The 72,089-nt window shown below is 35.9% G+C and overlaps 2 protein-coding genes across 2 annotated transcripts; both read right to left on the minus strand.

Annotated features, from left to right (window-relative positions):
• Positions 1-21,601: 21,601 nt before the first annotated feature.
• Positions 21,602-25,805, minus strand: LOC141685695 (uncharacterized). The gene is made up of 5 exons (XM_074490785.1): positions 25,697-25,805; positions 23,329-24,737; positions 22,670-23,191; positions 22,197-22,562; positions 21,602-22,111 (listed from the first exon to the last, which is right to left on the minus strand). The coding sequence occupies exons 1-5, from the start codon at positions 25,803-25,805 to the stop codon at positions 21,815-21,817; spliced, it is 2,703 nt and encodes a 900-aa protein (XP_074346886.1). The 3' UTR covers positions 21,602-21,814.
• Positions 25,806-26,142: 337 nt separating this feature from the next.
• On the minus strand, positions 26,143-43,779 carry LOC141684345 (lysine--tRNA ligase, chloroplastic/mitochondrial). The gene is made up of 14 exons (XM_074489267.1): positions 43,497-43,779; positions 43,003-43,221; positions 41,715-41,823; positions 41,338-41,446; positions 40,405-40,462; positions 39,860-39,928; positions 38,548-38,655; positions 37,874-37,966; positions 37,635-37,739; positions 33,167-33,373; positions 32,590-32,684; positions 31,263-31,353; positions 27,599-27,775; positions 26,143-26,562 (listed from the first exon to the last, which is right to left on the minus strand). The coding sequence occupies exons 1-14, from the start codon at positions 43,713-43,715 to the stop codon at positions 26,470-26,472; spliced, it is 1,752 nt and encodes a 583-aa protein (XP_074345368.1). The 5' UTR covers positions 43,716-43,779; the 3' UTR covers positions 26,143-26,469.
• Between the last annotated feature and the right edge of the window lie 28,310 nt (positions 43,780-72,089).

Here is a 72,089-nt window from a genome sequence, read left to right on the forward strand (position 1 = left end):
GCATGCAAATTAAGGTACAGAAATTAGGGCTTATGCGCAATATTTATTCATTTAATAGCCGGGAGATGGTTATACTGACTGTTGGAAAGGTGACATTCAATTGCCTGCAGGGTTCAAATCATCACCTAGATCTGCGATTAATGTATAAGATAAAAAAACTGAAAGAAAAATGCCTAAATTAAGGATAGCGAAGAAATACTACCTTGTCAATTACCACGTGATGCAAAGAACTGCTTTGTTAGTAAAGTGTGAAGTGGTGACTAATCAGAGGAAGTAATGTAAACCTATGTGAGTCAAATAGACTCACCAGAAACAAGCACAACTCTACTGAGCTGTATTACTATACGCATAGTTCACACAATTGGTATTGCAATATTGTTTGCAAATTAGCTCAGAAGTCCACAGATGGGTTCCTGTAATCATAATAAATGTGAAAAATACATGTAATTATATTTTCAATGTAAAATGTTCTACTCATTGTGGGAACGAAGACCCTAGTATATGCCAGTTACAGACTTATCTTTAGTACAAATTTCTCCACGGCTCTGTTCATATTACCATACAGTACTACTCCGTAGAAAGATTATGTCGTAGTCGTAGGCATGTCCGAGGTTTTGGTTTTCACTTTGTTTTAAGACAGTATTGTTTATAATTTCTTATATAGTCTATAGACTACCAATTTATATTCTATAGTCTAAGATAATACTGTTGCCTTTCTTGATGTTTTTAGAAGAATAGCTCTTCAGTAAACCTGGGTGCAGGACTACAGTATTGCATATATCTCAAAGACCTTCACTTCCTCTATAGACAGATTCCAATCTCTAAAAAAGGCATAGCAGACTCTTTTTTGGAACACATTTAATTAATATCTACCCATGCCACTTCTGGAGAGATGTCACATGCCTCTTCATGTGAGTGGCTCTTGTGAGCATAGCATCATACACTAGTTTAATCTGGATGGACACTGAACGCTGTTCAATTCTAATTCCAATCAATGTTGTTAAGGTTCCTCTCGTAACAGTTGTCGAAGGGGTTGAGTATCAGTATATAACTTAGAAGTGTGACGGAAGAGAGCATCAAGAGCTCCCCAGTGGTGGCAGACGTGCTCCTAAAAAGTTTGATTATCATCTCCCCCTATACTTAAAACTATATCAACCAACAAAGAAAAATCTGCGATAGAGGTTTTGCTCCACTCAACTATCCATTTGAGATCATCAGCACCGTGTCCTAGGGCTGCTCCCTTCAACAGCACAGCAGCAGCATGCTCATCTAGGCCTCATCAGTAAAATCTATATTTACATATCACCTCAAATGCTTTTTCTCCTTATTTCCATCAGCCATTTATCCTTCTTAATTAGTAGACTGACAACGGCAGGTTGCTTAGTTTCATTTAGTTGCATCCTTCAGCTCACAACTTTGTTACTGTCTATAGATTTCTCAGAACTAACGCCTTATGGCTTGACCATGCTTGCCCTTTCATGTCAATTAGATTAGGAGCCAAATGTTGAATCACAGAAAAGCAAACATGCAACTTCTAAAAATGGAGGGGGGGGGCGCAAATGAGGGTGCATTAAAATCTCAAAATCATCTACCATTAGTTCATTCTTCCGCAAAAGAATAAAGCGAGTCGCAAGTTCATAAGTAGAAAAACAACACAACAAATTACCAAATAAAAAAAAAAAAGAGTGACATTCTAAGCTAGGAAAATTAGATTGTTACGTAATTGGGCATCGTAAGAATACATAATAAAGATAAAATACCTAAATTGGATCCTTAAAAAAAGGAAAAAAATAGTAATATATAAAGGAAGAATGGATTTCAGGAGAAAAGGGTTCTCACGTAGGCATATTTTGAACCAGCATCAAAAGCAGTATGTCTGTCAAGAGCTAAGGAGTAGAGCTTAGTGAGCTCTCCAGCAGCTTTCTGGAAAAGGAAGTTGAAAGCCTCATCATTTGATATATCTGCATCAGGATTCTCAATTCTTCTCCTTTGTGCCCCCCTCTTAAATTCAACTCTAATTATATATCATTTGACCCAATTTGCACTTAAAACATTTATTGTTGCTTATGAAGATGGTATATAAGTAAAGATAAATTGAAAAAAATATATGATCTAACTAAGGAATTTTTCTTTTGCAAGTCTGACCCCCCTTTGGTATGAAGACTCCTACCTGATATTCTCAAAAAAAGAAAAGAAAAATTCAGTACCAAAGTCTAATGTTACTCATAAGATGAGTTGCTCGTAATCCGCTCTTCGAACGGAAAGTGCTAAATTTGTCATGTCAATATAATAGATTTAAGGTGAGCAGATAACTTAAGAAAAAAATCAAATAACAAAACTCAAAAGACATGCATATACAGACATATTCATGCATCATGTGTGGAAGAAAAAACAAATTAGGTGGAAAGGATGTGTGAGTGTTGAAGATGAACACGTTTCTTTAGGATCCTTCAGGTGTAGTGAGAGGGTTTGCATGCAGATAACTCCTTCATCTCATCAACTCATATAATATGAGTCATATTTGAATATTGTGTCGTACGTGTTTATTGTACAGGAGAAAGATAAGATTATCATAAAAAGAATTGTGTGGTGGCTTAAGTAGTAAAATGGAGACATGTTTGTATTAGACGAGACATATCAAGTAACTGCTGTGTTCTACTTGACATACTCCTTGAAAGATGAATAAAATGAAGAAATCTAAGATGTTACAAACAAAACCCGTCAGCTCTCTACCCTCTGCAAATTTAACATGTCATCATTTTGTTATATAATATCCAACAAGTCCTTAATGTCGACTTCATATATTATCCCATTCAATTATTTTTATACGGACAAATATAACTTTAATTTGCACCCATTTATTTTTTTACTGTTTATATTTTTCTAATATTTATTTTAATTTTTTTGTCAGGAATAATTATTTTAATTCTTATTTGATATCAATTCAACTAATCACATGATGGTCTAAAACTAATAATATTAATTTTGACATGTTAATGGAATTTATATCTTAGCTTTTTTAATAGAATAATTATTCAGAACAATTTTTAGTATGATATTTAACGGTTTACATTTGTTCAATAAAGATCTAACGATCATTATTATTTTAATAATTAAGCAAACTACAAGGAATTATATTTATATTTACTATTATGGGGACAGGTCTTTAGCAACCGTTTGATGTTTAAAATTTGTTGACAAACAATTTATCAGCCGTTGGATGGGGGATTAACGGGTGAGATGGCATCCGGACCGCTGAAATTTTCCGCGGTTGGTCTGGACGGACCGCGGAAAATTTCCGCGGTTGGGTGATGTCCCCTTATCCCCAACATCCCAACAGCACCTCATTTCACCACAAAAAATACCAAAAATTTCAAGAAAAATTCTACTCTCTCCAAGTTTACATTTTAGGCGATTTTGGGGCATTTTCATCAAGAAATTCAAGTTGTTTTATCAATTCAAGGTATATTTCTTGTCTTAAATTTCACATTTTTATGGCGGATAAATTATTTGCTCGTATGTTTCGTCATAAACGTCAAAATGAAAAAAAAGAGGCTATTGATTGTAGTTTACATCTTGATAGTTTAAATAGTAGTGAAGAACCTAAAACCCCTGTATATGTTCAAGATGATGATTTTGTAGATAGAAATGAGGAATTTATTAATTTAGATGACGATTTGGTTGATGTTGAAGATGAAAGTGATGGAAATGAGGTTGAAAATGAGGTTGAAAATGATAGTGATAATGTTGAGGGTGAGGATGAAGATGATAATGTAGAGGATGCAAATCTGTATGAAAATGTTGATGGGGAGAAGTTCCATATTTGAATCAAATTTTTCAAAGTGTGGATGAGGCCGGTCATTTTTTTAGGGCTTATGCTTTACGAAATGGATTTGCTATTAAAATTCAAGCTAGCCATCGTAATAAAGACAACGAGATATATGGTCGTTTATATGTTTGTAGGCTTTATGGAAAAAGTGTCGTCGCCGAGAGTAGTCAAAATAAACGGCGTAGAGAGGTTCTTCCTAAAAGCGAGTGCAAGGTGAGGATGTATGTCAATTATCAAAAGAAAAAACGTCACTGGGAGGTAACTAGCCTTGAATTGGTACACAACCACGGTCTTGTTTCCCCTAGTAAGATGAATTTGGTACAACGAGAAAGACATGTCAACACCGCGACCCGTAGTTTGATAAAAACGCTTTATGGTTCGGGGGTTCGTAATTGTCAAGTGATGAATGTGATTGGTAACATTCATGGAGGTAATGACAAAGTTGGTTTCAATGTTCAACATGTTAGGAATGTGTTAAGAGACGAGAGGAAGAAAAGGTTTGAGATTAGTGACGCCCAAGCGGGGTTGGACTTGTTGCATAGGTTGAATGAAGAAAGTGGTTCTAAATATTTTATTAGGACCGAAGTCGATGAAGAGAATCGCTTGAAGTGTCTAGTATGGATTGATCCGAGATGTATAATGGCTTACCAAAATTTTGGCGATGTTATGGCTTTTGATACCACTTATCGGACAAATAGGTATGCAATGCCATTTATCCCATTTACCGGAGTCAATCATCATTATCAATCGGTAATTTTCGGGTTTGCATTGATGCGGGATGAACACGCGTCGACTTTTGAGTGGATTCTTCGTACTTGGCTTGAAGGTGTGGGGAATAATCCTCCATTGACTATAATCACGGATCAAGATCAAGCCATGGCAAGCGCTATTGCGGTTGTACTCCCGAATACTACCCATTTATTGTGTTCTTGGCACATTAGTCAAAAATTCCCGGAGAAATTAGCTCATTATTATTCGGCTTTTCCGGAATTCAAGACGGACTTCAACAATTGCATTTATAAATCTCTCACCGAATGTGTTTTTGAAGCTAGATGGGCGTCGTTTGTGGAAAAGTATCACTTGCAAGATCATAAATGGTTAAAGGGGTTATATGAGTTGAAGCACAAGTGGATTCCTGCATATACTAGAAACAAATTTTCGGCGTTTCAAAATAATACATCGAGGAGTGAGGGGATGAATTCTTTCTTTGATAAGTATGTGAGTTCGGCAACGGGTTTGAAGGAATTCATTGAAAATGCCCAAAAAGCATTGGCAAGGCAATTCATGAGGGAGAAGGAAGAAGATTATGTCACCATTAATCTAAAACGTCCCATGAAATTGCATACCACATTGGAGTATCATGCTTCTTGTATCTACACTAAGGAAATGTTTAGAAGATTTCAAGATGAATTGGTTGAGTCTTAAAAATACTTTGTTGAAAAAGACCGACGATCTAGTGAAGAAGGGGAGAGAATGGGGGATGTTTATACGTACTATAGTTGTTATAGGCCCATGTCCGATCCTACGAGAAGAAATGTTTATTTTGTGGCATTCGAGAAAGCAAGCTCTTTGGGAATGTGTACGTGTAGAATGCTTGAACATTCGGGGCTACCTTGTAGACACCTATTGGCGGTTTTCACTAAGAAACGGGTTTCGGAAATTCCCCCGTATTACATAAACCGGAGGTGGACAATGCATGCCAATAGAGTTGATGGTGTGTTACCTTACAATTTGGATGTTGGACAAAGTCATGAGATGACCTCAACCGATCGATTTAATAGCATGACAATGTTAACCATGAGTTTTTGTCAAAGTAGCATTGCATCCAAGGAACGGTATGATTATGCCGTTGGAGTGATGAATCGAGAAATACCAATTCTCGAAAAAATGAGCGTTGATGGAATTAAATCTTACGAAAGCAATTCGCAAGCTCCAAATGCAAGTGCTCATGAAGAAACAATTCTTGACCCTATGATGTCCCAAACTAAAGGGAGGAAGAAGGAAGTTCGTTTCAAAAGTCCAATAGAATCGATTGGTAAGAAGGAGAAGCCGCCAAGAAGGTGCACTTATTGTCAAATGGAAGGCCATGATAAAAGGAAGTGTGCTAGTAGACTAGAAGATCTTAAAAATGTTCAAGAATCGCAATATAATTAGTGGTGTACCATTTTGTAACCGAATGTTGTAATCTTTAAATGGATTTGAATTTTAAGTGTTTAACATTGCTTTCTTTTTTGTTATTTTTTATTGTCATATAATTGCCAATTATTGTCATATAATTGTGTTTTATTGTGATAGGTAACATGACTAGCGAGTATAGTGGTGAGAACAACTCCGATCATAGTTGTGATTCAGTTTCCCACGTTAGCAACACATTCTCGGACTCCCTACCAAGCGACTCGTGGTATGAGGACAATGACGAGGAAGATGTGGTCTCACCAACCTTTAGTGAGATGGAAGATGCATGTGCCGAGTTGATGCCCCTTGTGGACAATGACGAGCCGCCCCATGTGGAGGAAGAGGAAACGGACTTGTACCCACCCGATGAGGAGGCTTATAGGGCCAAAAATTGGATCGAGGCATGCAATTGGATGGAGGGTACTGAACCGTGGAGATTGGTGAACTCTCATCCGGATCCGTACTTCCTTCCGATCTTGAATTTGGGCAACAACACGCCCGATGGAAAATGGAAAAAATCCGGATGGAATGGCGGTAAACTTGTTAAATGTGATCGGATTGCCGATATTGTAAACTTGAGGCCTCGTGAGGGTTGTAATATGGACCAAATACGCATCGAATATGTGAAGTGTAATAACCCCAAAATTTTCAACTTTTTGTAACCCTTGTGAATAGTGTTTTAGCTGAATGAGAAAACTTTTCACGCCACACTATGTAGGGGTTCTGTTATGAATATTCTGGGATATTATTAGTACTCTATGAAGTATATAAGTGTATGTAAAGATCGTCAGAATCCAATTCCGAACACTTTGGTTTTTCCCGGAAATCCACAAGATACGGAGAGAATTGAGTATAAGGTAACAGGATAAAAATGATTTAAATTAAAGGATTATAATAGAGGATCATAAAAAGGAATATAATGTATTGAGAAAGGTTAAGGGAACTTAAGTAATAAGATCCCGGGTATGATCCTTCAAACGATAAACGAGAACGAAAGTTAAGCGAACCGTATAACAGATCAGCGGTCATTAGGCAAATGATTAGGAAGTTAATCAAAGGGATTAGTGGGAATGATGTCATCCAACCAATAGAAAGAGGACAAGGAAGGGAGGATGACATCATGAGGATGACACAAGCATGACATGGGAAGGAAGGAGGTGTGGTTGAATGAGAACCACACAAATTCAAGGGCAAGAAGGTAATTGACTAAAGCAAACACAAAAACAAATCAACCAAGCCAAGTAAAATCATTTTCATCAAAAATAAAAAAGCAACCAAGGCTTGTTCTTGAAGAGCTCTCGGCTTTTTAGCATTTTAAAGGCAAAGAATTTCAAAACTCAAGATCCAAGCCTCCTAAATTGGTAAGATAATTCCCTAATCATCTTCATGCTTAGTTAGGACTATATCATGAGTTTAAGCCATTAATTCCTTCTCAATCTTCTTCATTTAATCAAAGAAGAAGACAATGAATAGTGTTTTCAAGTTTTTAACTTGAAATTTTTCTTGTTTTTCTTGAAGATCCAAGCATTCTTAAGACTTCTCAAAGCTTCTTAAGGCTTCCTAGCTCCTCCCACCACTTCAAGGAAGGTATACCATCTCCAAACCCTAGATTCCTATGTATTATAAGATGATTTTGATTAGTAGGATGATATTGTAGCTTGTTGTTGTGATTTAGAGTTTGGGATTTGGAATGGTAGTGAAATGGAATGGTAAATGTTGTGGTTTTGATTAAAAGAACTTAAGTATGATTAAAGTTAAGTTTAGGCATAAGTATGAATGATTAAATTGAATTGGTTGGGGTTGTTATGATGTGATAAGGATGGATGTTGGTTGTATGTTGGATTTGAGGTTGATTTGGGATGGTTTTGAATGGTTTAAAATATTGGAAATCGCATAAACATAGCCGTCGTAACGTCCGATTTTCTTTGGACTGTTTTTGTGCATAGCATTAGGACCCGAGAACCCCCTGCTAGATTATGACCACTGCCATGTTTAGATAGCTCATGTTACGATCTTCGTTTTGATATGTAATTCGTTCGATTCCGATGCACGGTTTAGGAGAAACGACCGTTTCAAGTAACGGCGTTTCGCGAACGAAACTTTTCCCCTCGCCTTACTTTGAAACGTAGGTTAAAGACCAAAAAGGGTTAATTAATGTATGAAACATTTATGGTAAGTGTGTTAGGCAGTTGGTAAGACACTCGCGAAGGAATCGCTTTAAAACTCGTAAAGGTTAAATTATTAAAAATGGTGGAGCCGAGGGTACCCGAGTGACTTAAGCGAATCAGTGAGCGCAAAACAAGCGTTAGAGTCTAAGTTAGTTAAAGTATAGATTTACAAGTGATTTTGGTTTAATTCCAACTTACTTGTTGTTTATAGGTTACCAGACTCGTCCCGAGCCTTTTATCACCCCAAGTCGCTCAGGCAAGTTTTCTACCCGTTATAACTGTTGTTGTGATGAATATTTGTATATGCATGATCTTGCGATAAATGCATATTGGTTATTTAGCAAATTCTTGCGATATATTGTAGCATGTGATATGGTATATATGCATGCCTGTTTCATATTCTTGAAATATATATCTGTTGGTTCAATTGATAATACCTATGCTAGAGAATAGCGGTAACTTGCATATACCCTTAGTATAGGGACCCAAAGGTGAAAATATTTTCTAAAACCGGGAATCGAGGATCCCGAGTAGATTTTGTATATATGGATATGGATATATATATATATATATTTATATATATATATATGGTTATAGTTTTCCAAACTATTAATCGAATAAGGTTTATTCGATAACTTTAACTTTATTTTATTTAATGAATATTATTATGAATATTCATTCGAGGGCTTATGACTTCTTTATTTTATTAAATGAATATTATTTCGAATATTATTCGAGGGCTTATGACTCCTTTATATTATTATTGAATATTACTTGGATATTCAATCGAGGATGTATGACTCCTTTATTTTATGAATATTATTTATAATATTCATTTGAGGTATTATGACTCCGCTTATTACTGAAATATATTCTTTATTTTATTAAAGAATAAGGTGTCAATAATCAAACTTATTTTCGATTATTCAAATAAAGATAATACTTTCATATAAGTATATCTTTGGTTATTTAATACTCGTTTCAAGTATAAGTTTTAATACTTCTACTTCAATTATTTTTATAAAGATTATTCTTTATGGGAATATTATTTAAATAATAATATTCAGACATTTTCTAAATATACTGGGGACTGATTTACTTCATTAAATCAGTTTTACTCCAAACACTCTTTAAAGTGTTTTCGAGTCTTCAAAATGATTTTTAAAAGTTAGAGCGGATCCCAAAACTCATTTTTATAATTAAGATCTTCCTTTTTAAGGGGATTTAAATACTCGCTCAAAACCTGAGGGATCCGGCTCTGTGGTGTATTTTATATTCGCAACAAGGTTGCAGTTTTGGTAAATGAATTGATTACTTGCCCAATGTTCGGGAAGTAAGCCCATCTAATTGAGTCGGCATAAGCGACAGACCGGGGTACGGTCTATTAATGTGTAAGTGGCTGGGTGGCATTCCATCAACGCGTAAGAGGCCGGGTGGCGGTCCAGCACAAGGTCCTTATGAGGCCAGGGTGATGACCGGTGGGGGATTCATCCATCTACTAGTAGAAAAGGTTACTTATTGGTATCTTTGCCTGATCAGCAAGATATCTGGTTTATGCCAAAATTCTTTTCCTTTCCAAAATTCATTGGATGTTTCAAACTCTGTTCATACTTTACATAACAGAGGTTCCAGGAAATGTTTAAGAGATATATATGTGGATATATATATATCGGGACTAAATAAAGTATCTCGTAACTTTATTTCATTCAATAATATTTCAAAGATTGAATCTATTCAAGTCTTAACTTGTGGTCTCATCTATGGGATGTTTTTTTTAACAACTTATAATACTTTGAACGGTGGTAGTTCAAGTAGCTTTATGAATGATATAAGTGTAGTGAAGTATTGGTAACTTCATTCCTTGTTTTTACTTATATCTAGTAAGTAATTATCTTACACACGATAAAGGTTCTAGTAAGTATCCATTTAGATACTTATATTATTGTTATCACTATGTATTATCTTGCGAGCTGTAAGGCTCACTCTTGCTTTATTTCTTCATCACACAACAACAGTTAGGAGAGATGGCCAGACTCCAGCAGACCCAGCGCAAGCGCGTGGGAAGCGTCCCGCGTCTTCCCGATGATGTTGTAGCTACTATAGCTGCAGAGGTAGATCCATTGTAGTTCAGACCATCTACTTTTGAGAATCAAATTATGTATAATTATAACTTGTGGCAGATAATGGCAATTAACTGTAAATTTATCAAGTAATCATTTTGGGTCGTAATAACTTTTAAATTGTGGATTCAAAGACTTGTACTTATTTAAATTTCATCTCTGAGACTATAACGGGTTGTGGTGTGTGTTAGTGTGGGGTCACAGCATAAGGTTATTATTATTAATTAAGTGAAGTGATATTGTGGAAAGAAAGACCGTGACGACCCGGATCCCCGACCCCGGATCTGGGGGTGTTACAGAAATGGTATCAGAGCTAAGCGTTATAAACCTCAGAGATGATGCGTCGATATAATAACAAACTCACAAAGATAATAAGAACTCTTGCCAAGTTCATAGTCGGACTACTTAAAGTAGTGCTGACAGTTAAAACCCTTACGGGAACCCTTATAAGTATCATGATAGTAACTTAGCTCGTTTAATGTGTAGGCGCCTGAGATAGAGGACCCTGAGATGTTCGAGCGTGAGCATGATGAGGCATTGCTAGATGTTGAGGATCAGGAGGAGCCTGAGATGGAGGAGGATGAGGAGGACCCCTCAGAGGAGCCTGAGACGGAGGTCATTGCTATTTCAGATGAGGAGGACCCCTCAGAGGAGTCAGAGACAGAGGTTATTGCTATTCCAGATGAGGAGGACCCGGATGAGGTCCCAGTAGCTGAGGAGCGTGTTGGACCTATGGTAGTGTATGTTGGTATCCCATTACCCACACTTCCGGTGGTCAGAGCCCCTACCCCTCCACCACTATCTTGGATTCCTGATGATGACAGCTCAGAGACCCATACTTCCGAGCCTAGGCAGACCGAGGAGGCACCCTCAGCGGATCCGGATTCACCACCTCTTGACCTTGCCCACAGGCAGTCTTCGTTAGCTCATGGATATGTTCAGGATGTATTGAGGACCCGAGTGGCTGTTGCCGAGGGCCGACTAGATGAGGCCAGGAGGGAGTTGGATGCAGAGAGGGCGGGTAGGCGTACCCGAGCTTATGAGACTAGGGCTTCTATACCCCGATCCTTGAGGAGGGAGCTTACGGGGATAGAGCTCACATCCCGAGCGAGGCTCAGATCGCTCCAGGGGGACAGGCATGGTAGGATCTCCAGGCGGCAGGCCGACTATATCTTCCGTCGTGCGATGGAAAGGGTTTGGGAGCTGACCCGCTCCGGTGTGTGATTCAGGATTAATGATGGAATAGTCTAGTTGTCTAGTTAGCCGAGGCCTTAGTAAGAGCCAATTTTCCGGGATAGTTGACTTGTATATAGCATCCCTTTTTCTGACTAGACAAGTAGACTCTTGTGTATCACTTTTGGGACAGATGACTGTAGCACTGTTGTACTTTTGACCAGATCAAACTATGTATTTCTCGGATTATGTATATATTTGTTTCCTTTCGGTTCAGTTCCATAGTGACGGGATCACTGTTTTTATCATTATTATTACTGCACTTCGTATTAGAACTTTCTTAAAATAATAGAATTGCGATATACGTTCTCCCCATTATAAGAGCTGTGCAAGGCACAATGTTGTATATGATTGTGACCTAACGTTGAATTTTCCCAATAATTGTTTTTATTATTATCAGAATCATGCCGCCAAGAAAGATTGGAACTAGGGCGAACCCTGGATCTGAGGACCAGGGAAGCCATAATCAGGACAATAGAAACCAAGAACACAGTGAAGAGGAAGATGAGGATTATGTGGAACAGGATGACTCCCTGTATGAAGAGGAAGAGGAAACATATGATGTTGAGGGATTTGAGATAGAGACTGAAGAAGGAGAAACCGAGGTTGAGCAACCAGTACCAAACCCAGGCATGGATCCCATGAGCCAGTTCATGCAACTCCTAAGGCAGAATTTGGAACGTCAACCCAACCCACCCCCTCAAGGAAGTAACAATGCAGTGGCAAACTCTTTCAGGGCTTTTAAGTCCCTTAAGCCCCCTGAGTTCCACGGATCAGCCGACCCAGTTGAGGCAAGGGCATGGTTAAAGGAAATGGAGAAATCTTTTGAGATTTTGAGTACCGAGGAGGCACAGAAGACTGTATTTGCTACCTACCTTCTGAAAGGAGAAGCTAACTACTGGTGGGAGGCCAAGAAAAACATGGAGACAGATGTTATTATAACCTGGGAGAGATTTAGTCAGTTGTTTCTGGGAAAGTATTTCCCGAGGTTTATGGAAAACCAGATGGAGCTCAAGTTCTTGGAGCTAAAGCAGAATAACTTGTCTGTAGCAGAGTACGAAGCGAAATTTACTGAGTTATCAAGGTTTGTGCCGGAGTTTGTGAGCACCGAGGAAAAGAAAGCTAGGAGGTTTCAGCAGGGACTGAAACCGTGGATTCAGAATAGGGTGGCAATTCTTGAGCTTACGGACTATGCCACTCTGGTGCAAAAGGCAACGATTGTAGAAGTCGGAAGTGAACAGATGCAGAAGGAAAGAGAGAAGAAAGGAATAAAGAGGAAAAGTATGAGCATGGGTGGAGGTTCCGCAGGAAGGAGCTTCCCAACTAGATTTAATCGAGGAGCAGTGTCCCTACCAGGAAGGAACACTGGGTTTAAGCGTCCAATGAGTGTGAGTGTGAGCCAGGGCGGCCAGAAGTCAAGAATGTCCTATTCCAACCAGTCTCGACCCCCATTGCCAGCCTGTAACATATGTGGAAGGAATCACACTGGTGAGTGTAAAGGGAAGCCTGTAACCTGTTTTAAGTGCGGTCGGGAAGGCCACTACTCAAATAAGTGCCCATCATCAACCCCTGCCGTCGTTCCAACCACCAATTGTCATCTGTGTGGACGCCCAGGTCATTGGAAGAGGGAATGCCCAATGAACAAACCAGCAGCTTCGGGAGCAAGCAGGGCTGCTTCCAATAAGCCACCTACTGCGAGGACTTTCAACATGACAGTCCAGGATGCTATGAAAGATTCAGATGTGATAGCAGGTACCCTTTCTCTAAATTCAGTCAGTGCAAATGTTTTATTTGATTCGGGAGCAACTAAATCTTTTATATCAAAGGACCTTGCGCGTAAGTTAAGACTTAAGGCTGAACCCTTGATAGAACCCTTACAAGTAGAAATAGCCAATCATGAAATTATTCCTGTTAACCAGATTCACCCCGCCTGTGAGATAGGCATAGGGGAGCAATCTTTCAGTGTTGATCTGATTCCTTTTAAATTAGGGGAGTTAGATGTGATTTTGGGAATGGACTGGCTATCTAGCAACGATGCTCAAATAGACTGTAAAGGGAAGAAAGTTAAGTTAAATATCCCCGGGAAGAAAGAAGTTATATTTAGAGGAAAGAGGCAGACGCAGAAATTTTTGACTATGGCTCAGGCCAAAAGGATGCTACGAAAAGGAAGTGAGGCCTACCTAGCCTATGTGGTGGACACGCAGAAGGAGGTGCCCAACTTACAAGATATTCCAGTAGTCAACGAATTTGAAGATGTATTCCCACAAGACCTTCCGGGATTACCACCCGATAGAGTGATTGAATTTGCTATTGAGTTGGCCCCAGGGACGGCGCCAGTTTCAAAAGCACCTTACCGGTTAGCCCCGTTAGAAATGAAGGAATTAGCTATCCAATTGCAGGAACTCTTGGATAAGGGTATGATAAGACCCAGTGTGTCTCCGTGGGGAGCACCAGTTTTATTTTTATTAAGAAGAAAGATGGGAGCATGAGGTTGTGCATCGACTATCGAGAGTTGAACAAGCTAACCATAAAGAACAGGTACCCATTGCCTAGAATAGACGATCTGTTTGACCAGCTAAAGGATGCTGTTTATTTTTCCAAGATCGACCTGAGAACTGGATATCACCAACTAAAGATTAAACCCGAAGATATTTCCAAGACAGCGTTCCGTACCAGGTATGGGCATTATGAGTTCTTGGTAATGTCCTTTGGATTAACCAACGCCCCAGCGGCTTTCATGGATTTAATGAATAGAGTATTTAAGAAGTACTTGAACAAGTGTGTGATAGTTTTTATCGATGATATTTTGATCTACTCAAGGACTGAGGCAGAACATTCAGAGCATTTGAGGATAGCTCTAGGAATACTCAGAGAGGAGCAGTAATATGCCAAATTCTCGAAGTGTGAATTCTGGCGGAATGAAGTACAGTTTTTAGGACATGTGATCAATAGAGAGGGAGTATTGGTCGACCCCTCCAAGATAGAGGCGGTCTCAAATTGGGAAAGGCCAACCACACCCACAGAGGTAAGGAGTTTCATAGGATTGGCCGGCTACTATCGTAGATTTGTACAGGACTTTGCGAAGATCGCAGCCCCTTTGACACGACTTACTCGTAAGACAGAGAAGTTTGAATGGACGGAGAAATGCGAGAGCAGTTTTCAGGAATTAAAGAAAAGGTTGATAACGGCTCCGGTATTGGCATTGCCGGACGGAAAAGGAGATTTTGTGATATATAGTGACGCGTCGCACAAAGGATTAGGATGTGTGCTTATGCAGCACGGTAAAGTTATTGCGTATGCGTCGAGACAACTGAAGGAATACGAGGTTAGATATCCTACTCATGACCTTGAGCTCGCGGCAATAGTATTTGCTTTAAAAATTTGGAGGCACTACTTGTATGGAGAGAAGTGCGAGATTTTCACAAACCATAAGAGCCTCAAGTACATATTTACGCAGAAAGAGCTCAACATGCGCCAGAGGAGATGGTTAGAACTAATCAAGGACTATGATTGTGAGATTCTCTATCATCCAGGGAAAGCCAATGTGGTTGCTGATGCCCTTAGTAGAAAGGAAAGACTCAGAATGATAACGACTTCGGAAGAGTTGATAAAGGATTTTAAGAGAATGGAAATAGAAGTAAAGGTAACCGGAACCGGAACTGAAAAGCTTTTTGAGATCTCAATGCAGCCAGAGTTATTGGAAAAGATCAGATTGTGCCAGGAGAAAATAATGAATGAAGGCAGAGAGTCAATGACTGGAGAGGAGATCCATACCGAGAAAGATGATAAAGGGATAATGAGGTACTCCTACCGAATTTGGGTTCCGAATGTTCAAGAACTTAAAGATGAGATTTTGGATGAAAGCCATAGTTCCAGGTATTCCATTCACCCGGGAAGTACCAAGATGTATAGGGATTTGAAGGAATATTACTGGTGGCCCAACATGAAGAGGGACGTAGCAGAATGGGTGAACAAGTGTTTGACTTGCCAAAGAGTAAAGGCAGAGCACCAGAGACCCAGTGGACTTTTGCGACCCCTGGAGATTCCCGAATGGAAATGGGAACAGATAGCGATGGATTTTATTGTAGGCTTGCCAAGGACGAAAGCCAATCACGACGCCATTTGGGTAATTATAGACCGACTGACAAAGTCAGCTCATTTCATTCCTATCAATGAAAGATACACAGTCGATAGACTGGTGGACATTTACCTTAAGGAAATAGTGACACGACATGGAGTCCCGGCGTCCATTGTCTCAGACCGAGACCCCAGGTTCAACTCCAGATTTTGGAAGAGCTTTCAGGAATGTGCGGGGACCAAGTTAAATATGAGTACCGCGTACCATCCCCAAACGGATGGACAGAGTGAAAGGACCATCCAGACACTAGAGGATATGTTGAGAGTCTGTGCAATAGACCTTAAAGGAAGTTGGGATGATCACTTGCCGTTGATCGAGTTTTCTTATAATAATAGCTTTCATGCTAGCATCGGAATGCCGCCTTATGAGGCCCTGTACGGAAGAAGGTGTCGATCTCCCTTGTACTGGGATGAAGTAGGAGAGCGGAAGATGCTCGGACCCGAAGTGGTCCAAAGGACCAAAGATATAGTGGATCTTATCAGAGGGCGACTTGTAGCAGCCCAAGACAGACAAAAGAAATATGCAGACCTAGCCCGAAAGGACAAGGAATATGAAGTAGGGGACTTAGTACTGTTGAAAGTATCCCCTTGGAAGGGATTAATGAGGTTCGGAAAGAAAGGAAAACTAAGCCCAAGATACATTGGACCTTTTGAGATATTAAGACGGATTGGAAAGTTAGCTTACGAGCTAGCCCTACCCTCTAATTTGCAACAAGTTCATAATGTGTTCCATGTATCAATGCTAAGGAGGTATCATCGGGATGCCAGGCACATAGTGGAGTACGAGCAGGTGGATATGCAGCCAGATCTAACTTACGTGGAGAAGCCAGTAAGGATTATGGATAAGAAGGAGCAGGTGCTTCGGAATAAAGTGATCAAGCTAGTCAGAGTACTATGGCAGAATCATAATGTGGAAGAATCAACTTGGGAACTAGAGAGCACAATGCTAGAAAAGTACCCCCATTTGTTTTCTGTTTGATTCCGGGACGGAATCCTTTTAAGGAGGGGAGACTGTAATAACCCCAAAATTTTCAACTTTTTGTAACCCTTGTGAATAGTGTTTTAGCTGAATGAGAAAACTTTTCACGCCACACTATGTAGGGGTTCTGTTATGGATATTCTGGGATATTATTAGTACTCTATGAAGTATATAAGTGTATGTAAAGATCGTCATAATCCAATTCCGAACACTTTGGTTTTTCCCGGAAATCCACAAGATACGGAGAGAATTGAGTATAAGGTAACAGGATAAAAAGGATTTAAATTAAAGGATTATAATAGAGGATCATAAAAAGGAATATAATGTATTGAGAAAGGTTAAGGAAACCTAAGTAATAAGATCCCGGGTATGATCCTTCAAACGGTAAACGAGAACGAAAGTTAAGCGAACCGTATAACAGATCAGCGGTCATTAGGCAAACGATTAGGAAGTTAATCAAAGGGATTAATGGGAATGATGTCATCCAACCAATAGAAAGAGGACAAGGAAGAGAGGATGACATCATGAGGATGACACAAGCATGACATGGGAAGGAAGGAGGTGTGGTTGAATGAGAACCACACAAATTCAAGGGCAAGAAGGTAATTGACTAAAGCAAACACAAAAACAAATCAACCAAGCCAAGTAAAATCATTTTCATCAAAAATCAAAAAGCAACCAAGGCTTGTTCTTGAAGAGCTCTCGGCGTTTTAGCATTTTAAAGGCAAAGAATTTCAAAACTCAAGATCCAAGCCTCCTAAATTGGTAAGATAATTCCCTAATCATCTTCATGCTTAGTTAGGACTATATCATGAGTTTAAGCCATTAATTCCTTCTCAATCTTCTTCATTTAATCAAAGAAGAAGACAATGAATAGTGTTTTCAAGTTTTTAACTTGAAATTTTTCTTGTTTTTCTTGAAGATCCAAGCATTCTTAAGACTTCTCAAAGCTTCTTAAGGCTTCCTAGCTCCTCCCACCACTTCAAGGAAGGTATACCATCTCCAAACCCTAGATTCCTATGTATTATAAGATGATTTTGATTAGTAGGATGATATTGTAGCTTGTTGTTGTGATTTAGAGTTTGGGATTTGGAATGGTAGTGAAATGGAATGGTAAATATTGTGGTTTTGATTAAAAGAACTTAAGTATGATTAAAGTTAAGTTTAGGCATAAGTATGAATGATTAAATTGAATTGGTTGGGGTTGTTATGATGTGATAAGGATGGATTTTGGTTGTATGTTGGATTTGAGGTTGATTTGGGATGGTTTTGAATGGTTTAAAATATTGGAAATCGCGTAAACATAGCCGTCGTAACGTCCGATTTTCTTTGGACTGTTTTTGTGCATAGCATTAGGACCCGAGAACCCCCTGCTAGATTATGACCACTGCCATGTTTAGATAGCTCATGTTACGAGCTTCGTTTTGATATGTAATTCGTTCGATTCCGATGCACGGTTTAGGAGAAACGGCCGTTTCAAGTAACGGCGTTTCGCGAACGAAACTTTTCCCCTCGCCTTACTTTGAAACGTAGGTTAAAGACCAAAAAGGGTTAATTAATGTATGAAACATTTATGGTAAGTGTGTTAGGCAGTTGGTAAGACATTCGCGAAGGAATCGCTTTAAAACTCATAAAGGTTAAATTATTAAAAATGGTGGAGCCGAGGGTACCCGAGTGACTTAAGCGAATCAGTGAGCGCAAAACAAGCGTTAGAGTCTAAGTTAGTTAAAGTATAGATTTACAAGTGATTTTGGTTTAATTCCAACTTACTTGTTGTTTATAGGTTACCAGACTCGTCCCGAGCCTTTTATCACCCCAAGTCGCTCAGGCAAGTTTTCTACCCGTTATAACTGTTGTTGTGATGAATATTTGTATATGCATGATCTTGCGATAAATGCATATTGGTTATTTAGCAAATTCTTGAGATATATTGTAGCATGTGATATGGTATATATGCATGCCTGTTTCATATTCTTGAAATATATATCTGTTGGTTCAGTTGATAATACCTATGCTAGAGAATAGCGGTAACTTGCATATACCCTTAGTATAGGGACCCAAAGGTGAAAATATTTTCTAAAACCGGGAGTCGAGGATCCCGAGTAGATTTTGTATATATGGATATGGATATATATATATATTTATATATATATATGGTTATAGTTTTCCAAACTATTAATCGAATAAGGTTTATTCGATAACTTTAACTTTATTTTATTTAATGAATATTATTATGAATATTCATTCGAGGGCTTATGACTTCTTTATTTTATTAAATGAATATTATTTCGAATATTATTCGAGGGCTTATGACTCCTTTATATTATTATTGAATATTACTTGGATATTCAATCGAGGATGTATGACTCCTTTATTTTATGAATATTATTTATAATATTCATTCGAGGTATTATGACTCCGCTTATTACTGAAATATATTCTTTATTTTATTAAAGAATAAGGTGTCAATAATCAAACTTATTTTCGATTATTCAAATAAAGATAATACTTTCATATAAGTATATCTTTGGTTATTTAATACTCGTTTCAAGTATAAGTTTTAATACTTCTACTTCAATTATTTTTATAAAGATTATTCTTTATGGGAATATTATTTAAATAATAATATTCAGACATTTTCTAAATATCTGGGGACTGATTTACTTCATTAAATCAGTTTTACTCCAAACACTCTTTAAAGTGTTTTCGAGTCTTCAAAATGATTTTTAAAAGTTAGAGCGGATCCCAAAACTCATTTTTATAATTAAGATCTTCCTTTTTAAGGGGATTTAAATACTCGCTCAAAACTTGAGGGATCCGGCTCTGTGGTGTATTTTATATTCGCAACAAGGTTGCAGTTTTGGTAAATGAATTGATTACTTGCCCAATGTTCGGGAAGTAAGCCCATCTAATTGAGTCGGCATAAGCGACAGACCGGGGTACGGTCTATTAATGTGTAAGTGGCTGGGTGGCAGTTCATCAACGCGTAAGAGGCCGGGTGGCGGTCCAGCACAAGGTCCTTATGAGGCCAGGGTGATGACCGGTGGGGGATTCATCCATCTACTAGTAGAAAATGTTACTTATTGGTATCTTTGCCTGATCAGCAAGATATCTGGTTTATGCCAAAATTCTTTTCCTTTCCAAAATTCATTGGATGTTTCAAACTCTGTTCATACTTTACATAACAGAGGTTCCAGGAAATGTTTAAGAGATATATATGTGGATATATATATATCGGGACTAAATAAAGTATCTCGTAACTTTATTTCATTCAATAATATTTCAAAGATTGAATCTATTCAAGTCTTAACTTGTGGTCTCATCTATGGGATGTTTTTTTAAAAAACTTATAATACTTTGAACGGTGGTAGTTCAAGTAGCTTTATGAATGATATAAGTGTAGTGAAGTATTGGTAACTTCATTCCTTGTTTTTACTTATATCTAGTAAGTAATTATCTTACACACGATAAAGGTTCTAGTAAGTATCCATTTAGATACTTATATTATTGTTATCACTGTGTATTATCTTGCGAGCTGTAAGGCTCACTCTTGCTTTATTTCTTCATCACACAACAACAGTTAGGAGAGATGGCCAGACTCCAGCAGACCCAGCGCAAGCGCGTGGGAAGCGTCCCGCGTCTTCCCGATGATGTTGTAGCTGTTATAGCTGCAGAGGTAGATCCATTGTAGTTCAGACCATCTACTTTTGAGAATCAAATTATGTATAATTATAACTTGTGGCAGATAATGGCAATTAACTTTAAATTTATCAAGTAATCATTTTGGGTCGTAATAACTTTTAAATTGTGGATTCAAAGACTTGTACTTATTTAAATTTCATCTCTGAGACTATAACGGGTTGTGGTGTGTGTTAGTGTGGGGTCACAGCATAAGGTTATTATTATTAATTAAGTGAAGTGATATTGTGGAAAGAAAGACCGTGACGACCCGGATCCCCGACCCCGGATCTGGGGGTGTTACATGAAGGGTTGGGTTTCACACCTAACGGGAGGGACGGAGAGGGAACGCTGGACATGTTTTGCAAGATTTCGTCTCTACGATGGCTCGAATACGATTCCCGTTACCATTTGGAACGACTTCAACCCTTACCCTTGGAAACTTACGGAAGGCCATATCCGTGATGGTTGTGTACTTGTTCTCTACCATATTGCATGCTTCGTGGATACTACGCAAGGAGTTGCTCAACACCGGTTATCCGGTGGTCTTTCTAATATACTAGGTATTTTTGGTTAGGACCAATATATTTCATAAAATTTAGTGGACTGTATTGATCGTGTAATTTTCATTCGAATCTATGTATTTTCATTCAATTTTATATGAATTTATATGAATTTTCTATGAATTAAAGTATGAAATTTGAGATTGAAAGTGTACCTAAAAATTTGAGATTGAAAAGTAAAATTTACAAGTCGAACTATACATTACAAATTATTATGAAATGTGTTGAAAGGTTTTTTTCAATATTTGGACAAGCGTTGACTTTTGTTGACTATTTTAAGGAATTTTCAATTTAACGTAAAAAATGAAATTTTTTTTTCATAATCACTCTCATTACCATATTTTAAGACTTTTGAGAGTGGTTTGGATCAGTGGAAGTTAGTTTAGGACTAACTTCCAAAAAATAAGCAATTTCAACAGAAGGTTTGCATGCATGCCTCTGTTTCTGCTCTGTTTTTCTGATCAGTTTGCTAAAACAAAACCAAAGGGACGGACCGCGGAAATTTTCCGCGGTTGGGCTAAAGAGGGACCGCGGAAAATTTCCGCGGCTGGGCATGAATTTTTTTGTAATGCAGACTGTATACAGAAATTCACCACCTATAATCCACAAAAATTGCCAACAAAATCCAGCATAATTTACCACCTATAATCCACCAAATTCACCAAAATTGGCAACAAAAATCCCACACACCTATAATCCCCCGAAATCAAGCATAATTCACCAAAATAATCCTCCAAAATCCAAAACAATCCAAAATCCACAAAATCCACCAAAATAAAATCAAATAAACCGACAATATAAAATCAAATGATATCCAAGTACGTAAACCGACAATATAAAATCAAAAGAAATGCAACTACATAATCCGACAACCTAAAATGAAACGAAATCCAACTACATAATCCGACAACCTAAAATCAAATGAAATTCAACTACGAAGCTTCGTGACGCCTACGCATACGAATCCCGGGAATCCCCCTTGCCTTCCCTAGCTGAAGCTCCCTAGCTATCCTATACCTAAAGGTATCCACCTCCTCCTGCGACCAATTCGGTACCTCGGCTAAGTCATATCCTTGTGTGAAGTAGTCCATGTACTTCATCACATAAACACCACAATCATTAGAGTTTCGTTGCTTTGGCCTGGACGGTAGAGCTAGGACCTCGGCTGAAGTAGGGTCAAGCCCCTCGACTGCGTGTACCATATGCAATAGCCTCGGCAACAACCATGACTGCAATGAAATTATGATCTGAGAATGAATATAATATACAATTGGTAAGGACTATATAGAAGACAGTAATAGTAGAGGAACATACCACCACTCGTATATCCTCACGATAATCCGGCTCGTCATTCATTGAATCTATGATAAGACCTTCAAATCGTTTAGTACCGAACATGAACAAAACCCAATGCACATCTCCGACACAACATGGGATGAATATGTAGTCCGCCTCGAGAACGGAAGGACCAACAGTAGCACTGGAAAACCCGGTAAAGCTACGTAATGCTTTATTCCATGCCCTCTGCAATGTATCTCCACCGACCCTCGATGCTTTTCTGATTTTCTTCACATGTCCTTTCCCAAGAACCATGAAGTAGGGATCCATGAAATAATAGACGGGTTTCCTCTCCCATATACCTCCAGTGTGAATCTCCTCCTCCCGAGTCCTTAGCAATCCCTGCAAGTATATATGAATGCAACAAGTAAAATAAATGCAACAAGTAAAATTAATGCAACAAGTAAAATAAATGCAAAAACTAAAATATATTAGACAACGAACAATACCATATAAGTGTATATGATCCTGTCATCAACCCATGTTCTTGGAGCCAGACTCTGCATAGCTGATGCATGGACGTGATAGTCCTGAACACTAAGACCACCGGGATTCCTCGGCGCCATCCCGAAGCCCCATCCCCAATCTGAATATATAGCATTCTTCTTTGTCATGCTGAGACTCTTAGTGATACTCCACTTCTCCTCTTTCATCCTGCGGGATGCAAGCTTCGCGGGCCTACTAGATGAGGTAATAGCCTGGGGTGGCTGAGACACATGCTGGGATGGCTGTGTCATGTCAACGACATCCTGGGCAGGAATGGCTGGAATGTCAAAGTCGTCAGCCAAAGGTGCAATGAAATCTGATTTTATGTTCTGAAATGTGGGAGGTCTGTAGGCGGGTCCTTTGATCTTCTTCATCAACCGAGAGAATGGTGTGAGGAAGGTAGCAGAAATCCTCCCAAACTCCTCCACAAACTCAGGAGGAACCCTAGCATCCAGCTGCTTCAACATATTAAGCCCGGCAACCATCTACAAACAAAAACAAGCAAACATTTTTTCATTAATTCCACAAGGATATCATATCATCAAGATGAAATACGTGTGAATGCAAATTTTGTAGTGTGTGGGGGTGTAATATGAAATATGCATATTTGTAAAACACTTACAACTTTATAGCCCTCGAGGCTATCATACAACTCCCTCGTCTTGTACTGTTGCTGAGGCTGTGGATCGGGCTTCCCTATGTGCATACGAGATATATCAGCATACCACGCCATGTAATCAGCCTTCGAAGCTATGTCTACCGAGTCATCAACAAAGCCATCCAAATCTGAACAGAACCTGGCCCATTTGCCAATATCAATAAACCACCGCACCAGCCAATCCTCCCCTGCAAACGTGGCATCCTTAGCCCCCCTGTAACCAACCATGTTCACCGGTGCCCGTGGAATCTGGGGACTAGAACCAAACTGTCTCGACACCCTGTCCGGATGCTGCCACTCGACCACGTCGTAACATACAAGGGGAACTCGACCGCACCCAGCTAACTGTGCCTGTATCATCTCGTTGTCCATAACATCCTCGAACCTAGCATACGGCCTCCAGACCACCTCATCACCTGCAACACCATCAAACTCACCCCTATAGAACGGTAAGCTGTGGTGAGGGCCTGACATCCTGCGCTTCTTCGAAACCCCGACATGAGTATCACTAGCATAGGCCCATCCCTCAGCAACCGAATAATCCTCCTGACCGGGAGATCGTAAAGGCACGCCAATACGAGGAAATCTCTCGTAAGACCAAACCTGTAACACCCAGACACAACAAGCAATGCTCTTGCTGCCCTTCCTTGCAGCAATCTCCAAACCCCGGTATATATGAGCTAACACAGCTGCACCCCAAGCATAATAAGGAATCTCCCGCATATTAATCAACGGGTGCATATACCGAACATGAACAAAAGAGCGGTTGATGCTGGGGAAGAGGATACAACCCATAATGAATAGCAGATATGCCTTGGTATGTACAACCGTGGCCCTCATATTGTTCTTCTCAGGCTTCTGTGCACCATATCTCTCAAACAACCACCCCAGCTTGATGTTATTCCGATACAAAGCCTCCTTCACCTCCTCCTCGGTCAAAGGCTCAAACCAATTATCAGCAAAATACGCCGCCTTGTTCTCTATCACCCCACAAGTCAGCGCATCCCCCTGAACTGGCACCCCTAAAATAAACCCCACATCCTCCAATGTAACAGTCATCTCGCCCTGCCTCGTGAAAAAAGTGTTGGTCTCAGGTCTCCAACACTCCACCAAAGCAGATATCAACCGAGTGTCAGTAGTCAAGACAACAGCAGGGTCTGCAAAAATCCCAAACCCAAGCATGTGTAGCAATTCCCGCTGTGATCTCCTTAACTTCCACAAGTGCAATGACTTGTTCCCCGAACAGCTCTGCAACTCATCTCTCCCTGCACCATCCCAAACATCCTCACTGACGTGATACCGATTGTCCCAAATAATATTATGCGCGTTAGGACCCGGCAACATATTCCCGAAATCACCAAAATTATCCATACCTGAAAATATTGTCAACATAATTCATCAATTACCACAATTAAAACACCACGTACACAATTAAAATAATTACCACATATAATCACCTAAATTAACCTTAATTTCATAAATTATAAATTCTTAATTTATTTAGAATTTAACACTAATTTTACCAAATTCGAAATTAACTAAATAAAATTTGAAATTAACTAAATTAATTCAAAAAAAATTAACTAAACCCTAATTTCACACTAATTTTTATTAAATTCGAAATTAACTAAAAATTAAAAAAATAAATTAACTAAACCCTAATTTCACACTATTTTTTCATTAAATTCGAAATTAAATAAATTAATTCAAAAAAATTAAACTAAACCCTAATTTCACACTATTTTTTCATTAAATTCGAAATTAACTAAATTAATTCAAAAAATTTCGATTTTACCAAATTATGCAAATTCGATTTTACCAAATTTATAAACGTAATTCACTAATTAAATTCGATTTTAACCATTAATTAAACCACTAATTCGAAATTAATTCTTCATTAAATATATCCTAAAAATGAATTTAACTAATCAAAATTAAATTTTAATTAAGTAAATCCTAAAAAACTAATATGTTTCAATTCCAAATTATGAACCCTAGAATTTCTCAAAAATCAAATTTAATCATACTACACTTCATATGTTAATTCATCACAAAGATTCATACATTAATTAACACTAAAAATTCGAATTACATACACAAAATCATATCTACAATAAAAAACAAACATAAATTTATATCAATAAAACTGTAAATAACATAAAAGAATCGATTATATACCTTAATTGCGAGAAAGAGGATTGATTTTGGCTCGCTGTGTTAGGTTGTGTTAGGTTTTTAGCTGTGCTGCTTCTGCTTCTCTGCTTCTGCGCGGCTGCTGCTGTGTTTGTATATCTGTTTGAGAGAGTTTGTGTTTGCTAGGGATAAGGCAAACAAAAAACGCCACAAACCGCTGAAATTTTCCGCGGTCCGTGGTTAGGGGTATTTTCGTAATTATCCCGGACCGCTGAAAATTTCCGCGGTCCGCCTTTAATCTCAGCCATTTAATCTCGGATCCAACGGCTGCCAATGTGTTTGTTATATACCGGTCTACAACAAACGTTTGTTGTAGACCGGCCCCCTACTATTATAACATACACTTTTTTTGTCAGGACTATTATAACATATTATATAGAATTAAACATATCATATTTATCCTCTTACAATCAGTCGAGCAGGTACTAGCAGTGAATCTAAAACTTTTGTCAAAACTTTTGTCAATACCTATCTAGCAGTATGTAAATTTCTTACCCCCGCCATCATACATGAATCATGTAGGAATTTAGCCGAAGAACCTGATAGTTTTAATGAAATTTATTTTGACATAGAAGTAGAATCATATACTCTGAAATCTGAATGTCCTACAGCGCAGGAATGTGTTTAAGTCTTACAAGTTAGTACAAAATTTTCCGTGATATCTGAGTAACAATAACTATGGTAAATTACAGGTATAGAACTTCTTAGGCAATTCTAAATAAGTTGTCTTGCACTATCAAAAAAAATAAGTAGTCTTTTTCTTTCTGTCCACTTTTACAAGATGACCAATTTTACATGCCAAAACTTTTTATCGCAAGGTGTTATTTAAGAATAAAATAAGCAACCCCGCAGCAATTTCCCTCAGCTAGCAAATATAGGTCTTAAATGCATCCAACGCAATTTTTTGTACCATTATTGCTGAATCTTCAGGACTGGGAAAGCAATAACATCACGAATACTAGCAGAGTCCGTGAGAAGCATTACTAGTCTGTCAATTCCAAGTCCCTGTATATAAAAGCTTAGTTAGATATACCCTTTCCACTTTCCAAAGGTTGGTTAAAGCAATCAGAACTAAAAGATGAGTTTCCTAGTAAAAAACAAACTTCTTGTAAAAAAATGACACTAGAATTTGTAACTAAAGTTTTTATGTATTTTAAGGATAATATATTAGCTAATGCAGTTATATTTTTATTTAGATGAAGAAGATAAAAGATTATATGATAGCTGTTATTCGGTTGCATATTCATGCAGGCTTGCATTCAGAACCATTCATGTAGGAATATATATTTAACAAATTTAACATAAAACCTGTACCATACGGAAAGTTCAAACCTGACCATACCGAGAGTTCCACAGATAAAAGATAGTAGTGGTTTGAAAAACTAGGTTACAAGGAATCATGAATACATTACAAGCAAACATGAAAATACTAAGGCCATGTTCGTTTCAAGGGATTACAATTCCGGGAATATTCTGGGGAATATAATCCCATCATTATTAATCCTAGGGATTAAATTACCTTATCTCATGTTTGTTTTAAAGTATTAATTTTAGCATTGGACTATAATCCTTTAAAATTTTATCCCATGTTTGTTTTGAAGGACAATTATAGAATTGGACTATTAAGTATTATCCTTTATATTTTCCAATCCGATGTTTGTTTTACATGGGATTATAATTTACAGTCAGGGACTCGGGGGAATATTATTTCTAAAAAGTGATTCGTTAGAGAGGATTAAAAGTAAAATAAGTATTGAAGATACATCCTTTTTGCACTTATATATGTATTTTAACAATTTTGGGAAGTTGTCAAAAGTTGGCGACTTTGGAAGACAACTTTTGGCAACCTACCAACTCCAATAGGTAGGCAACCAAGTGTGACATGCCACATCAATTTTGGCAAACTCTTGGAAGCCCTTACTGGAGATGCTCTAAGAGTACTTGTATTTCTGTAATTGGCAAGTGGGTCGAGAGCTCGAACCCTCAGTGGAGGCATGTGGTTGTGACTATTTGAATTTCTGTAAAAAGCTATCCAACATACCATTCCTGAAGCGGGAGGCATCCCATACTCGAGGGCTGTAAGAAAGTCATCATCCAGAGTCACGTCATAGGAATCATCATCACTTTTTTTTGCTTCTGCGGAGGATACTTTTGAAACTGATGCAGCTGCTGCCCTCTTTTCATTGTGCTGCCTCACTTGATCTTCCAAACGTCCTCTCTGCAGTAATTTTGTAAACCTTTTATATAATAAATTAATGTGTGTCTGAGGGCATCAGACAATACCAGAAGAGCACATCCATTGTATGTTGATATAAACTAAGCCGGTACTACATAGCAATGATAGCACCCAAGCTACATAAATTTAAACCTCGCGAAGCCCTCACCCCCTTCTTGAGAAACCAAGAAGATTCTTAATATTTAGGAACATAGAAAACTGGTGACACAAGTAAACTCAAATATATTTGCATAATATAAAGTATGATTTCCACCGCAAAGCAACTCCGATTAGGAGTACTTTCTCTAAGAAATTAAATAGATAATATGTTAAGTATCATAGGGGTAACTTCTACTTGTGCTCACACCACTTCATAATTTTTGGTTAGAAACAAGACAAGGTCGACAAGAACAGGGTCAACAGCGTAATGTCTTCTTTTTACAAGGTCAAAGAACTATGGAGATGGATTTCTACGGCCAGATATATATTAGAAACATTACTGGAGGGATAAAAGGATAACCAAAATACTGGACAACAAAATTAAACAAAGGAGACATATATATAATACGTGATCGGTGATCATAAAGCCATGACTCTTGAACATTTTTAAAAGCATAGCCGTGACTCTTGCACATTTTTAAAAGCATAGTATCTTCACTATCTTAGCTAAATAGAGAGAAACGAAGTGACCCTGCCAACAAGAAAGGGAAACAAGAAATACCTAAACACATTTAAAACGATCACATCTTTTGCATTACAATTTCTAGAAAGGAAAACACTATAATGTCGTTTGAATTATAGTATGACAAAAATTAATATCATACTAAGTTCCCAACCTGATATAAGTCTCCCATGTACATCACAGGTCAAACAACATTCTTACATGTTTTACTCTTGTTTACAATATATGAGCATATCTATATAGCTCAAGGGAACCATTAATCCACTTTCCTATCTTCCCTGGTCACTACCGCTGCACCATCTCTTTTCTCTTTCTTATAATGTTATGTTAGTATAAGTATAATCACTATTCCACATTCATATATATGGCTAATCGTTGTATAAGTATATTCTATTCCAAGCACAAAATTGTTTCAACAAACAAATATAAAAATTAACAATTAGTCTCGTTCTTTCTGTCTTCCTATATACATGGGTCACTGTGTGCGCATGTTTGTGATTAGTAAAATTTATATTTTTTCATAATTAGTAGGGTGCATCTCCTCTCTCTGGACTCCTTAATATATATGTATATGTTATTTTGTGCATATAGTTTTGTGTTCTTGATCTACAAGGAAAAAAACAAACCCACATTATGGTTTATTGATGATTTAATATTATATAGGGAAAGGGATAAAAGAGTTGATGAACTTCAAAAAGAGAAAAGTGATGGTGTCGATCTGGATTCCATTTACAATGTTGAACATTCCTCTCTTCAGGTAATATAATAGTATACATTATACAGTTACACTACTATTAAGTGACCAATATAACAATTCATAGATTAATGGATATCTAATCCACACTTAATAACTAATAATTGAGCCTGATCATGAACATTATTACATTATAATGAAGCATCTTCATGAGGCTGATCATGAACTAACTCATAAAATTTGCCATGAGCTTTCCAGCCAAAACCTGATGTGACCAAGCTCGTCTCCATTACAAAGTAAGCCAAAAATTTGTCTATAAATGAGTTAACCTTTAGCAAAGTACTTATCAAGTCGAGAGCCAAGCCACTCGGGAGCTTTTTGGCTCATAATAGCCTTAATTGCTAAAAGAGGTTTTAGAGTGCTTCAGTAGTAACACATATACAGTGGAAAACAACTATAGAACATCTCAACCAAAGTAGAACGTTACGGTGTATCTGGATAGGGAACTGGAAAGGAAAGGATTGGTTGGCTTAGGAGGGGAAGGGTTGGTTTGATAACGGACGGGTTGGATTGAACCTTATCTTGTTTGGATGCAAGGGTCGGGTAATGAGGGGTTCAACCTTCAACCATTGCCTTGTTGGGATGAAAGGTTAAATATCTGGTTCGGCAACCAAGGGTTGAAATACAAAAAGCTTGAATTATTTTATTTAGAATATTATTAAATTAAATATTAGTTTTAAAATAGGATTTAAATTATATTTTTAAAATGAAGGATATAAAACAATATTACTATATTACATATTATGTTAAACGATTAACATAGCAACAACTGGTCAAAATATCAAATAAAGTAAAATACGATATATCAACGAATATATATCCAATTTATTCAAAATTTATAAACTGATTTAAATAGTAATTAACTAATTATTTAGAGCTAGGAAGTGTGCGGGTGAGCGGTACAGGGATAGGGGAAATTTGACAAATTAAAAAATATGGGGAGGGGGGGCGAGTACAGCAAATATCTCGTAAATAAGAAAAAATTAATTAAAGTAGTCAATTTAACCTGGTGGTTTCAACCTTCAAACAAAAAAAGCCCATATATACATACACGATACACACAGACTCTGGAGGAACAAGCCAAACTAAAACCAATTGATATCAATCGATACACATCTAGATAACACAGATCGATAACTAGAAATTCAAGACGGGGATGACGAGAACTGAGAACAGATCCAATTGATATCAGCGGAAAGGAACGGGACAATGACATTGAACTGTGAACGGAACGACGACGAGGAAGGGACGGCGATGATTAGAGCTCAGTCATCTCTTCTCTCAAACTTCTTTCTCCCCTCAAACTTCAAAATTGGGGCTCTTCTAATTGAAATGGTAAGTGAAAGTCAACAAAAAAAATACGGTCTCTGCCCTTCCCGCACCCCCACGAATCGGGTCTGTAAACTACGGGAACACGCCCCGTGGTGCACCCCGTACATATCCAACAGCGCACCTGAACGTATTTAGTGCGCAGTACGCGAGAGTAATGCCGTAACCCTGCTTTCCAGTTTTAGATTGATGTAATTTTTGACTTTAATATCACAAAACTCATATAATTATTAAAAAATAATAATATTCTCCAGTAAAATTATCAGTTGATTCAAGTGTTATGCCAATATTATAATAAGAAAATTTTCAATTATGTGTGTGCGTACATATATGTACATTAATTAACTCTGCAATTTTCAGTGGGTCCCAAATGAACACATGGTTTGTCATTTTGACTTATGCAGAAGAGGTTCAGCAGCAAGTAGAAAAAGTAAGAAGAATGATTCAAACGCTCCGACCCTTCCCAACACCCCAGATTGGGGTGTTAAAAAAATTAAAGTAATGAGAATTGAAATCTAACCCCAGCTCAACCCCTTCAAACCCAACCCCCTTCCTCCAATATCTTTCCAGACATGGTTTCCCAAATTTGAACACTTCCCAACACTCTATCCAAACACACCCTTAAACTCCTGTAGCAGGAAACTCCTTAGTTATATTTCTAATCAAATAGCAGGACTATGTGAAGAGTAAAACAGGCTTGATTATTGTTAGTTGTTACTGCATACCTGATCTAACGGATCAGTCAATTCAGAGAAAGCATTTCCCAGTTCACGACCACAAATGAATAGTTCAAATCTCTCTGTCAAGCCAGCATGCCTGCATTAAATTAGATGTTGTCAGATTCTTCGTCATATTTCAAGCAATTATTGAGTATAACAAATTGAAAATAACAGCATCAATGTTTATCTACAACAGTTAAGTACTCTTCAACACATTTTTAAAAAAGGGTAAATGCAATTCAAGATAATATCAGAAATATAACAGAAGATATTTCGAAAGGAAGTTTAGGCTTGAATGTAGCATAACACATGTGGAGTTTTATTCTTGCAATAGAATGCCTCTATTTATAAAACCCTTTTTAGAGTCGCCACTCACCAGCTAATCCTAAAATCCCTGGTGCGTAAGCAAGCTACCCTTTAGTAGTCAGCAACCCTCCTAAGCCTTGTTTTTAGGAGTTACCTGGGATCTTTTTAAGCTCATTACAGTATGACGCTCTATTCTAGTAGACATTATACTAGAAAGCTCCTGAGTCAACCTCTAATCTACAAGCCAGTCAGCAGGATATATGAATTTCTTCTCTAAGAGAACAGTACAACGGGTTTATATAGTTAGCAAAGAAAGGAAGGAATCAATATATAGCTAATAGCTAGCCACTTTAATATGAATAAGAGAGTATACCATGTAGAAAAGATTGAAGTTTTAAGATAATGTTGCTGTTGATGTATGCTTGTCAAAATGAAGAAAACATTAATTAGGTACAGAAAAAGTCCCTATAGAGGGAAGCCTAAACCACATTCCATGTTGGGACCATGATTTTCATAGCAAAAATACAGCAATGCTTATGCATAACAAAAACTTTTAAAATGTATAACATGTATTGTTTCTTTCATATTTACTGATATAAAAGAGTGTCATTATTCTCTAATTTTAGTTTGTTGTAACAAAATATTATTTGCATGCTTAATCTTCACCACTCTGAGAAGGACAACTGTACATACACCTGTTAATGTTATTTCTTTCTTATCAGCTTAATCATTTAAATATAAAACAAAAACAAAAAAGAACCACCCAAAAGACCATTCAGAATCTTTTTGAAAATTTCCTGAAGTTCATTTTGAAGCCCAATGATACAAACTGAGGCATACATTAAAACTTAAATATCTTCAACTATATAAAAAAATGTTCAAGCCTTGTTCTGTCAACAGGACCAACAAGTCCAACAGAAACCTAAAAAAAATACTCTAACAAATGTGTTAAGGTCAAACATATTCGGTAATTAGCATATCATAGGCATTTTAATAGGAAAACATTTTCCAGAACAAAGCCCAGTACCTTCTGTGTGGCTTAGCTAGAGGAGATATTTCGATAGGGTAGTCCAAAACAAATGTTGGCTGTATAAGTTTTGGTTCTACCACCATTTCAAAAACCTGCACAGATAAATGAAGGCCTGGATTAAAAACTTTAACTGTGACAACTGATATGGTGGCAAGTAACCTGGAATAGAATACTACAGCTTTTACATAGCCTGTGATAGCTATATTCTGTATAATATTACAGACATGTAAATTCTCTTATACTCTAACGTTCTGTTTGGGCTGGGGTGAGAGTGTAATGGAATTTGTACTTTGTGAGCCAACATTCAAACCTTCCAGCATTCTGTTAATAGAAATTTAAACAAAAGTAAAATCCTACCAATTTACGAATGAATTCTCATTTTAACCTCCTACTTACATCCTACACAAACATTATCACAAAAAAATTGTACCGTTTCACTTTCTTCACCCGCACTCTTTGTTCTTTGCACCTTTAATTTAGTACAAAAATTCTATTTTCATTCCCAATCCTAACTTATCCCGTACCTATCAACCAAATGGAGCGTTTGAATTTGTACAAGAAAGTGCAGTCTAACCTCATTCAGCACATGACCAATAGATTGACATGCCCGAATTGAGTTTGCTTCTTGATTATTGGAACCCATGTTAAGTGAGCTAAGTGTAACGTCTTTCGCTTTATTAAGATCACTACCAAACTCAGCAAAATCAATTCCAGTAGCTTCTTTCACTAGATTATGCATAGTCTCTCTCCTCCAGGGTCTTTCAAGGCATATTTCCACACCCTGCATGCATGTAAAGCAAATTAGTTCAAAAACCTTATGATGCTCAGACTCTTATAGAAGGATCCGACACGGACATAAATCAGAGTGTCCAGCTCTTCAAACTCTAAAATCAAAGACTCAGGGACACGTTTTATAAGGATCCGACACTTGGATTTGGATACAGCAATTATAATTTTTAATATAATATGATACTTTTCCTAAACCAATATCTATCATTTTATATAAAGTAATATATAAACTTTTGAAAAACAAGAGTAAAATAATACATACATATATATATATACTAGTTTAAAACCCGTGCGATGCACGGGCTTTTTAAATATATATTATTTATTAAATCATTTTTATATAATATTTTTTGAGAGCAAATTTAATAGAGTAGTGTTTTAGTCATGTTGGTTAGTTTTTATAATAATTGATATTAGTAATTTCTATTGGTAAATACATATATTTAATATAATGTAATCTTAATAATGTATTATCGTTAATAATAATTATAATTTTTATTTAATTGATTGCATGTATTGTTTAGAACTAAGAAAAAATAAAAATTATAAAATTTTAATATTGTTACTTTGAAGATTGAAATCTTGAATTTTGTTAAATAGCCTAAATAAAAACTATTTTTCATATTATTGGGAGAGTATTCGAATTTCGAACCATGGCTTATTAGTAAAAATAGACTAAATAGAAAATATTTTTTACTATGAATCTAACGACTAATGAAGATTTAACGGCTAATAATTATACATGGTTTTATTTATTATAGCATAGGGATAGTATATAGATGCACCCTGAGACGTAAAATGATAACTTAAACAATATCTTAAATAAACTATATCTTAATTAAACAAAATTATAAATTAAATCGTTAATGATAAGAAGGTAATGGGGTTTGTAAACAACATCTTTAATCACATATGTTAATTAATGCGAATGGTTGATTTCAGAGATTTTGTCTGTTTTGATCAATAGTTCGACGCTGTCTGAGCAACAGTTGTTCGTTTTGCTCAACAATCGGAACAACACAACCAATGCGTAATTTTATAGTTAACTTTAATTAATTAATTAAAGTAATAAAATATGTCAATTAGAATTAATATCAAGTAGTTTAAGTTTTAAATTTTAAGGGTAATTAAGTAAATTCAGCAGATACTGAACGACCGATTACCAAACTTTGAATGTTTCGTTTATTATAATATCAATTACAATAATATAGAACTCAATATAAATTAGAATTTAAATTGGTAGAAGTTAATTTTAATATCAATTATAATGATTTAGAGTTCTATACGAAATAGAATTTTAATTGGTATAAGTTGACTTTCAAATATAATTAAAATTAGAATTGACTAACCGACCAATTAAAATTAAAATACTTAAGTAAGGATAATTAAGTAATTTCAGCAAGTACCGATCGACCGACTACCAAATTTTTAATGTTTCGTATATTATAATATAGTATAGAGATACATAGATAGTACAGAAGATATATAGATGATCAGTATATATTAAAAAGAATTGTCCATAATATTTTTAGAGAAAGATTTGTTTTATTTTGAGAAAATAAAAAAGACAACATGCTTTACTTAAAAAATGTATAGATTAAAAAGAATTGTATAAAATATTTGTAGAGGAAAAAGTTGTTTTAGTTGGCGAAAATAAAAAAGACAACGTATTTTAATTACAAAGGTAGTTGGTTAGATATTAGTTAAGTTAGGGCAATTGAGTAAAATATTAAATTTTTTAAGAAAGGGCAATTATGTAATGGAAAGAAAGACCATAAAGTTTCGTATTTAATATAAGGGTTAAATGCACTTTGCACCCTCTTATTTTGTTTCAAAAACAAATGTGTATCAAGAGTATTGGAAACCCAGTTTGCACCCCTCAACTACAACCCGCCAATTCAGAAAGCACCCCTTCGACGATTATTATTAAAAAAGTAAGGGGTAGAATGGTAATTTCAGTAAAATATTAACTAAACTAAATTTTTTATTTTCCAGATTATATTAAAAACTGAATTTATTATTATAGCTATAAAATAATAACTTTAAAATTTTTGAATAATATTATATAGTTGAGTATTGAATTTTATTAAATATTAACGCCAAAAATTATATAATTCTACCAAAATTAAATTCAAAAAAAAAATTATTTATATTTTAATTGTATACTTAATTTAATGTAATTATTTCATTTTAAATTCTTTGACGTCGTTATGATTTTAAAGTGCATTTAATGAAAATATTCTGATCAATATTAATATTTAATATACAAGAAATCAATTTTATAAATATTTTAACTTATTTTTGAAATTCTAACTAAAATTTATTTACATTTTAAAATGAAGTTCATGTTTTACCCCTTATTATTTTAATTATAATCTGCAAAAGGGTGCATACTGAATTAGTAAGTTGAAGTTGAGGGGTGCAAGTTGTATTTCCGAAAGTTCTGGTACAAAATTATTTTTTCAACTTTGTTTGAGGGTGCAAAGTGCATTTAACTCTTAATATAATAATATAGATAGATAAATAATTCGACTTCAAAAATCAAATATTTTTTTATTTGTTTATGTAATTGAATTGTAAGATAATGCTTACTTTAATTATATTTGTCTTTGCATTAATAGTAAAAATTATATAAAACAAATATTTTTTATCGTGGATCCGTACAAGATATATCCGCGACAGCTACTGGTTAGAACTGCAGATAGTTTTGACTTTTGCATTGATTAAAGAATAGAGGGTTTTTGCATTGTCTTAAACGATTAAACAATGAGATGAGATTGTTGTTGTTGTCGATAAATAAAGATGATGATGCTAAATTGTTCTCGTAAAACAGTTAGGAATTTATGGATTGCTAAAGTTAAGAAACTTAACAAAATCTTCAAGTAAAATAATAATTAAATAAAATAAACAATTAAGTAGCTGAAAAAGATAATTTATTAGTTATTAGTGGTTATAATATTATTATTCTATTTATTAAATAAACTTGTTCGTGATATTTAGAGAAGTTTTAATTGAGAGAAATAAAAAAAATAACGTGTTATAGTTGAAAACGATTTTTATTTCTTTTTCTATTATAATTCGATTACTAATGCTAATAAAACTTTTTAGTAAAGGGTATTTCAGTAAATTCAGCGTGTACCAAAAAATAGGTACCGTACCAAAACTTTCAATATTTCGTCTTTTATATAATAGTAATATATATATATATATATTAATTTATAACAAGTAAAATGTCAGAAGTTAAAGCGTTAAATATATTGTATAACGAAAAAAAATTATATTGTATAACTAACAATTAGAGACAAGTTATTATATGTTGTATGAGATAAAGTATCCATTTTCCGGATGGCATTCGGATCTGGATCCAAGTGTCAGTATTCGTGTCGTGTTGACACGGGTACGGCTGGGTTTTCCGAAGAGTCCGAGCATTACAGCAAAAAACTGATCCTGATACATCTATTAAAAGGTAATACACATTACTGAAGTGCATGCCACAATGACTTCTAACTTTAAGTTATACCCCATATCAATTTGCAACAATAGATGAAACAGAGTGAGGAAGTGATTGCAAAAGCTAATAATTTAAAAAATCTGGAGCAAATTTAATAAGATAAACAATAAAAAAATATATATCAAGTATACTTAGCATTTCTTGTTGGAAAACCAGTTAACTGACCTAAAAGGCTAAAACCAACAAGATCGAATGGGTTGGTTAGCTATATTTTCTCATCTATGATTCATATTAATTGGACTCATATTAGGAATAAAAGCATATGTTTGTAACCAGGAATGGAGCAAAGAGGTGAGCACACTGTGGTGACTGCTACCTCAAGTACCCGTAACATTCACAAAATCAGTACTAAAATATAATAAAAAAAATTATTCTTTTAGATCTTGTACTTTTAACACTAAATCTAGAAATACTTACATCCCCCCCCCCCCGCGTCTTCCTTCAAATATTAAATAACATTAATACATGTCCTGTTAACATTGATAATTTTCAAAGAAACTACAAAGTTATAACATAAAAAATGACTCATTCTTTAAACCCAAAATTGATGCAAGCCACATTTTGACAGGCTTAACCTCAATGCAGGTGAATTACGATGCAAAAAATACTATTCAATTATATGCAGTAAAACTACCAAAAATTCAAGTTAGGTATCTAACTAAGGCCCTTAAGGGACATCTAATTGACCACTGATTACTTAATTTCAACCCACTACAGAAGACATGTAAATTACTTTTCCTACCTGATAGTCAATTATAAGCTTTCCCTGAACTGCTATGGCACATCGAGTTACAATTTCTTCAGCCATGTTCATCATGCTTTCATAATCTGAGTATGCTTCATACATCTGTAAGAAGCTAACACTAGAAGTGATCAGTGGTGGTATGGTGGGAAAAGAAATTTGTAATTACTGCTAGTACATAAGCATGAAAAAGAAACCAGTGTTATTTAACTAATGTATTTCAGATCAAGGCACATTACCTCTATTGTAGTGAACTCAGGATTATGACGAGTAGAAATGCCTTCATTTCTGAAAATCCGGCCTATCTCGTATACCTTTTCAAACCCCCCAACCTGTAACGTGTAAAAAGAAAGTTCTTAAAATATACATAAAAGAAGCTAATGATATTCAGGACGCAGAAGAACCTATAAGGTTAAAAAAAAACTTTCAGATTTTGGAGAAAAGATACTACGCATTATTCATATTATAATCTACTACCATTTATAATCTATAAATTTGTAGCAGTTCTATGAAAAGAAGGATGACATTCATTATTTTATTAAGATAAGAAGATGCACCAACTATCTTCTTCTTTCAAATTAATCTCAAATAAATTATCAGCTAGTTACGTTTAGAAACAGGTAACATATGTAAACATAAGGAAGGCTTCAAGCCCGTAACACAAGAAGAATTTGAGCAGGCTAAATTCTAGAAACAAGTGTTCACAACTTCTGAATTTGTTGACCTGCGTATGGCTATTTACACATAAATGTAAATCAATGTGTGGGCACAAACAGACATGTAAGAAATTAGAGGAACGTGATCTAGAGTATAGACCATTTAAAAACAAGAGCTATCTCAATTGGAGTTAAATGCGATTCTAAATGAAATTGAAAAAAAAATTGCAGCAGTCAATGTGTTCACTAAGGCTCACTAGCATTCGTTTTAAATGGAGCTCTGTTGCGATTCTCAAGTAAAGATCCCTTCCAAGAGAGTTATGGTGTGTAATGAAGGGCCTCGCTTCTGCTCCACCAGCTGCTCCCTGATAAATTACAAAATATAGTAAACAATTATGTAACCCCAAACCAGTCATCAAAATAACAGATAATCAAGCCACTTACCTAAACTGCACAAAAAGGAAAAAGAGGAAAATGGAAGTAAAAAGACAAAATGCAGCAATGTCACAGTACATTCAGCGTGATACTTCAGACAATAAACTAAATCAAAGCCATAAATTATCAAAAAAGATCATGAGGGATGCTTATGATACTATTATTAGTTATACTACAAGTATATTAACTGACAAGTTGACCAAGTCTCATGTGAAAACATTCCAAAATAGAGTACATCAAATATTTCGAGACATGGACAACAGAACTTTCAACAAATCGCAAAAAGGAAGGAAGAGTATAATTGATATTTGGTGACCCCTGCAAGCGATCAAGTTCCTATTTTTGGTAAAGACCAGAGCATAGTCAGGTAACCTCAAGTTCAACTGCAGATTTAAATTGAGTAAATTTTAATTTTATAAATTTTAAGGAAATTGCGATCAGGCTAGAGAGATCCTAAATCTTCTATACAATAGTTCAACAATTTTCAGATTTCTGAGCTTTTTGATACCTTATGTCAATGTCTTTTCTGCAACTTATAACACTTGGGTTGAGTCCTGGCTTTGAAACTTCAGATTTGGCATAAAACAAAACGGGCATGATTCTGGACCAATTTTGAACACCCCCATATAATACTTGCGAAAAAGTAAGTTTTCAAATGAAACATACGACATTCTAGGACATTAAACCTCTAATTTCATACAATCTTAACCGATAATAACTTGAGATGTGAACACATACATTTATAATAATGAAGTAAATAGGATATGAGGTACAATGGATAAATGCATATCTGAGATTTCAAGGTAAAAATTAATATGTGCAATTTCAGTCGCTTGTTATGGGGCACAAAAGAAATTATTTGGAAAGCTCCGCAACTAGCTGAGAAAGGCATTTTATGGGTCAAACTAAGCAAGCTAGAAGTCTAACCATTTGAGCTTCAGTCGGTATAATGTGTGAATACTTTTGTAAGCATATGTAACATAATCTTTTAAATTAAAATTTGCATAACCCCCCCCCCCCCGACCCCCCAAACAAGGTACTTTAATAAGGAATTCAACAGAAAACTCAACAATATTGACCAAAAAAATTTAGCTTAATATTCCAGGACAGCTAAAACCAGAAACAATTCCAAACCTGTAAAACTGGTGTTTCAACTTCGATGAAGCCTAAAGATTCAACTGTCTTGCGTACTTCTGATACAACCTACTGAATTTGTGCAGAGGTTAGCATCCAATTTTTACCAAGTCATGACTAATATAAGCAATGACAAGCCTTACATGGGCAATAGGCAAGAAGACATAGCATGAAGTAAACAAAAAATAAAGCCTCAAAGGTTACGGCAGCCTTAGCGCGGCAAGGACTATAAAGTATAAACTGTAAACTAGATTCTTAATTTCATGGTGCCACTACACTGTACAGTATATAATTTAGATTAGGGAGTGACAGGCAAGAATTTGACTATTATAGGACTATGTTAAGCAATTAGCTTCTTGTTAAAACATGCTAACATGTGACGGTTCTTTGCATCATTTTCTTTCTTACCTTTAACAAAAAAAAATAAAAAAAATTCCAAGACCCAAGTTCTAACAAAATGATGGGAACAGGAATTAGTATAAGAGCATAAAAAAAGGTGATTTTATTATTTGTAAAAATATTGGGAAAAAAACATATTAAGTCACCTTTGCTCTTTTACGGAATGTTTCAGCTACCTCGGGATTCGCAATCATATCAACATAGCTAAACATAGAAAAAAATATGTTAAAATTTATAAGCAAAAGGACACTTTGCAACATCATAAAAATAAAAGGTTGTGTAATTGGGAAGTGGCTACTATATTGAAGAGCTAAAAACAATTACAAATTGTAATCAAGAAATTCATTTTCAAAAAGTTGTAATATAATTTAGACTACAAAATATGTGACAACAATAGAGTTCCCTGCATATGGAATCATTGGAAAATTATTGAGTAATTACATTTTTCTTGTTACTACCATTCAAGAAGACAAGTTCTAGTATAATAACCATCTCTCGATTTATGGATATCCATACTATTTCACTTTGATTACACCTTTAAAATAAAGTGATCTATTTGCTGTCATGTCATCATATCAGTAGGACTGACAGGAGTAGAAGCATGGGATATGGCAGAATGAATGAATATTTTTTTTGGGGGGGGGGATAAAAGGAAAGATAAGGACATGAGAGAATGGGGTCTGAAGAAAGACACGGGGATTGAAGAAACACGTGGGAAATTGAGAAAGGTAGCTTGATGACGGTTATCATATACATGAAAAACAGAGTGAGATTTTAGAATTTTCATTCCTGCATAATTATTTACCCACTTTCCCTTTATCAAACAGATTTTGTGTTAGAGCTGAGGCCAGGCCAGCCAGGCTAACATCGTCCCGCAGTAAAGTCATGAGTAAAAAGAGTACTGAGTAGTAGTATTAATCAAATATTTTATACAAAAAAAGGAATACGATTTTTACATGATAATGATGCACTATATACGATTTCCTGGAGATATATTATAGTGAAACACTACAGAATTTAACATTGCCAATTACAGATGAATATCCCTCTCTGGAAAACAGAATGTTTGGAAAATTTACCGCTGACGATAGCGCTTATCAACATCTGTTAGACCATGATATTTGTCTGGTAGCGGAAGCAATGATTTAGTAAGAATAGAAAATGAGTTTAAACATACAGAAAGTTCCCCTGCAAGATAATTAGTGAAAGAATAACCATATCAGAAATTTAGTGTATGCACAAGAAAAATAAGTACGCCAGAAAAAAGGTAGAGAAATTAAGGAATTACTATTAAGTTGGCACAAAAGGAAAGTATAAGTTAGAGGTATATGATAACAAGGATATCACTCAGAACAGTGGTTTAAGTTGGATAAGTCACAGACCACATACTATCCTTCATTAAGCACTACGCAGATGTGAAAAAACAATTTAGCACAACATGAGTTTAAATAGTCACCTTTCTCTGTCCGCTTTATGGAGCCACTGGCCCCCAGAATATCACCAATATCAACAAGTGCCTTCAACTGCTCGAACTGGCTTGCAAGCCTATCCTTCTCACAATAAAGCTAAAACCAGAACTGATGATTTAGTATACAAGAAGAATTCCTTAGGCAAATTCACATAGAAAGGAGCAAAATATAAAAAGGTGAGCACATAATGATAAATTGGGTGACAATCATTATATCGGAAGATGCTAAAAACAAAATCCTACTTTTAGCACAACTTTAAAGTTTAAACCAATTCGATAAGCCTTATAAAGACAACATTCAGTATTAACCTCAACATAAAAATTACTTTAAAGGTATCAATCAATTGACAGTATCTGAAAATAGATAGTTTTTTTAATAAAAGATCAAAGAATTTTTATTCGAAGAACATAAACTTTCAACTTGTAGAATGATATGAACCATGTTAACATTTCAGTCATTTAGACTAGTAACTCTGTCTCAAAATACAGTTGATTAACTTCAAAAGAAAATATCCTCTCGGGTAAGATTTATAATAACATGTGAATATGAATAGAAAAGCATCAAAGGTAAGGTACAAAAGGCATCTAAAACAGCACAAAAAACGAGTACGAAAAACGAGTAGAGAAATCAGGAAAACCTAGACAAGTATCACAAGGGAAACAAATTACACAAGGCTCAAGCTTACGTTAAGATATCAAACTCACTCACATCATAAAGGCTCAGTTCAATGGTTTAAGAGACTCGTTTCATGGTTTAATCGCTTAGGCTCACTGTTTACTATGTAGTAGAAAGTAGAAGATGTGATAGAATATAGTTTTAGTACACTATGTGATTAGAAAATTCTGCCCATCTTTACTTTCTACTGATACAGAAATAAGTTCTCTAATTGTTTCATCTATTAATTTGTAAATACTTGGAAGCCACAAAACATCTAGGCTACACTATTTAGACTAGAAGATGGGGATTGACTTGTAACAAATTTTTGCAAGTAATGACCTGAAAGCAATCAGAGAGGCGGTGACCATTTACCCATAACTCAGAATTAAAATGCCAGACTAACATTGTGCTCCCGAGTTTTAAAATGGAGAGAAGAGAATAGCAAGGGAGAAAAAATAATAGAGCAGAATAAATAATTAAAAATTGACAAGTCATGCTCCCTTCCCTTGTAGCTACGCATTTAGTAACAAGAATAATACCAACAAACTCCTAGACAAACTATGATATGAATTATCTAAATATACTTTGTTATAATAAAAGAAATGTGTATCAATCAACCTGAATCGTCCCTGAATCATCCCGTAAAGTCAAAAACGCAAGCTTCCCAAAAGCTCGACGAGCAACAATCCTTCCTGCGATGGAAACACAATCCTTGTCATCATTAGACTCTTCTCCGTTTGCTAGATGTTTGTATAACTCTTGCAACTGATTAGCAGAATGAGTTCTATCCCACTTATAAGCATAGGGCTCAAAGCCAGTAGCTCTCAATTCCTCGACCTGTAAATAAACACATCAAAGTACAAGAAATCGAAAATGAGTCAATAGAAGGTATAAAGCAAAGTAATTAAGTAGTGAACAGCTCAATGCCTGGAGTTACAATCTTAATTAGTAGAAGTTTTTAGTATTAGATCAATCAATACCACAGAATTGCAACTACAACCAGGGGCATTTCAATAATTGGCAACTCCATATTATTCAGAAGCTAGTAAATCAGGAAAATTAATAACAGAAATTTAGAAAAGACTAAAATTGAATAAACAAGTGAATTGTACCTTTTTGAGACGGATAGAGCGAACAGCGTCTCTATCGGAAGTGGAAGGCGGAGAAGCGGAGGTAGAGGAGCGACGGCTCCTAACGGCGGAGGCGACGGTGATTGAAGAGGGAGGACAGTGAAAACAGAGAGTAGAAGGAGTAAATTTGGAGAAAGAAGCCAAGCGAAAAAGGTGTTTCAGGGGATGTGTAGTAGAAGATATCACTCTCAGCGCTTCCATTGCCCCCCCTCCAATTTTAAGTATGCACCCCACTTCCTTCTATTATCCCCCCCTGTATAGCCACGGTTTTCGGGGTAAAGTGTATTTATTGAGAAATTTATGGGCCGTTTAATTGGAGAAAAATTTTCTAGTTTTCTTTTCTCCGGTTTTCCAGGGGCCGTTTACTTACATAAAATTTTGTAATTTCTTAAAATTTTCTCACTTTTCTATTTTTAAGAAAATATATTTCAAATTAACTTAAATAAAAAAATAGAAAATATATATGAACACTTTTAAATTTGAAATATATAGTTCTTTTATGTAATCAATGAACAATTATAAATAATGTTATTGTTAAAAAAAATATATTATGAAAACTTGTTTTAAAATTATTTAATTATATTTATATAGTTTTCAATATTTGTATTATATATCAACTTTTATGTATTATTATGTTAACAATTTCTTTGTGATTAATTTATTAATTTAAAACTTTTTAAATTTTATGCGAGTTTGTTTTGTCTTTATTTTAAAACAAATGTATTAATATTAATAATATTAATTGTATTATTATTAATAATATTCATGTATTTCCATAAGAAACAATATAATAATATATTATGCATATCTTATATAAAAATGTAGTGAATAAAAAGGGAGTGAATGTGTGTATATTAGGGTTAGAACGTGGATATTAGATTAGAATGCGGGTGTTTTCTGTTTTCTTAGATTAGAAAACAATAAAAACTGTTTTCCAGAGTTTTCTCATTCCTAGTTATAAATCACAAAACTGTGTTTTCCATTATTCTACTTTTCATTTTAGAAAATATGCAAGTTGAACACATATTCAAGATTTTCTATTTTCTAAGAAATTTTGTATAAAACTATTGAAGTAAACAGCCCCTAAAAACATGTTCAAATGCAAAAATTTTAAAACAAAAAACTAGAAAAATAGAAAACACGACCCGTGTTTTCCAAATTATAACTACAAATATGAAAAATGTGAAAAATAACATTTTGATATTTTCTAAATCTAGAAAAGTGAAAAACATGACACCAAACCCACTTCCATCCCTGCTAGACACAAACATTTTTATTTTTTTATTTTTTTTAACTTTACTTAGAAAGTTAACAAAAAAAATAGCATAGTCAACAACTCATATACTACTAACTTAACTTATGTGAAGGGTTTTTAGCACATAAACGCAACGAAAACGTAAATTTAAATCTTAAAAAAAACCGAAACCCTCCGCAGGATCCATGCGAAAAATAATATTTAGTTCGTAGTTCAATATGTTTACCTTAAGCTTTACGTTAATGAAAAGATGGAGGTCTTTAATAGCGATCCAAGAACGATGAACGGAAATCCCTAGCAGCTGCTCCTCAAGTGTAAAGCACTACACCGGTATCCACCAAGAGTACAATGTTATGGAGGAGGAAGAGGTTGATAGAATTAATTGCCTCCCTCTTGTTCTACTTTAGAATTAGGGTTAATTATTTGGGTTGAGGCAAATAGGGTTTATAATAGTATATTTATAGGCAAAATTTTCAGCTGAAAATTTCCCATAAAATATTATTATTATTAACCCTTTAATTAATTATTCTTATTAACCAATTAACTAATAATTAAAACATCTTTTAATCATTAATCCCTTTTCTAAACACTTTAGAAAAATAATTCTCTCACTTGATTTAATTTCCAAAATTAAATTCTTAATTAATAATATTAAGAATTAATTAAATCTCATTTAATCAATTATTAAATCTGCTAATTAATTATTTATTTCACAAATAAATAATTACCAGTCATTATTAATTAATTCATCCACCATTAAATCATTCTCTTTTATGGTGTGACCCTGTAGGTTCAATATTAAGCCGGTAGCAGAAATAAATAATAATAAAACTATTTTATCATTATTTATATAAATTCTATAATTCATTAAATATGATTAATTAATAAATTAATCATATTTATTCTACATCGTGAGGGATACTTCTCAGCATATCGCGACTATCCGGATAATACGAATTCACTACTTAGAATACCAAGAACCTATTCAGTGAGTAGTTACCGTACAATCAATTCATTCTACCCTGCAATGTCACGATTAAATACAAGGCATGGATCTTGTGTCAAGCCTATCTTATTTAATCATTTGCTTTCCCATTCACTATGTTTAGTTCTATTTAATGTAAATTAGAAACTCCTTTCTAATTTCATTCACTCTGGCCAGAGATTCCTGAACTAGCATAATTGGATCAGCATTGAACATTCTCTTCCTTCACTGAAAGGGGTAGATCCTTTATTGATCATACACTATCTTCGTGTACAAATGATGACCTCAAGTCTAAGCATACTTGTACAACTATCACTATGTGAACAACTGCTGACACATGAGTGAACTACATCAGTTGTTCAGCTGTGTGAGTCATGTTCAGTGAACTTATTCTATAATAAGCACCTACATACTAGCTATAGTGCCACACAAATGTCTATGAGAACAGACATCCTTCATAATTAAGCAAGCATAGTATGTATCGATCTTTGCGGATTACTAATTACCAGTTAGTAATCATACGACCAGGAAATATTTAAGTTTAGAGTTATCATCTTTTAGGTCTCATTATTAAGATCTCATCATAATCCATAAAAATCTTTACTCTAAACTATGGTATATCTTATTTAAACATTTAAACAGATAAAGCCCGCAATAAAACCAAAACAAGTCTTTTATTAATATCAATGAAATCAAAACATATTACATAAAAGTTATTCATAAATCATCATACATGATTGGACCTAGGACACATCTCTTTCATTCTGGACCTTATAAATTTTCAACACTATAATATAATATCTTTAAATTAAAAAGTATAAGACATATTTGTAATAAAAAAATTCAAAATAGTTTAATTTAACAATTATTTTGTTAGTTTGCTTAATATTAATATTTACATTATAAGAGGGAGCTTAATAATATAATAATTAATAACTTATATATTAGAAAAATAAAGATGAAACTTGTTAGGAATATGTTGTGAACTTGATGATAAATTAAACAAAACACCTTAGTAGATTTGACTTAGTGAATTTTGTAGCACTCGACGGATGATCAAATATAGTCCCGACGGATGATGATTTGACATCCATCGAGTGAGTAGCTTATGTAATAATAAGTATTGTAGCACATTTCCGCAAACAACTTTGTGTAGAATCTGTAGGAGCATATGAGTCGTGTTGACTACTAGTAGATATGCATAATAGGTTTATTAATTATAAATATGAGATGTCTTGTAATTCTGCATAAGTGAAATGGAGTCAAGTGACAAATAGCTACCCGACGGATGATCAACAAAGCCACCCAACGGATGATCAACAAAGCCACCCGACGGATGACAAGCATGTACCCGACGGATGATCAAATTCAAATATCTGTTGACAATGACAACACAGTCACATGCGTCGAGTGTTTGCAAAAGGAATGTGGCAGCCTGTTTAGCAGGGATTTGAGAACAAAGAAGCATTACCATTTCCATGTTATTGTGAAGATATTCAAATATGTTGGAATAAAGTAGTGAAGTAGCATGGAGTTAGACTAGATATGTTTTATTTTATTATCTTGTCTTATTATCATGTAAACTTGGTGATATATAAACCAAGTGTAGCAAGTAGAACAATCAACGAACTAAGCACACACATTTTCAGAGAAACATTTTCAAGCGGTATTCTGTAGCATTTCTCTGTAAGTTTAGTTGTTCATACTTGTAAGCAGCTGTGAGCTATTCAAGCTTCACAGAGTTCTTACTCGATATATATATATATACATATATATATGGTGGATACTTTCGAATCCACCAGAAAATTTTAAAAGCTTGTGCTTTTATTACTTTGTGTTTTGATTCATTTAAAGTATTGTTAGTCCCTTAACAATATAGCAAGAATTACAGAAGGGGGGTTGAATGGAATTCTTGAACCTTTTTCTCGAAATAAAAATGTTCAACTCGAATATAGATATAATGTTTTGATTAGCACAATGCGGAATAGAAACTTAATTGAATCAAAACATAAGTAATTAAAAACAAGAGTCTTTAAAAACTTTCTGGTGGATTTAAACAATTCCACCAGATATATATATATTATATATCGAGAGGACTCTGTGTGCAAGAATGCTCACAGCTGCTTACAAATTGAATTGCTGAGAATACAGGGAAATGCTAATAATTCTGCTTACAAAGATTTCTCTGTTTTTGTGTTTCTCACCCTTTTTCTATTTGCTACGTTCTTGGTTTATATATTACCAAGATTACAAAGTCAAAAAGACTGAACAAATATAAAAACTATCAGTCTTAAGCTTTGCTGCTTTTCATCCTCTATTACCCGGTTAATGGGCTTCCACAGTAGATTTGTATACATCTCGACGGCTGTGCTCAGCTTTCACTGTTCAACTGTTGTTTGAATTCTTTATTAGTTGAGTACATGATCATCCGTCGGGTTGTTGATCATCCGTCGGTTGCTTTGTAGGTTATCCGCCGGGTAGCAAACAAGCATATGACTTCATTTCACTTATACGGAATTACAAGACATCATTTATGTACAATTGATCAACCTATTCTGCATATCTAGTTAAAGTCAACATGACTTATATGCTACTAAAGATTCTATACAAAGGTGTATACATAACTGTGCTACAGACTTATTATTACATAAGCTACTCACTCGATGGATAATAAGTTAACATCCGTCGGGACTATAATGAGTTATCCGTCGGGACTATAATTCTTATCCGTCGAGTGCTACATTATTTCACTAAGTAAAATCCACTTAGATGTTTTGTTTATGAAATCATCAAGTACACAATATATGCACAACAATCTCCCCCAATTTATGTCTACTGGAATTGTAGCCATAAATTAAGAGGTACTTGATGATAACAAAACATCCAAAACATACAGCTTTAAAGATAAGTAGATAATACTGAAAGTGCTTCAAATAATCAAAGTGTACAAGGTTTGGCTCACAGTCATTTCAAGATGCTCCTCTAGCCTAAGCAGATTTTTCTAGTTCCTTGAAGGTCTGGATCTTCTTCCAAGCTTTCTGTTATTTTCCTCAATCTGATTTTGGAGCTGCCTGTGGAATTCCAGTTCATCAGATTCTGAGAGATCTAGCTTTTCTTACATTTCCAAGAGAGTCTCATTGCTAGAGATACTAAATTGGTCTTCTAATCTGAAGAATCTTCTCACACCCTTATCATCCATGAACTCCATCAGCCATTTTGGCCTTAGATGCACTCTTCTCCCTGTGTATGGAATGATTAGAGTCTTTGGGAGTGCATCTTTAGCTCTAATACTCCTTAGTTCTTCAATCTTCTTCAATACTAGTCTTCTTGCAGTAACATTGAACCCAAAGTTTTTCTTGAAGGAAGAATAAACTTTAATCAGTACAGCTTGGCTCTCTTGAAGAATCCTGTGAAGTGGCCACTGAATCTCCCTTCCTCCTTTGTACTTGAACACCAACCTTTCAGGTAGGTTCCTGTATGCATCAATTCCCCTTACTTCATCCAGTTCATCCAGATAAAGATTTAGATCTGAAAATTCTTTGATGTCACACAAGTACAAGTAGTCTCCCCTGTTGACTTTGGGTTGAGCTTTAACTACTGATTTGGATTTGAGAGGTGACAGCTTCACTTTCTTGACTGCCCTTGACTTTGTCCTTTTTGGCTTGCTAAGGATTGGTAAGCTGAAGTCAGGAATTGGTATTTTATCCCACTCTATTGGCTCATCCTTTGGCACAATAGGTTCACCGTGTATATTCCTGTAGGGATCCACCACCCTTATGTCTTCAAATACCACAGAGGGTTTTGATGCTTGAGTTGTAGCTGGTGTGGGTTCCTTAGGAAATTGATCTTCCAATTCCTTGTCAACAATATCCAGTTTCCTTTTTGTTCTTCTAGCCAGTTCTTTCTTTCTTGGGAATTTCTTATGTCCTTCAATTTGCTTCTTTGATTCAGCAGCTTCAGATGGTTGAGAGGGAATTTGTTGAGATGAATTCACAGCCTGTAGCTTGGCCAAGATAGCAATCTGCTCTTTCTTTTATTTAGTCTTCTTTGCATCTAGAGCAGCTTGCTTCTTTTCCTGCTTCAATCTGGCTTTTTCTTCTCTCTTTGCATGAGCAAATTGTGGATGTCCAGCTACCACACAAATTTCCTTTCCATTTCTGAATATCTTAGCAATTCTCCTTTTTGAAGCTGAATCAGCTGGATCTTTATAGAAGACAATTAATCTTGATAGAAGCTTCTTTTCATCAGGCTTGGGTGTCTCATACACAGTGTCCAAGGGGTTCTTCAAGGATGATTTTGGATAATTTGCACTTGGTTTAAGAATTGTTTCAGCCTTTGGAGACTTGATGCAGGAAGATTGTCCTTTTTCCAGATAATTCATGCTCATCTCATTCACACTGATTGACTTGACTTGAGAGTGATGGATGGCTGACTTACTTGGCTCCTTGACAAGTTCAAACTTTTTATGTATCTCCTCATCAATCTTATTCCAGTTGATCAAACTCAACTTTCCTTTCTCAGCAACTTTCAAATTTGCTGCTGCTGCTTGAATTAGATCTATACCATCTGCAACTGGTGGATTGGAGACAGTAATTGAAGGTACAATTACTTTGCTGATTTGTACTTGAAATTTCTCCCCCTCACTTGGTCCTTTCTCCCCCTTACTTGATTCTCTCTCCCCCTTTTTGTTATCATCAAGTTGAGGAGTTAGGCATTGTGCTTTAGCCAGTTGCATGAGAAAATTTGTCTGAGTCTGTTGATTTTGAAGAAGGATAGCCAATGAATTCTCAATAACTTGAACTCTGTCTTCCAGCCTGGCCAGCTTCTTTTCAGAATCTGATTCTCTCCTCAGTCTTAGTAATAGATCTTGCATGGTACCATATGGCATGACTGAATCCAGCTTCTCAGAACTGTAGGTCTTCAAGTCAGCTATATCCCTTTTTAGTTCATCCACACTCAAATTTTGTCTTAACTGCTGGATCTTCATGAGATGTAGATAGTCTAGATGAGCTTGAAGAATAGCCTTGGTACCAGCATCTGAAGTTTCCTGAAGGGCCTTTTGAATAGCCATCACTTGTTTAACCAAGGATACACCAAATTGTCCTGGTGTAGATTCCTTTGTCCATACCCATTCAGGTAAATCTGAAACAGAACTTGGGCCTTCATCTCCCCCTAAGTTCATGCTTCCATCCAAAGAAACAGAGTCATCATCATTAGAATTTGCTTCAAATTCTTCAGATGGCTCACCAGCTTGAGAAGGCATCCTATTTACAGCAGCTTTATCTCTTTGAAGAGATTCTGAGGTGTGTACTAAGTTCAAAGTCTGTTTTGCCTCCACATTGCCCTGAGCAGCCAACAGTTGATAGGCTGACTCAGGATGAGTAAAAGTGTCAGCATCCAAGAAAATGTTATCAATTACAGCTTTGTAATGTTGCTGAAATTGTCTTCCCTTTTCAGCATCATCCACAATCATTGACTCACTAGCAATGGCTGGATCCACCCTTATTTCTCTTGTACCTGCTTTTCTCTCAAAATCTCTCTTTTGTTGCATCAGGGTCTCACCCTGGCTCCCCACCCTCACACCCTCACCTACACCTACTAAGGTGGGACTCCTCTCACTCACTTTTGCCAATCCTGAATAAATGGATTGCTGATTTTCACTCTTTTCCTCTCCTTTTGCCTGGGAGCAACCCAGCCTCTCACTCAATACACTCTCCTCTCTCAGTCCTAAGAGTGACTGTACAACCACTAAATCTTCTGCACTTGAAATAATTGAAGTTTGAAGTTGTGCAGAGATACTCGACGGATAAGTGATATCCGTTGAGTGAGTGGTAATGCTATCTGACGGATAACTGCTGTTAAGCTTATCCATCGGGATACAATCACTACTCGACGGATGAACGATATCCATCGAGAGAGTGGAAATGAATGAGGTGGGAAGAGAAACTATTGTTGACTCTGTGTTGATTGAAGTTATTTGAGGCACATATGTCACAATAGTATCTGAAAGAATTGGCAAGTGAGCCAACAAATCATCAAAAAGATGATGCTCACTTGCACTAGATTTTGGCTTCCCCAATAGAGTTAAAGAAGGGGTATCAGGAATTGAAGTGTTTATCATATCCACTTCCAGAGAGTTTGTTGGTGAGTATGGTGTTTCAGATGCTTCTATTATAAGAGATTTTGGTTGTGACTCCACATTTATTGGAGCCACATCAAACTGAATTTGAGAAAATGCAGGGACTGTGTCTTTAGCACCAGTTTGCACTGTGTGTGTGCCCTGTGCATCCCCGGTGATTTTGGATTTCTTCTTTCTTGTGTAAGTTTGGGGTGAGCTTGTGTTCCTAACCCTTTTGGCCTGTGCTCTTGGCTGAGAGCTTTGTTCAATAACTACATCCTTTTGGGAAGATGCAGCTAGAAGTAAGCTTTTGTCCTTTTTAAGCACTGCAGTTTGTTGAGAAACTGCAGTGTGGCTAGGCTGGGATTCACTCAACTCTCCAACCTTATTCTTGGGGTTTCTTTGATGTTCACCCCTTTCCTCACCTAACTTACCCTCCTTCACACTCCCCTCTTTGGCTTTGGTGGATTTTTCAACTGGTACCTTTTGAGAGATACCAGAGGGGGTTTTCTTTGATTTGGATTTAGAAATTTCAGTGGTTTTGGCAGCTTTGGTAGGCAACTGTTTGATCATTGTCACAATTGCCATATCTATTCCTGAACTCAAAGAAATGGAGGAGGTTGGAATAGTTGTAGGGATGGATGAACTTACCTCACTTACTCGAGGTGTCTGCATTACAGGAAAATAGAACATTGGCACATCCCTGTGATGGTTGGCTCTGTTCAAATCTACAATGAGTCTTCTCTCTTGAACCCAACAAGCCAGTTTGTTATTTGGGTTCTCAAGCACAATTTCTTGACATATATGGTTAGTTAATAACATGAAGAATCTAGCATAATACACATTCTTTCCTCTTTTAGCTAACTCACCTAGTTTAAAACCTAACTCAATCAAGACAAGGTCACTGGAATTGTAAAATTTATCTGTAACTAGCATGTATAGCATGTTAAGCATGGAAATGTTTACAGAATCAAAATTACTGATTTTTCCAGAGAAAACCTTAGTAACTACATCACACAAGAAACTCCACTCCTTCCTAAGACCCATTCTTCTAATATCACTTAGTTTAGAAGTAAGAAGTGCATAATGCATGGAATTAAGCATATTGATAATATCAGTGTCAGTGTGTGGTGAAGTTACATTATTATCAGGAATTTTGAAACATACTTTTATCACATCACTATTGATACATAATTCATTACCTTTGATGGTTAGAGTGATGGTCTTGTCAGTAAAGTTGTAGATTGCAGTGGTCCACATCTCTTCAACAACTTCACAGAAAATTGTGGGTGATTCCAGCATGGCGTAATTTAACTTGCAGTTCTTCACAAAGTCCATCATCTTGTGATATTCTTCTGATTGTTGAATACCCTTATTGACCAAAGCAGTGAAGTTGTTCTTCTCATCAATGAACCCAGTTTGAGACATAATCTTTACTACATGTGACATTGTTAGAGAAAGAAAGCTTGAAGAGAGAAAGAGAAGATTTGCTTGAGAGAGAAAGAAATAGAAGCAGTTGAATTTGAGAGTGATAAAAGAAAATAATTGGAATGAAATAAGCTTTTATACTATCTCAAAAACAATGGATAAAAATAATAAAGAAAAGTAAATTAACCAATAAAAATTGCCTAAAATAGCCGTTTTTTAAAAATAAACTGTAAGAATTCCACCCATTATTCGTCGTGTAATGCTTACAAACTGTAAGTATACTCGATGGATAATGTTCAGGGAATTAACGGTTGTGATTTAGACAATTCGACGGATGAGGATAAACTGATATCCGTCGAGTCATAAAGTATTTCAGAAAAGTAATTGACTTTTATTAGCGAGTAGTATATCGACAGATGACTAAACTCGATGGATAAGGGTCATCCGTCGAGATGCAAATTTTGACTTCGCCAAAATCTCATCCAAGACTTAAAAGTTAACTAAATTTCTGGCTACATTACAATTTGCAAAATAACTCAGATAAATTTAAGCATAATTAAGCATACCTAACTCACTTACCAACCTTGAAAAGGTGGATTCATCCAGTGGCTTGGTAAAGATATCTACAAGTTGCTTCTCACTTGGAATAAAATGTAACTCCACAGTACCATTCATTATATGTTCCCTTATGAAATAGTACTCGATGTCTATGTGCTTTGTCCTTGAATGTTGCACTGGATTTTCAGTGATGGCAATTGCACTTGTGTTATCACAAAAAATAGGAATCCTCTCAACTTGCAAACCATAGTCTAACAATTGATTTTTCATCCATAAAATCTGTGCACAGCAACTGCCAGCAGCAATATATTCAGCTTCAGCTGTGGAAGTAGAAACTGAATTTTGCTTTTTACTGAACCAGGACACAAACTTGTTTCCTAGAAATTGACAGGTTCCTGTTGTGCTCTTTCTGTCAATTCTACAACCTGCATAATCTGCATTTGAATAACCAGTTAGATCAAAACCAGAGTCTCTAGGGTACCAAATGCCAAGTTTTGGTGTTCCCTTGAGATATCTGAAAATTCTCTTAATAGCTATCAAGTGAGATTCTCTAGGATCAGCCTGAAATCTAGCACACAAACATATAGCAAACATTATATATGGCCTACTAGCTGTTAAGTACAGAAGTGAGCCAACCATGCCTCTATAACTTGAAATATCCACAGACTTTTCAGTAGTGTTTAATTCAAGCTTAGTTGCGGTGGCCATGGGAGTTTTTACAGATGTGCAATCCATTAGATCAAACTTTTTTAAAAGATCAAAAATATATTTAGTTTGACTAATGAATATTCCATCACTAACTTGCTTAACTTGTAAACCAAGAAAGTAAGTTAGTTCTCCCATCATACTCATTTCATACTTACTTTGCATCAATTTGGCAAACTTTTTGCAAAGTTTCTCATCGGTAGAACCAAAAATAATATCATCTACATAAATTTGAACAAGTATGCTAGAGCCATTAACATTTCTGAAAAATAAAGTTTTATCTACAGTACCTCTTGTGAAGTGATTTTCCAAAAGGAACTTTGATAAAGTGTCATACCAGGCTCTAGGTGCTTGCTTCAGTCCATAAAGTGCTTTCAGAAGATAATAGACATATTCTGGAAAATTTCGATCTTCAAAGCCAGGAGGTTGACTGACATATACTTCTTCCTCCAAATCTCCATTCAGAAAGGCACTTTTGACATCCATTTGATAGACCTTGAAATTGGCATGGACTGCATAGGCTAAGAAGATTCTGATGGCTTCAAGTCTTGCAACAGGAGCAAATGTTTCATCAAAATCTATTCCCTCTTGCTGACAATAGCCCTTTGTAACCAATCTAGCTTTGTTCATGACTACTATGCCATTTTCATCCATCTTGTTTCTGAATACCCACTTGGTGTCTATTGGATTCTTTCCTTTAGGCTTGGGTACCAGCTTCCATAATTTATTCCTTTCAAATTGGTTTAGCTCCTCCTGTATAGCTAAAATCCAATCAGGATCTAACAAAGCTTCTTCTACCTTTTTTGGTTCTTCCTTTGACAGAAACCTGCTGTATAGACATTCTTCCTGAGTTGCTCTCCTAGTTTGAACTCTAGAAAAAACATCACCAATAATAAGTTCAAAGGGGTGATCTTTTGTCCATTTCCTTTGCTGAGATAGATTAGCTCTAGATGAAGAGGCCTCATGATTGTCTTGATGTGTGATTGAGTTTTGATTGCTAGAAACTCCCTCTGAGTTTGTGGATCTTTGATTTGAGAAAGGAGAATTTTCTGTAGGTGATCTGTCTTGACTTCCTGCTTCTTTTGATAACCCGACGGATGGTGAATTTTGAGTACCGACAGATGAGGTAGGTTGTCTTCCGACGGATAACATAGATTGCCTTCCGACGTGAAGCATTATACAACTCGACGGATGTTGAGTTTTGTGCTTCATTTGTGGTAGATTTGTCTGCATTATCCTTAGACACTGTTTCTTGATCACTCTCATCATCACTTTCATCACTAACCATCTCAACATTGTCGAATTTGAGGCTCTCATGGTAATCTCCATTTTCCAGTCCTTCAATCCTTTTATCATCAAACACAACATGTATAGATTCCACAACAATGTTGGTTCTTAGATTGTAGACTCTATATGCTTTACCAACAGCATATCCAACAAAAATTCCTTCATCTGCTTTAGCATCAAACTTCCCATTTTGATCAGTTTGATTTCTCAGAATATAGCATTTACAGCCAAAGACATGAAGAAAATTCAGAGTTGGCTTCTTGTTTGAACAATTGATAGGGAGTCATGCATCTTGCTTGATTAATCAGAGAAATGTTCTGAGTGTAGCATGCAGTATTAACAGCTTCAGCCCAGAAATATGTTGGTAGTTTAGATTCTTCAAGCATTATCCTTGTAGCTTCAATAAGTGATTTGTTCTTCCTTTCCACTACTCCATTATGTTGTGGAGTCCTTGCTGCTGAAAACTCATGCAGAATCCCATTTTCCTCACAAAATGCTCTCATGACAGAATTCTTGAACTCAGTTCCATTGTCACTCCTGATTCTTCTAACTTTGAAATCAAGATGATTGTTGACTTGACTTATGTGATTGATGATGATTTCACTAGCCTCATCTTTAGACTTTAAGAAATATGTCCAAGAGAACTTTGAGAAATCATCTACAATTACTAGGAAAAATCTTTTCCTTGAGATTGACAATACATTGACTGGTCCAAACAGATCCATGTGAAGCAGTTGTAAAGGCTCTTCAATTGCTGAATCAAGTTTCTTCCAAATGATGCTTTAATCTGCTTCCCTTTTTGGCAGGCATCACACAGTCCATCCTTTGTAAACTCCATTAGAGGAAAGCCTCTTACTACTTCCTTCTTTACCAGCTCATTCATGGCCTTGAAGTTTAAATGGGATAGCTTTTTGTGCCGTAGCCAACTTTCATCTTGACTTGCTTTATTGAGAAGACAAGTTACAGATTCTGCTTTAGTTGAGTTGAAGTCAGCTAGGTACACATTTCCTCTTCTCACACCAGTGAGAACCACTTTGTTGCTTTGACTATTAGTCACAACACAGGCTTCTTTGTTGAAGGTTACTGAATTGCCTTTGTCACAAAGCTGGCTGATACACTACAGATTGTGTTTGAGACCATCCACTAAGGCATCCTCTTCAATGATGACATTGTCCTTTGAAATGAAGCCATATCCCACAGTATAACCCTTGTTGTCATCTCCAAAAGTAATACTTGCACCAGCTCTCTCCTTAAACTCTGTGAGCAGGGTGGAATCACCATTCATGTGTCTTGAACAACCACTATCCAAGTACCAAAGATTCCTTCTGTTTCCCTGCACACATCAAAATCAAATCAAGTTGATTTTGGTACCCAAGTTTCCTTGGGTCCTACCTTGTTAGCTTTCTTCTTCTGTTTCTTATGTCTTATCTCATTTGACTTGGGAATTTCAGATTTTTCCTTAGTCAATTGGGTTGTACCTTTGAAACCACTAAATGCAACAAAATTATCATGCATATTATGACTAACAGGAAATGGCATGCTTGGTGTAAACATGTTATTCCAACAAGGCATGCTAAATGGCATTTGAGGCATACTGTATGCAGCGTAATATGGATTAGGTGCAAATGGCATATTAGCAAACTGTGCATTCATATTCTGTGTAGGCATAGCATTAACAGGCATGGGAGGCATGGCATTCATGTTGGGAAATTGAGACTGAACAGACATGGGAGTAGGCATGGCAGATTTGCAATTAACAGACAAATGATTTACACTACCACACTTGACACAGATTTTTCTAGGAGCATATTTATCAGGTGTGTAGTTATTATGTTTGTTGATCCCTACTTTACCATTCCTATTATTTTTCCTTTTAGTCTCTGTTTTTATCTCAATTTTCTCAAGTCTGTCACTTAACTGTTTGACAGTCATGTGACCAACATTAGCCTTTTTCCCTTCCTTAGCTTGACTTGACTCTCCTGAAATAAAGTTCTTGGAAACAGACCCATACTTCTCATTTAGCTTGATTAGTTTGGCTTTGCTAATGGGCTTGCTCACAGCCGACGGATGAGGATTTTCATCTTTCGACGGATAACACTTTTTGTTATCCGACGGATAGTCCTCATCATCCGTCAAGTCTACATCTGTCAGCAAACCATCTACCAAAATAGGTTCTAGTTTCTCTTTATTCTTTTTCCAGGCTTCATCACAAAAGGACTCAATTCCTTGAACTTTGGTGATTTGAGCATGGACATCCCTGGATGTTTTCCATGCTTTAATCACCTCTTGTTCACGCTCGAGCTGCTTCTTTTAAATCTCTTCCTTTTTCAAGGACTCAGTTAATTCCTCATTGGCAATCTTACACTCAATTTTTAGTTTCTCAAACTCAACAAACTGAGACTCAAGCACATTATTCCTCTCACTTAAAAACAAGTTGTTTTATTTGATTTTAGCATTTTCTTTAGTAAGAGACTTAAGTGTAACACGCAAATGATACAATTCTGTAGACATGTCATTTATGGCATCATTACACTCAGCTTTAGATAAATGTGCAAGGTTTGTAGTGATTACCTGATTGCTTGAGGAACTTGTCTATGTTTCATCAGACTTGGCCATTAGGGCTAGATTGACATAGCTGACATCTTCATCTTCATCCAAACCATCTGCTGCCCAGTCATTCTCTTGTGTAATGAAAGCCCTTTCCTTTTGTTTGAGTAGATCGAAGTATTTTTGCTTATAATCCACAGACTCAAACCTTTTCTTACTGGAATCTGACTTTCTACACTCATTTGCAAAATGCCCTGCCAAGCCACATTTGAAACATTTGAATTTTGACTTATCCACCATGTTTCTATTTGGCTTAGCTGCTCCAAAGTTCTTTTTGAACTTGAGCTTGGCAAATCTCCTGGAAAGAAATGCTAGGTGCTCATTAATGTCCTCCATGTCATCTTGGCTCAATGAATCTTCACTTTCTGCTGCTAGTCCCTTGCCCTTATTCTCACAGACCTTTGAAGTTGATTCTACAGCTTTCATCTTCACTTCCTTCTCCTTTTCCAAATCAGCAACTAGTGCAATGGATCCTACTTTCTTCTTTCCTCTCTCCATCCTTTCATCCTGCTCTATCTCAAGCTCATAGGTCTTCAGGATGCCATACAGTCTCTCCAAAGTAAACTCTTTATAATCTTGTGAGTTTCTCAATGAGACTGTCATTGGTTTCCATTCCTTTGGAAGAGATCTAAGGAATTTCATATTAGAGTCTTTAGTCTGATAGACTCTTCCATGCAACTTAAGAGCATTTAGTAGTTTTTGGAATCTACTAAAGATGTCAGTGAGTGACTCACTTTCTTCATTGTGAAAATGCTCATATTGCTGAATCAGGAGCTGCATTTTATTTTCTCTAACTTGCTCAGTGCCATCACAAATTATCTGTATAGTATCCCAGACTTCCTTGGCAGTTTTGCAGTTTATAATGTTGTCAAACATGTCTGCATCAACTCCATTGGACAGAATGTTCATGGCCTTTTTATCCTTCCTGACTTGTTCAATGTCAGGATCAGACCATTTATGCCTTGGTTTGGGAACAGATGGCTCGTTTCCTGTTGCAGCTCTCATTGGAACATGAGGACCTCTTTCTATGCAGTCCACATAGGCCTCATCTTGAGAAAGCATATGAAGATGCATCTTTACCTTCCAATGATGGTAATTATCTTTATTAAGAAAAGGAATCTTGACTCCAACGTCTTTCTTGTTCATCTTGCTGAATTGTTTTGATCTTTAAACTCTTTGTAGATTAAGAGCTTGCTCTGATACCAATTGTTAGTCCCTTAACAATATAGCAAGAATTACAGAAGGGGGGTTGAATGGAATTCTTGAACCTTTTTCTCGAAATAAAAATGTTCAACTCGAATATAGATATAATGTTTTGATTAGCATAATGCGGAATAGAAACTTAATTGAATCAAAACATAAGTAATTATAAACAAGAGTCTTTAAAAACTTTCTGGTGGATTTAAACAATTCCACCAGAGATATATATATATATATTATATATCGAGAGGACTCTGTGTGCAAGAATGCTCACAGCTGCTTACAAATTGAATTGCTGAGAATACATGGAAATGCTAATAATTCTGCTTACAAAGATTTCTCTGTTTTTGTAATTCTCACCCTTTTTCTATTTGCTACGTTCTTGGTTTATATATTACTAAGATTACAAAGTCAAAAAGACTGAACAAATATAAAAACTATCAGTCTTAAGCTTTGCTGCTTTTCGTCCTCTATTACCCGGTTAATGGGCTTCCACAATAGATTTGTATACATCTCGACGGCTGTGCTAGCTTTCACTGTTCAACTGTTGTTTGAATTCTTTATTAGTTGAGTACATGATCATCCGTCGGGTTGTTGATCATCCATCGGGTTTTTGATCATCCGTCGGTTGCTTTGTAGGTTATCCGTCGGGTAGCAAACAAGCATATGACTTCATTTCACTTATACAGAATTACAAGACATCATTTATGTACAATTGATCAACCTATTCTGCATATCTAGTTAAAGTCAACATGACTTATATGCTACTACAGATTCTATACAAAGGTGTATATATAACTGTGCTACAGACTTATTATTACATAAGCTACTCACTCAATGGATAATAAGTTAACATCCGTCGGGACTATAATGAGTTATCCGTCGGGACTATAATTCTTATCTGTCGAGTGATACATTATTTCACTAAGTAAAATCCACTTAGATGTTTTGTTTATGAAATCATCAAGTACACAACATATGCACAACAAGTATTTATTCCGCATTCTGCAAATCAAACACTTATATATTATCAAGTAAGAACTGTCTTAAAAATCTTGAAAAAGAAGCCAGAATTACATTCAACCTCCCTTTTGTAATTCTTGTTGTATTGTTAGGGAATAACAATTGGTATTAGAGCAAGCTCTTGAAGTACAAAGAGTGTAAAGATCACAACAAACAACAAGATGAACAAGAAGGATGTTGGAGTTAAGATTCTACGCAAATTCTCATTGGATCTCGGTTGTTCTTTGAAGATGCACCTACATCTTCTTTCCCAAGATGAGGTCTATGTAGATTACATAGAGAGAGGTCCTCATGTAGCAATGAGAGCTGCAACTGGCAATGAGTCATCTGTTCCCAAGTCTAGGCATGAATGGTCAGATCCTGATATTAAGCAAGTCAGGAAAGACAAGAAGGCCATGAATATATTGTTCAATGGAGTTGATGGTGATATGTTTGATAACATCATTAACTGCAAAACAACCAAAGAAGTTTGGGACACAATCCAGATTATTTGTGATGGTACTGAGCAAGTAAGGGAGAATAAGATGCAGCTGCTAATTCAGCAATATGAGCACTTCCATTTTGAAGAAAGTGAGTCTCTCACTGACATTTTTAGTAGATTTCAAAAGCTACTAAATGCTCTGAAGTTGCATGGAAGAGTCTATCAAACAAATGACTGTAACCTCAAGTTCCTTAGATCTCTTCCAAAGGAGTGGAAACCAATGACAGTCTCATTGAGAAACTCTCAGGATTACAAGGAGTTCACCTTGGAGGGACTGTATGGCATCCTGAAAACTTATGAGCTTGAAATAGAGCAAGATGAGAGGATGGAGAAAGGAAGAAAGAAAGGAGGGTCCATAGAACTGGTTGCTGAGTTAGAAAAGGAGAAAGAGATGAAGGTAGAAGCTATTGAGTCTACATCAAAGGTTTGTGAAAGCAAGGGCAAAGGGCTGGTAGCTGAAAATGAAGATCATTTGAGCCAAGATGACATAAATGATATTGATGAACATCTGGAATTCCTCTGCAGAAGATTTGCCAAGCTCAAATTCAAAAAGAATTTTGGAGCAGCCAAGCCAAGTAGAAACATGGTGGATAAATCCAAATTCAAATGTTTCAAATGTGGCTTGGCAGGGCACTTTGCAAGTGAATGTAAAAAGTCTGATCCTAGAAAGAAGAAGTTTGAGCCTGTTGACTATAAACAAAAATACTTTGAGTTGCTCAAGCAAAAGGAAAGGGCTTTCATCACACAGAAGAATGACTGGGCTGCAGATGGTTTGGATGAAGATGAAGAAACAAGTTATGTCAACCTAGCCCTGATGGCCAAATCTGATGAAACAGAAACAAGTTCTTCAAGTAATCAGGTAATCACCACTAACCTAACATATTTATCTAAAGCTGCGTGTAATGATGCAATAAATGACATGTCCACAGAATTATATCACTTGTGTGTTACACTTAAGTCCCTCGCTAAGGAAAATGCTAAAATTAAAGAAAATAAATTGTTTTTAAGTGAGATGATTAATGTGCTAGAGTCTTAGTTTATTGAATTTGAAAATTTGAGAATTGAATGTAAGATTTCTAAGGATGAATTAACTGAGTCCTTGAATAAAGAAGATATTTTAAAGAAGTAGCTTGAACGAGAATAGGAAGTGATTAAAGCATGGAAATCATCCAGAGATGTCCGTGCTCAAATCACTAAAGTTCAAGGTATTGAGTCCTTTTGTGATACAGCCTGGAAAAAGAGTAAGGAGAAGCTGGAATCCAACTTGGTTGAAGGATTGTTGACAGATGTGGACTCGACGGATGATGAAAATCATCCGTCGGATAATCAAAAGGATTATCCGTCGAGTGACAAAGAGCCACATCCATCGACTGTGAGTAAACCTGTGAGCAAAGCTAAGCTTGCCAAGCTGAATGAGAAATACGAATCAGTTTCTAAAAACTTTGTTCCAGGAAAATCAAGTCAAGTAAAGAAAGAGAGGGAAGTTAATGTTGGTCATCTGTCCATCAAGCAATTGAATGACAGATTAGAAAAGATTGAGGTTAAAACAGAAACTAAAAAGAAAAACAATAGAAATTGGAAAGTAGGAATTAACAAGCATAACAACTACACTCCTGATAAATATGCTCCAAGAAAAATCTGTGTTAAGTGGGGTAGTGTGAATCACCTGTCTGTTAACTGCAAACTTGCCATGCCTACTCCCATGTCTGTGCCTCACTCTTTTCCCAACATGATTGTCATGCCTATGAATGCTATGTCTACTCAGAATATGAATGCACAATTTGCTAATATGCCATTTGCACCTAATCCTTATTATACTGCATTTAGTATGCCACAAATGCCATTTAGCATGCCTTACTAGAATAACATGTATGCAAACAACATGCCTTTTCTGTTAACCAAAATGTGCATGATAATTATGTTCTAATGAATGGTTTCAAAGGTCCAACTCAAATGACTAAGGATGAATCAGAAATTCCCAAGTCAAATGAAATTAAACCTAAGAAACCAAAGAATAAAGCTAACAAAGCAGGACCCAAGGAAACTTGGGTACCAAAATCAATTTGATTTGCATTTGATGTGTGCAGGGAAATAGAAAGAATCTTTGGTATCTGGATAGTGGTTGTTTAAGGTACGTGACTGGAGATTCTACCCTGCTCACAGAGTTCAAGGAAAGAGCTGGCCCAAGTATTACTTTTGGAGATGATAGCAAGGGTTATACCGTGGGATATGGCTTAATTTTAAAAGACAATGTCATCATTGAAGAGGTTGCCTTAGTGGATGGTCTCAGGCATAATTTGTTGAGTATCAGCCAGCTTTGTGATAAAGGCAATTCAGTAACCTTCAATTCAAAAGCCTGTGTTGTGACAAACAAAAGAAGCAACAAAGTGGTTCTCACTAGAGTGAGAAAAGGAAATGTCTATCTGGATGACTTCAACTCATCTAATGCAGAATCTGTCACTTGTCTTCTCAGTAAAGCAAGTCAAGATGAAAGTTGGCTATGGCACAAGAAGTTGTCCCATCTAAACTTCAAGACCATGAATGACCTTGTCAAGAAATAATTGGTTAGAGGCATTCCTCAAGTGGAGTTTTGTAAGGATGGATTGTGTGATGCCTGCCAAAAAGGAAAGCAGATCAAAGCATCATTCAGAAAGAAGCTTGATTCAACAATTGAAGAACCTTTGTAATTGCTACACATGGATTAGTTTGGACCAGTCAATGTGTTATCCATCTCAAGGAAAAGATTTTGCCTAGTAATTGTGAATGATTTCTCAAAGTTCTCTTGGACATATTTCCTAAAGTCTAAAGATGAAGCTTGTCAAATCATCATCAATCACATAAGGTAAGTCAACAATCATCCTGATTTTAAGTAAGAAGAATCAGGAGTGACAATGGAACTGAGTTCAAGAATTCTGTGATGAGATCATTTTATGAAGAGAATGGGATTATGCATGAGTTCTCCACAACAAGAACTCCACAACAAAATAGAGTAGTGGAAAGAAAGAATAGATCTCTTATTGAAGCTACAAGGACAATGCTTGAAGAATCAAAGTTACCAACATATTTTTGGGCTGAAGCTGTGAATACTGTCTGCTACACTCAGAATATTTCTTTGGTTAATCAAGCAAAGTGTATGACACGCTACCAATTGTTCAAGAACAAGAAACCAACTCTAAATTTTCTTCATGTCTTTGGCTGCAAATGTTTTATCTTGAGAAATTAAACTAATCAACATGGGAAGTTTGATGCTAAAGTAGATAAAGGATTTTTTGTTGGATATGCTGTGGGAAAGGCATATAGGGTCTATAATCTAAGAACCAACATTGTTATGGAATCAATACATGTTGGGTTTGAATGCTCAATTCTTTATCCTAAGGAAAGAACTCAGATAATGTTGTGCAGTAGATTAATCTCCAGTAAATCGAAATTAATTTGATTAAGTTGGAAATTAACTGAAATATGAATTATAAATATTTCAGAAATTTCTGTATATTTGTCTTTCAAATTCATTTAACTTGGAATTTTTCAAATTCTGAGTAAACTGCTTAGGTGTTAATTTACATCCTTAATATGTAAAATTAACTCAAGGCAGAATTAGAATAACCAAAAGTATCTAGCAAACTGAGTTCTCGATAAGTATAAATTGACTTCTCGACAAGTCATTTTAGGACTTCTCGAGTGAGTCCTTGATAAGTCAACTCACTGACTTCTCGAAAGGTTTAAAATGACTTATCGACAAGTCCTTGTAGAGTTCTCTAATAATGTTCATTCACAGAGTTCTCTACAAGTACAATTCTTGACTTATCAATAACTCAGAACTGAAATAATTTAAACTGATAAATTATTTTGGTAAATTATTTTTGGAAAATTTATTCTAATTTTATTTCGAATTTATTCAAATAAAAGCTAGAATTAATTCAGTCCACTTTTTGGACAAACTGGGTATTAATTTGACATTTTGATAAGTCAAGTTTGAGTTCTCTATAAGAGTAATTTAAAATGACTTCTCGACATGTATTTCACTTCTTTAAATGACTTCTCGATAGACAACTCCAAATGTCTATTTTTGAGTTCTCGACAAGTCATCTACTTTCACTATAAATACCCAGACTTCTCAATTAATTTGAACTTGGAATTTTTCAAAATTCTAAGTAAACTGAATATTTATTACTTCATATCCTCAGTATATGAACTTAATAAATAACAGATCAAAAGAAGCAAAAAGTATGAAAAACTGAACAAATTTAATTCATAAATTCTGCTCAGAAAAATACTTTTGACATACTTTGTCTCTAATTTCTCTGACTTATTGACACATATATATGTTTATATGATTTCTTGTTTACGTGGAAATAGGTTAGTCCAATGTTAGTAGACTAGTACATTATTTGTGTTGTTTTGAGTATGCTGATAGTGGTTAATTTATTTGACTGAATGCTGATAGGAGGAGTTACTTTTTGTGTAGGGAGTATGTGCTTATTTGCGTGGGGAATAGTCACTCTCTAAAGTAAACTAATATTCTTGAGTACTTGCATGGGGAATAGTAACTAGTCATTTCTAACTGTCTAATATGCGTATGTGTTTATTATTCGTATTATTCGGGCAACTCAAGAGTCTATTGGTTTCCATCTTTACTCCCTCTATAAATTAAAAATGCCTCCCTCTTTATCATTCATCAGCACTCTCTTTTTAATAAACTTTTTAGCCTCAAAACTCACCTATTGTTCTTTTCGCTCCAATGGCTGCCCCCATTTTTCACACACTCAACCACGGTGTTTATCTTCCAGCTCGAAACTTGACTGACGATAAGGTCTATTATGACCCTTTTGGACTTCAAATCCGCATCAAGGGGTTCGTATGCAGCCCTTTTGATCTTCCACGAGAGATCTTTGATGAACTCTCATGGGATGATCAACTTGGTATTCTTTTCTTTGAGATGGAAGTCTCTCTCGAGCAGGAGAGACGAGCCAGGGTGGCTGAGCAGCAACGACTTGCTACTCTGGAGCTGCAGGAGAGAATCATTTCTCTTGAAAACTCCATGTCCAGAGCGTACGAACGCAGGGCAAGGAGGTTGGAGGCAGAGAAGAAGGAACTCAAACTAGAGTAATTAGGAGTATGATTTACTTGTTAAATCTATGTCTTAATGTACTCTGTTTCAATTATTAATGAAAATCCAAATTCTTCTCTAAGTATTCTTTTGTTTGTGTAATGTTTCCTCTGTGCTTATATATATATATTGAATTTTGCCTTCTCTGCAATAATGCTTGCAACTAAAATATCTTACAATGTATTTGTCTAATGAAACTCCAAAAAGATACATTTTTCCAATGCATTACAGGTCTAATACAAGACATCAACAGGGAATTCAAATAATCAATTCACAGGTATTAGTGCTAAAACTGCATCTAAAACATTTCAAACCTAAACTGTAGTTTACCCAGGCACAGCAACACAAACACAAACTCATTCACAATCCCACTCAGGTAACTCTCAAAAGGAACCTGTTTTACAAAAGGACAAAATCCCCAAAATGTTCTTCAGTTATTTTGTTGTTTGAGAAAAAGGAACTGATATCACAAACATGGAAACTTATCAGCTTTTCATGGATATCACTAATGCACCTTAATATGTAAAACAGTCTTAACAGACTGATAGGTTTGAGGGTAGTACTCCTGAGGGGGAGCTATCTAAATCCTCTCCAATTCAATTGGAGGTTCCTCAAGAAGGAACAACTCCCCTCATAACTCTAGCAGAAGCTGCCTTAGCAGTCAAAGCTAGAAGAACAATTTCCTATGACAATGTCATAAGAAAGGCAAGCTTAGCACATTCAAGTTCTAGTATATTGCAAGACACACAAGGGTTTGAGGTTGGTTCACATGGCAGTAACCCAGTCAAATCCCCTCAAATTCAATTGGAGGTTCCCACTACGAGTGGAGGACAACACACTGTCATAACCACAGAGCAATCTGTGAGTCAAACTGTGACCCCAGTCATAGATGCTTATGCACTCATTTTTATGGTGAAATGAGTATGATTAGCCCTATATGGTCTTCCCCTAATCATATGATCCCAGATTAACTCTTCTCAGCCATCTCTTATTTCTGTAGGACAAACAACAATTGAGCGTTTCATGTGAGAATGAGAGAAAAGATTGAGAGAAAAACAGAAAATAAGAGAGGCAGGATCCTTCCTGGAAAAAGGAGAGGTAGAATGAGTCTCTGGATTTAGCAATCCTTGTGAGGTAACTCTGACTCTTAAAAGTCATGAGATTAGTGCAGTGAGAAGTAGTGAGACTACTTATTCAAAAGAACAGAGAGCTTAGGATTTTCCTATTCTAATCTACTTGGTAAACTCATCACTACAGACTTCACTAAAACTTGAAGCTGTTGATAGTGTTCTACATGAACATTGACAAAAGCTTGAACAATGTGCATCTAGCTGGATCTTTCTTCCTGAAGATAATGTCAAAAAGGGGGAGAATATATCTAAATGCCAAAACAGCTAATGAATGTTGCCAGATAATAATATTCTTTTCTTGATAGGGGAGAAGGAAGAATAAATCTAAATGTAACTCACAAAAGAAGATCAGATGGGAAAATTTGGTTCTTGAGTTCTGCATTTAGATAAAGTTTTGACATCATCAATCAGAATTTGTGCATAATTTCATAATGAACAAGTTGGGGGAGATTATAATACATAATAGATGATGTCAAAGATTACTGAAGCTGACAATGTCATTAGCAATCAGTTAAGCTTGGGGCCAACCTTAAGTAAGTTATATTGTTATCTAAATTTGTATTCTGTACTTGTAACACTTAAAGTCTGTAAAAATACAAAGGAGCTGACTGGAGTCTTTTTCCTAAAACAATATCAAGCCTAAGGATTATATCTAGAAGAAGATCAAGAAGATCATGCCTCAGAAGAATTTTAAAGAAGCTTGGAGTTGAATAAATCTGTTTAGAGAAAAATGTTCTATGTCAAGATCTCTACAAATCACAGATTTAATGTTATAGAGAAGTCATTCGAGAACTCCAGAATTACTTATCGAGAAGTCATTCAAACTCCAGAGAGTACTGACGGATAGGCAATATCTACTCGACGGATAGGCAATATCTACTTGACGGATGAGCTATATATCTACTCGATGGATGAACAACTACTCGACGAATGAGAAATATCTACTTGACGGATGAGCTATCTATCTACTCAATGGATGAGCTATATATCTACTCAACGAATAAGCAATATCCACCGGGAGTAGAGAAGTCAGGAAAGCTACTCGAGAACTCAAGAAGATATTGACAAGTCATTCTTTCAATAGAAGAACTCATAGTTATCGACAAGTCTATATCCATTCGAGAACTCAGAGACATCTACAAGTCAAGTGAAGTTATGAAGACTAGAGATCTCGATGAGCTGAAGACCTCTATCAGCCAAACTCATTAAGGAGTACCAGAGATCTCGATAAGCCTTTGTACTTATCGAGATATCAAGTGTTCAAATAAATCAAACTGGAGATCTCGAAGTACAGTCTCAAGTACAGCATTGCAGATCAGTTTAATATCCAAGATAAACAATCAACAAATAATCCAATAGTTGGATTGACAAGTCTACAAAAAGCAGTTTGAAGAGTGTACAAGATCAATGGCAAAAATTAACTGACAGTGGAAGATTAAAGTAAACACGGGATGCTAAAGATATGCTAAGCCAGAAATGGAAGATTTGTTTTTCTATAAATAGAAATGACAAGTGACAGTTTAGAAAAGCTAATAGCATGTTTATTATCCACTGTGTAAACCAGCAGTTAACTGAGCTATAAAGTTAACACTGGTCCTCTAGTTAGAAGTAACAATTTAGATAAAAATTCTTGTAACACTCTCAAGAAGAAACTGAGCTCTTTAACTTCGAAGAGCTTAGAAATTTTGTAGCAAAGCATCTTAATTTTTAATACAAAAATTAAGTGAGTTTTGAAGATCTGTGTTCTTTATTTGTGCAAGTTTAATTTCTGCATGAACACTTTTCTATACAAGATTTAATTTACTTTGTTCAACCGTTATCTTTTAAAAAAAGCCCAAAATCAGAAAACCACATTCACCCCCCTATGTGTGATTCATTACCTAACATTGCACATCTGCAAAAACTCCCATGGCCACTGCAACTAAGCTTGAATTAAACATTACTGAAATGTCTGTGGATATTTCAAGCTATAGGGGCATGGTTGGCTCACTTCTGTACTTAACAGCTAGTACGCCAGATATAATGTTTGCTACCTGTCTTTGTGCTAGATTTCAGGTTGATCCTATAGAATATCACTTAGTAGCTATCAAGAGAATTTTTAGATATCTCAAGGGAACACCAAAACTTGGCATTTGGTACCCTAGATATTCTAGTTTTGATCTAAATGATTATTCAGATGCAGATTATGCAGGTTGTAAAATAGACAGAAAAAGTACAACAGGAACCTGTCAATTTCTAGGGAACAAGCTTGTGTCCTGGTTCAATAAAAAGCAAAATTCAGTTTCTACTTCTACAGATGAAGCTGAATATATTGATGCTGGTAGTTGTCGTGCACATATTTTGTGGATGAAAAACCAATTGTTGGACTATGGTCTACAAGTGGATAGAATTCCTATTTTCTGTGATAACACTAGTGTAATTGCCATCACTGAAAATCCAGTGCAGCATTCAAGAACAAAGCACATAGACATCAAGTACCACTTCATTTGGGAGCATGCGATGTATGGTACTGTGGAACTTCATTTTGTTCCAAGTGAAAAGCAGCTTACAGATATATTTACCAAGCCACTTTATGAATCCACCTTTTCAAGGTTGGTAAGTGAGATGGGTATGCTTAATTATTCTTGAATCATTTTAGTTATTTTTGCAAGTTTTAATGCAGCCAGAAAATTAATTGATTTTTCAGCTTTGGATGAAATTTTGGCTAAGTCAAAATTTACATCCCAACGGATGCTCATTATCCATCGGGTTTGGTCATCCGTCGGTATGTTACTTGTTAACAAAAATCAATTACTTTTCTGGATTATTTCATAACTCGACGGATGGCTGATTTATCCTCATCCGTCGAATTGTCTCAATCTTAGCCGTTAAATCTCTGCTCATTATCCATCGAGTATACTTACAGTTTGTAAGCATGACACGACGGTGAAGTGACAGAATTTTTACAGTTTATCTATTTTTAAATGGCTATTTTGGGCTATTTTGATTGGTCACTTTATTTTACTTTATTATTTTTGAGAGTTTATTTCTGAGATAGTATAAAAGCAGAATTCATTTTTATTCTACTCTTTTATCATTCTCAAGATTCAGTTGCTCTAACTTCTTTTTTCCTCAATAGCAAATTCTCTCTCCGCATATTTCAAATCATTAGTAATGGCCCCTGTAGTAAAAATCATGTCTCAAACTGGATATATCTATGAAAAGAACAACTTCACAATTCTAGTGAACAAGGAGATTCAACAGTCTGGAGATTATCACAAAATGATGGATTTTGTGAAAGGCTGTAAACTCAACTATGCTATGCTGGAATCTCCCACAATCTATTGTGAGATTGTAGAAGAGATATGGACAACTGCAGTGTACAACTCAACTGACAAGACCATCACTTTCACTCTCAAAGGTAAACAGTTTTGCATTAATAGTGACGTTGTCAAAACATGCTTTAGAATTCCTGATAATACTGCTACTGTTCCACACACAGACACTGATATAGTTAACATGCTAAATTCCATGGGCTATGCACTTTCTACCTCTAAATTAAGTGAAATTAGGAGGTTGGGTCTTAAAAAAGAATGGAGTTATCTGTGTGATGTAGTAACTAAGGTATTTTCAGGTAAGGTTAGCAACTTTGACTCTATTAACATTTCCATGCTTTACATGCTAGTTACTGATAAATACTTTAATTTCAGTGACTTAGTCCTGTTTGAGTTAGGTTTTAAGTTAGGAGAACTCAATAAGAGAGGTAAAAGTGTATATTATGCTAGATTCTTTATGATACTTGCTAAACATCTTATTGAGAATATTGTAATTGAGAACCCAACCAACAAACTGAACTGTTGGGTTCAAGAAAGAAGAATTATTTTAGATCTTAATAGAACAAATCATCACAAAGAGGTGCCCTTCTACTTTCCAGTAATGGAGGGACCTCAAGTAAGTGAGGTAATTTCTATTGTCTCCACTCTTCCAACCTCACACATTTCTTTGCCTTCAAGTGTAGCAATGGCATCTGTGTCAATGACCCAACAGATGCCTACCCAAGCTACCAAAACAAAAATTTCAAAATCCAAGTCCAAGAAAGCCACCTCTGGTTTCTTTCAAAAGAAACTAGTTGCAAAATCCACTAAAACTAAAGAGGGGAGTGTGAAGGAGGGTAAGCAAGGTGAGGGACCGGGTTAAAATCAAAAAAGCCCTAAGAATAAGGTTGGAGAGGTGAGTGTTTCCCAGCCCAGCCATACTGCAGCTTCTCAACAAACTGCAGTGCTTAAAAAGGACTTAAGCTCGTTACTGGTTGCATCATCCCAAAAGGATGTGACTATTGAACAAAGCTCTCAGCCAAGAGCATAGGCAAAGAGGGTAAGGGACACTAGCTCACCCCAAACTTATGCCAGAAAGAAGAAATATAAACCAACTGGGGATGCACAGGGAACACACACAGTGCAAACTGAAGCAATAGACTCAGTCACTGCACCTTCTTAAAGTCAGATTGATGTGACTCCAATAAATATGGAGTCACGGCCAAAATCCTTAACAATTGAAGCACCTGAAATACCAGATTCACCCACACACTCACTGGATGTTGACATGATCAATACATCACTTCCAAATTCTCCATCTTTAACTCTCTTGGAGAAGCCAAAAATCCAAGCAAGTGAGCATCATCTTTTAGATGATTTGTTGGCTCACTTGCCATT

This window comes from Apium graveolens, chromosome 9, assembly GCF_009905375.1.
Source record: "Apium graveolens cultivar Ventura chromosome 9, ASM990537v1, whole genome shotgun sequence".
Lineage (NCBI taxonomy): Eukaryota > Viridiplantae > Streptophyta > Magnoliopsida > Apiales > Apiaceae > Apium > Apium graveolens.

Bases quoted from the DNA above. Each gene is read 5' to 3' on its own strand.
- LOC141684345 (XM_074489267.1), bottom strand. From the start codon at position 43,715: ATGGAAGCGCTGAGAGTGATATCTTCTACTACACATCCCCTGAAACAC. The intron at 33,374-37,634 runs GTAGGAAAAGTA...ACATGCATGCAG, and splicing joins AGCTTATAATTGACTATCAG to GGTGTGGAAATATGCCTTGA. The intron at 26,563-27,598 runs GTATGTTGGATA...TTTTATATACAG, and splicing joins TGCCTCCCGCTTCAGGAATG to GGACTTGGAATTGACAGACT.
- LOC141685695 (XM_074490785.1), bottom strand. From the start codon at position 25,805: ATGGCTGAGATTAAAGGCGGACCGCGGAAATTTTCAGCGGTCCGGGAT. The intron at 24,738-25,696 runs GTTTGCCTTATC...CAATATTTTCAG, and splicing joins AGCGGTTTGTGGCGTTTTTT to GTATGGATAATTTTGGTGAT. The intron at 22,112-22,196 runs GTATGTTCCTCT...ATTTCATTGCAG, and splicing joins GTGAGGATATACGAGTGGTG to TCATGGTTGTTGCCGAGGCT.